The sequence below is a fragment of the Lagenorhynchus albirostris genome, chromosome 20, assembly GCF_949774975.1.
Source record: "Lagenorhynchus albirostris chromosome 20, mLagAlb1.1, whole genome shotgun sequence".
Classification (NCBI taxonomy): domain Eukaryota; kingdom Metazoa; phylum Chordata; class Mammalia; order Artiodactyla; family Delphinidae; genus Lagenorhynchus; species Lagenorhynchus albirostris.
This window is the reverse complement of record NC_083114.1, coordinates 40,807,288-40,861,889: the sequence shown is the minus strand read 5'-3', so window position 1 is coordinate 40,861,889 and position 54,602 is coordinate 40,807,288. Positions and strand designations below refer to the sequence as shown.

At 48.9% G+C, this 54,602-nt stretch overlaps 2 protein-coding genes across 9 annotated transcripts; one reads left to right on the top strand and one right to left on the bottom strand.

Annotated features, from left to right (window-relative positions):
* The first annotated feature begins 2,940 nt into the window (after window positions 1-2,940).
* STAT3 (signal transducer and activator of transcription 3) lies at window positions 2,941-32,714 on the top strand. Of its 5 annotated transcripts, none has more exons than XM_060135297.1 (23): window positions 2,941-3,079; window positions 4,270-4,414; window positions 4,995-5,093; window positions 12,873-12,968; window positions 13,124-13,205; window positions 13,389-13,483; window positions 13,657-13,808; window positions 16,154-16,312; window positions 16,472-16,564; window positions 17,446-17,505; window positions 20,894-20,923; window positions 21,026-21,119; window positions 21,225-21,272; window positions 23,222-23,305; window positions 24,046-24,144; window positions 24,265-24,400; window positions 25,113-25,165; window positions 25,408-25,502; window positions 25,625-25,764; window positions 26,251-26,460; window positions 29,491-29,533; window positions 29,866-29,928; window positions 30,707-32,714. In XM_060135297.1, the coding sequence occupies exons 1-22, from the start codon at window positions 2,952-2,954 to the stop codon at window positions 29,888-29,890; spliced, it is 2,166 nt and encodes a 721-aa protein (XP_059991280.1). In that variant the 5' UTR covers window positions 2,941-2,951; the 3' UTR covers window positions 29,891-29,928; window positions 30,707-32,714. The 5 variants fall into 5 exon arrangements, with proteins under 5 accessions (XP_059991280.1, XP_059991278.1, XP_059991279.1 ...); XM_060135295.1 differs by having other exon boundaries at window positions 29,816-29,928; XM_060135296.1 differs by having other exon boundaries at window positions 26,251-26,463.
* A 1,302-nt stretch (window positions 32,715-34,016) lies between these two features.
* STAT5A (signal transducer and activator of transcription 5A) lies at window positions 34,017-53,711 on the bottom strand. Of its 4 annotated transcripts, none has more exons than XM_060132831.1 (19): window positions 53,598-53,711; window positions 52,645-52,799; window positions 52,116-52,272; window positions 50,869-50,958; window positions 47,803-47,977; window positions 43,122-43,252; window positions 42,762-42,913; window positions 42,135-42,290; window positions 41,547-41,726; window positions 40,172-40,259; window positions 39,955-40,077; window positions 39,530-39,622; window positions 38,887-39,093; window positions 38,195-38,289; window positions 37,979-38,109; window positions 37,391-37,546; window positions 36,797-36,848; window positions 36,418-36,525; window positions 34,017-35,435 (listed from the first exon to the last, which is right to left on the bottom strand). In XM_060132831.1, exons 2-19 carry the CDS (start codon window positions 52,770-52,772, stop codon window positions 35,273-35,275), a joined length of 2,385 nt encoding a protein of 794 aa, XP_059988814.1. In that variant the 5' UTR covers window positions 52,773-52,799; window positions 53,598-53,711; the 3' UTR covers window positions 34,017-35,272. The 4 variants fall into 4 exon arrangements, with proteins under 4 accessions (XP_059988814.1, XP_059988818.1, XP_059988817.1 ...); XM_060132835.1 differs by having other exon boundaries at window positions 39,961-40,077; XM_060132834.1 differs by having other exon boundaries at window positions 52,645-52,782; window positions 53,598-53,674.
* Between the last annotated feature and the right edge of the window lie 891 nt (window positions 53,712-54,602).

The following is a 54,602-nucleotide window of genomic DNA, read 5'->3' as shown; positions in this document are numbered from 1 at the left end:
CTGTGTGTGTGTTTCTATTTTGTAAATAAATTCATTTGTATCATTTTTAAAAATTAGATTACACATATGAGTGATATCATATATTTGTCTTTCTCTGTCTGACTTCACTTAGTATGATAATCTCTAGGTCCCTCCATGTTGCTGCAAATGACATTGTTTCATTCTTTTTTATGGCTGTGTAATTCCATTGTATATATATACCACATCTTCTTTATCCATTCCTCTGTCGATGGACATTTAGATTGCTTCCATGTCTTGGCTATAGTAAACAGTGCTGCAGTGCACACTGGGGTGCATGTATCTTTTCGAGTATGGTTTTCTCCAGGTCTATGCCCAGGAGTGGGATTGCTGGGTCATATGGTAGTTCTATTTTTAGTTTTTTAAGGGACCTCCATACTGTTCTCCATAGTGGTTGTAGGCCTTTGATTTCCTGTTGAGAGTAAAATTCGACATGGTTACAATGCTTCAGCGTGTAGCGTGCGCTTCAGTTACTGCTTTCATTAGCCAGTGTTTAGCATAAATGTACCACTGCCCAGGTAGCATCGCATCGGTCCTGTGGCAGGTTAATCTTGGGGGTGGAGATGGGAGGCTGGGGGTGCGACTGCAAAGGAGTGGTAGCTGAAAATGCTCGGGAGGTGCCTATGACATTGTTAAAAAAAATCCCAAGCACCTAGGAAACTTAACTTATTCCCCTCTAATGTTGTTGGAAGATTTAGTTTATTTATGGAAACATATTGGCCCGACTGGGGCAAATACCTCATCCTGACATTCTCACCTCTTTGCTTTACTGAACTTTTTCACCAGTGGAACTTAAGCCCTTGGTACTTGAGGAGGGAAATACTTTAGATCTGTGGCATAAGTGTAAAGCATACACTGGTTTAGAAAACTTAATACAAAAAGAAGAATGTAAAGTATCTCATTAATAGTTTTTGTATGATCGCATGTTAAGATGATAACATTTCGGTTATATTAGGTTAAAGAAAATGTATTATTAAAGTTAATTTTACCTCTTTCTTTTTACTTTTTAAATATGGCACCTAGAAAATTTAAGATTACATATGTGGCTTGTATTAGATTTCTATTGGATGGTGTTGCCTTAGTTTTTTTTTTAAATTAATTAATTGATTTTTGGCTGTATCAGGTCTTCGTTGCTGCGCGTGGGCTTTCTCTAGCTGCGGCGAGCAGGGACTACTATTCGTTGTGGTGAGCGGGCTTCTTGCTGCGGTGGCTTCTCTTGTTGCGGAGCACGGGCTCTAGGCACACGGGCTTCAGTAGTTGTGGCAGGTGGGCTCAGTAGTGTGGCTCTCGGGCTCTAGAGTGCAGGCTCAGTAGTTGTGGCGCACAGGCCCTAGTTGCTCCGTGGCATGTGGGATCTTCCCAGACCAGGGCTTGAACCCGTGTCCCCTGCATTGGCAGGCAGATTCTTAACAACTGTGCCACCAGGGAGGTCCCTGCCTTAGATTTTTAATTGTTCAATTAAAGACTGCCGTGAGGGGACTGACCCTGCTTTCCTGAATATGTGCTTGAAAGCTTGATCAGTTGATGCCATCTTTGCAGTAGCAAGGGGGTATGCTGTTTCTGTCCCTGCAAGAAAGAGAAGGAGAACAGCAGCACAGCCCTCTTGAATTCTGTAAGGACCCCAGATTCTGAACAGCTTGGTGATCATTTAACTTGCTGCTCTGAGAACACAAGACCTGTCGGTTTTGTCACCAGTTTGCCCAGTCCTTTTTATGAAAGGACCAGTAATTAGGTGCTTATTCATGCCTTCTCCAAGAAATAAATCAAGCACTCTAGTAAAGTGTACGTATTTGTATGTAGTCTACCTTTCAGTAAATGTTCTCACTGTCCCAGAGAACCATCTCAATATACTTTTTTTTTTTTTTTTGCGGTACACGGGCCTCTCACTGCTGTGGCCTCTCCCATCGCGGAGCACAGGCTCTGGACCCGCAGGCTCAGCGGCCATGGCTCACAGGCCCAGCCGCTCCGCAGCATGTGGGATCTTCCTGGACCGGGGCACGAACCCGCGTCCCCTGCATCGGCAGGCGGACTCTCAACCACTGCGCCACCAGGGAAGCCCTCAATATACTTTGATCCATATATACTTTAGTCTTTGGCTCCTACTCATAGTTATTTTTTACAGCTTCTTAAGACTACTTGGTCTGTATTGCTATTTCCATGACCCCAAGCTATTCAGAAAGAGGACTCAAGGTGGTTAGCTGGCTTGGCTTCTCCTTGAGCATTTCCCTGGGGTGTTCATGAACCTGGGGACAACCTGAATGCCTGGTTTTTAGCTTCTCTTCTTTCTCATCCCAGACTGAGAAATTTTAGAAACAAAATTACTCTTTTTTTTGAGTGGGAGAATCCCAGGCAGGTCCTTGCTTATGTGTTTAAACCTGTAGTCTTGGAATTAGCTCTCTGCCCTCCGTGAACACCCATATCCCACATTTTGTTCTTAAAGATCAAACTTAGGTTTACTGTGTTTCTACCTCCCAGTCCACCTAAAAGGAGTGTAGAGTGGAAAGAAAGGAACTCACATCTGTTGAGCATCTGTTGTGTGCTAGACACTGAGCTGGGTGCTCAAGAAATATTATCTCAGTAACCCTGAGGGGTGGGAATTATGATCTCTGATAGAGGAGGAAATGGAAATCTGGAAGTTAAGTAATTTCTCAGCTTCACATACCTCTGAGAGATAATGGGTTCTAGAACATGACACCATGCCCAGATTGTCATCCTGGTTTAGGAGAAAGAAGCTGCGATGGTTCCAGAGGTAGAGATTTGAATGTATATATATTGTTCTGAACTGGGAGAAACATGGAAGATCCTTTCCAAAGCACCTTTTATCCCTAATCACAGACCCGATGCCTGTGTTGGATAGATTGTTTCCCCTTACTGGGACTTGTAGTGACCATATAAACCTTTGGTTTGCAGTGTGACCCCCTGATTCCAGCAGAATGGCCCAATGGAATCAGCTACAGCAGCTGGACACACGGTACCTGGAGCAGCTTCATCAGCTGTACAGTGACAGCTTCCCGATGGAGCTACGGCAGTTTCTAGCCCCTTGGATCGAGAGTCAAGATTGGTAAGTCCTTCTTGAGAAACTCCCCGAATTGTTAGGTTTTAGTTTGAGACAAGAGACATGATCTGCTCTAACTTAACTCTTTGCTAACTATTTCATTGAAAAGCTTATGGGTACAGGTGATGGGATAAAAGAGAACAGAAGATAGAGAGGTCATTTTAGTCTTGTAAAAACATTTTCTACATTAAAAGGGCATCTGGGCAGCTGTCTTTTGGCACATTGAAGCAGCCTGCTTGGTGGTAGATGTTTTGAAGCCTGACTTTAATCTCATTTGCTTGATGAGATGCTCTGTGTGTTCTGACACTTCAGGGACGTGCTATAGATATATATAGATATATAGATAATTGGAGTATAATTGCTTTACAGCGTTGTGTTAGTTTCTGCCGCACAGCGAAGTGAATTTTTTTAATCTGAATGAGAATTCTGTCATGGGTAAAAGTTTGGGTTCATACTTCTGATTCCCCTTTCATTAAGGGAAAGAAACACAGAGTCAGAGAAATAGACTCGTTCATAGAGGAGATAATGGTACAGAATCCCAACAACTATTTCCTTCCCTTTTTTTTTTAATATTTATTTATTTTATTATTTATTTATTTTGGCTGCTCCAGGTCTTAGTTGAGGCACACGGGATCTTTAATTGCAGCATGAGGGATCTATTCCCTGACCAGGGATTGAACCCGGGCCCCCTGCCTTGGGAGCATGGAGTCTTACCCACTGGGCCACCAGGGAAGTCCCTCCTTCACTTGAATGTATTCAGATCCACCTATTAATTTTGGTTTAATTCAGGCCCCTGACCTAGTTTTTCCAGAATTTGGTAAGGGGCCAGAGAGGTGATACAGAGATGTCAGAAGTAGGCCACCCTAGCTTGGGATGGCTTATTTGCTACTAAAAGTCTGACCACAGAGTTGACTGAGAATTAAAAGCAAAACAACATACCTGTTCACTCAAGTATTTGATAAATATAGAACTATGACCGTGGCTAATAGTATCTGGAATAATTGTTGATGATTTTTAAATGGATGATGTTTATGGTTGCTGAGCAAGATGCATCTGAAGTGATGAGTGGGTTGTAGCATCAGGTTTGCCTTGGGTTTTTTCCCCCTTGGTGGTGATTTCTGCGTGCATGCATGTGTACGTATGTGTGCGTGTGTAGGTTTCAGAATCGTCATTCTTTATCCTCTTCCTTTTCCTAGGGCATATGCGGCCAGCAAAGAATCACATGCAACTTTGGTGTTTCATAATCTCTTGGGTGAAATTGACCAGCAGTATAGCCGCTTCCTGCAAGAGTCCAATGTTCTCTATCAGCACAACCTGCGAAGAATCAAGCAGTTCCTTCAGGTGTGATGAGAAACTGAACCCGCAGAGGAGGGTTTTATCTTTCTTTCCTGAAAGTTTCTTTTCTCATTTTGCTAAATAATGAGAACATATCTTGTACTTTAAATCCAAGGAGAAGTAACTAGCCCTTTGAGTATCGTTGCCTGAAATTCACTTTTTTGGTTCACTGAAATAATAATGTGATTGCTATGTTAATCGTGTTATGTTAGTATGTTAATAACATGACTGTGATGAGGGCGGATGACTAGGAAGATGACTCTTACTTTTCAGTGTTAAAGGTTCAACCATAAATGGATACTCCTTGACAAAGTCAGTTGCCTCCCTGTAAGACTGGGATTAACACACTGTCCAAAGACAGACGACCAAGCCTTCTCTCAGTGAAGTACAGCTCCTCATTACTGCCTTTCTTCCTCTCTTCTTCCCTTCATCTCCCACTATTTGCAGCCAGGCTCTGAGGCCTTTGCCGTGTTGTTTCATGTAGTAAATGTCACACTTTCCCTAATTTATGAGGAAGTTCGCAAAGTTCAGTCCACATCTCCTTAGTCTACTGCCACTTTTCATTCTCTTTCTCTCCTACGTACAGAGCAGATACCTTGAGAAGCCAATGGAGATTGCCCGAATTGTGGCCCGGTGCCTGTGGGAAGAGTCGCGCCTCCTCCAAACTGCAGCCACTGCAGCCCAGGTGAGGCCTGGGAAGAAACAAAGTGCTGTTGAAATGTGCTTCCTTTGTGTGTACAAAGATGTGCTTGCTCTTCCAGTGTCTTTAGGATGTGCACTGACCTATGGGGAGAAGTGGGTGTTCGGGGTTTTGGGGTTCTTTGGTTTTCGTTGTTGTTTGGGGTTTTTTTGGTTACTTTGGCCATGCCACGTGTGGCATGTGGGATCTTAGTTCCCTGACCAGGGATCAAACCTGCGCCCCTTGCGTTGGAAGCACAGAGTTTTAACCACTGGACCACCAGGGAAGTCCCTGGGTTTTGTTTTATACAATGAAAATAACATTTTTTTCCTGCATATAAAATGCATTCTACTTTTTAAGAAAAACTTTAAAACATTACAGAAAATTACAAGAAAGAGAGTTAAAAAACAAAGACCTGAAATGTCCCTCATTCCTCTTTTTTTTTTTTAACATCTTTATTGGAGTATAATTGCTTTACAATGTTGTGTTAGTTTCTGCTGCATAACGAAGTGAATTAGCTATACGTATACATATATCCCCATATCCCCTCCCTCTTGTGTCTCCCTCCCACCCTCCCTATCCCACTCCTCTAGGTGGTCACAAAGCACCAAGCTGATCTCCCTGTGCCATGTGGCTGCTTCCCACTAGCTGTCTCTTTTATATTTGGTAGTGTATATATGTCCACGCCACTCTCTCACTTCTTCCCAGCTTACCCTTCCCCCTCCCCGTGTCCTCAAGTCCATTCTCTATGTCTGCATCTTTATTCCTGTCCTGACCCTAGGTTCTTCAGAGCCTTTTTTTTTTTTTCCAGATTCCATATATATGTGTTAGCATACGGTATTTGTTTTTCTCTTTCTGACTTACTTCACTCTGTATGACAGACTCTAGGTCCATCCACCTCACTACAAATAACTCAATTTCATTTCTTTTTATGGCTGAGTAATATTCCATCGTGTATATGTGCCACATCTTCTTTATTCATTCATCTGTCGAGGGACACTTAGTTTGCTTCCATGTCCTGGCTATTGTAAATAGTGCTGCAGTGAACATTGTGGTACATGACTCTTTTTGAATCATGGTTTTCTCAGGGTATATGCCCAGTAGTGGGATTGCTGGGTCATATGGTAGTTCTGTTTTTAGTTTTTTAAGGAACCTCCATACTGTTCTCCATAGTGGCTGTATCAATTTACATTCCCACCAACAGTGCAAGAGGGTTCCCTTTTCTCCACACCCTCTCCAGCATTTATTGTTTGCAAATTTTTTTGGTGATGGCCATTCTGACTGGTGTGAGGTGATACCTCATTGTAGTTTTGTTTTGCATTTCTCTAATGATTACTCACTCCTCTCTTCATTGTCTCTTCCCAGGAATCCAACATTAATAGTCTGACATATATCCTTTCATACCTTTCTCCAGGCTCCCATAAACTATAGAAGATACACGCACACACATTATATTTAAATTGGTTTACTTTTCTGCATCTTGCTTTTTTTCATTTAATTATGTCATGTAAATGCTTCTAAGTCAAGTAGTATAAAGCTAACTCACTTTATTTGCTGCATAATATTCTGTGGTATAGATCTGCTATAATTTATTCCGTTATTACCCCTTCGATAGACAGTCACTTCTTTCTGGGTTTTTTTTTTCCTCCACTGTAAACACTAGTGCAATGCCTCCCTATATATTTTTATATATTCATGCTTTGATTTCTCTACTATGGATTTCCAGGCATGGACTTGTTAGGTCAAGGGGTGTGTGCGTGTGTGTGTATAAAATATACATAAATTTTTTTATAGATAGTTCTGGATTGCTTTCCCCAAAGGCTGGAACAGTTCACATTTGCACCGGAAGGATATGACAATGTATTATTCTTGGGAGCCACCTGGGGGGATGGTTTGGAATTGAATCATTCAGGTTCATATGCATTTCTCTTTGTGGTTAAGTTTGAGAATAATCTCACTAGAGCTAGAGATACAATTAGTTTAGGGAATAGGGATTATGTGATGCTAACAGGCCCATTGGGGGAACACATATTGATATATGATAGTCATCTCTATCTATCTAGATCGTCTAATTTATTATGTGTATATGTGTATGCGTATCCTACTGTGTGCTGGTTATTATGGCCCCCTGCTTTAGAGGAGGTTGTGGTCTGGGAGAAACAGAAAATCAAACAACTTTATAATGCAATAAAATACAAATTACTAAAATATACTAAAAAAGATGAAAAAACTTAATTAGATCAATAACCATAAAAATATATTGAAAAAGACTTGAAAAAAATTACACTCCCCATCCCACCAAAAAAGCCAATAGGCCAGATGGTTTAAAAGTTTTAACAAACTTTTGTGGTACAAATTGTTCCAGTATCATTTAAACTCTTCCAAAGTGTAGGGGAAAAAACGAGATGTTTCCAGCTTATTTTATGAGGCTAGAAAAATGCTAATATCAAGACCTAAAAAGACAGTGTAAGTAAAGAAAAGGTTAGGATTTTTGCATCCTGCTTAGTATACAAAGCATGGTTTATATTCTAGGAATGCAAGGGTGGCTTAACATTAGGGATTCTATTAATGTAATTCATTAAATTAGTAAGTTAAGAAAAATTGTATTTTTGTTAGATGACAAAATTTAGTGTCCATTCTAGATTTTAAAAATAAGGAACTTTCGGGCTTCCCTGGTGGTGCAGTGGTTGAGAGTCCGCCTGACGATGCAGGGGACACGGGTTCGTGCCCCGGTCTGGGAGGATCCCACATGCCGTGGAGCGGCTGGGCCCGTGAGCCATGGCCGCTGGGCCTGCACGTCCGGAGCCTGTGCTCTGCAACGGGAGAGGCCACAACAGTGAGAGGCCCGCGTACTGCAAAAAAAAAAAAGGAACTTTCTTAACAAAAAAAAGAATATTTGTCAGAAACCAAAGGGAACATGATGTACAGTGGTGAAGCACTAATCTCATTAAAAACAGTTACAAGATTGAGGGTGCCTCCTGCCATTGATATTTTTCTGACAGATCCAGCCATTGTAATAAGACAGAAAAAGGGAGTGTTAATGTTGCAAAGCAAAAGACAGACTTTTAAAAAAACAAAAACACAATTATTGGAACTAACAAGGGTTCAGAAAAGTGATTGTGTTCAAGATAAATGTTTTAAGAATCAGTAGTTCTCTTATACAATAGCAACAATAACCCTCCATTACATGACAATGTAATGGAAGCAAAGATTTTCATAACAGGAAAGACAAATGTATATGATATGCATATATTATTAAAATGTATGATAAAATGTCTAGAAGGATATATACCGAAGCATTAATGTTGTTGGTTACAGGAGACTTAATTTCCCTGAGGTGTTTTCTTTAATATCGTATAATCAGGGAATTTTTTTTCTTTTTTTTCCCCCTTCTTTTAATAAAAATATGGTAGAATACATATAACATGAAATTTACCATCCCTTCTCTTTTTCTTTTAGCTGTGCTGTGCAGCTTATGGTTGCGATCTTAGTTCCCCGACCAGGGAGCAAACCCATGCCCCCTGCAGTGGAGGCGTGGAATCCTAACCACTGGTGCGCCAGGGAATTCCTGCAGCTTAACCATTTTTAAGTGTACCATTCAGTAGTGTTAAGTTCATCACATTGTTGTGAACCAATCTCCAGAACTTTTTTCATCTTGCAAAACTAAAATTCTATATCTATTAGACTGTAGCTCCCCATTCCCCCTGGACCCTGGCACCACCATTCTAACTTCCTGTCTCTATGAATTTGACTACTCTATGTACCTCATATAAATGGAATCATACAGTGTGTGTCTTTTTGTGACTGGCCTGTTTCACTTAGCATAAAGTCCTTAAGGTTTATCCATGTTGTAGCAGGTGTCAGAATTCCCTTCCTTTCAAAGCCTGAATACTATTCATTGTGTGGCTCTGTCACATTTTGTTTATTCATTCATCTGTTGATGGACACTTGGGCGGCTTCCACCTTTTGGCTATTGTGAAGAATGCTGCTATGAACATGGGTGTACAATTTTTTCTTTTATTTATATTTATTTAAATTTATTTTTGACTGCGTTGGGTCTTCATTGGCACGGGCTTAGTTGCTCCGCGGCATGTGGCATCTTCCTGGACCAGGGCTTGAACCCGCGTCCCCTGCATTGGCAGGCGGATTCCCAACCCCTGCACCACCAGGGAAGTCCCCAGTTTTTTCTTTTTAAAGACAAAAATGTAGCAGGAACAAAGAAGAAAGCACATCTAAGTCTAATTGAGAGAGTCAGGAACGGCATCATACAGAAAGGAGAGGTACCGTTTGAGCCGAGACTCAATGCTTATTGTATGGGCATCAGGCAGATGGTAAGGAGACCACAGTGTAGGGAGAAAGAAGATCGTGTTCAGACAGAAACAGGACTGCATGTATTCTTGAGAGAAGTGTAGAAAGTTCAGCATCTGACTCGGTAAAGGAAGATAAGGTGGTCAAGGGCCACATCATGACAATCTTCTTAGTTACTCATGCCTGGCAATTTGGCCTTGGAAGAGCAGTTTACCACAAGGGCCTTGGGCCCAGACCTCCTGGGTTTGAATGCCATAGATCTGCCACTTGCTGTGTAACCTCAGGCAAACTGTTGACTCTCTGTGTTCCTCCACTGGGAATGATAATAGCACCGACTTCATAGAATTAAATTAATTCCTGTGTGTAAGATGCATAGAACAGTACCTGACACATAAATACGAAATAAATGTTAACTGTTTTCTGTTGCTGCTGTCATCCTCCTCCTCCTCCTCCTCCTCCTCCTCCTCCTCCTCCTCCTCCTCCTCCTCACCACATCTGTAGGAAATGGGGACCAACTAAAGAATTTTAAGCAGAAAGCTGATAGGCTCGGATGTGGATGAGGGGGTAACTGATAATACTCACTGTTCAAGACTCGGGCGTCAGGGAGGTTAGCCAAATGGCACTTGTCTGTGTATCACTAGAGTTTGCTGTTGTGGAGAACCTTTATGTTTGCATCCTGTTCCATAAGATAAAAATAATCAGTTTAAGCCCATTTGGATAGAGGCACCAACTTTGCCATGAGAGTTAGAAAAGCAGTAAGTGTCCCAAGAATGGTCCCAATCGTATTGATCAGGGGCTGGCAAACAACACCCAGGGCCCAAATCCCGCCTGCTGCGTGTTTTTGTAAATGAAGTGTTTTTGGAACACAGTCGCACACATTCACGTATGCACTGTCTCTGGCTGCTTTCACGCCACAGTGGCAGGGCTGGGTAGTTATACAGTCATACAGACTGTATGGCCGACAAAGCCAAAAAATACTTACCACCTGACCCTTAGACAGAAAGTTTGCAGCCCGTAATACAGAGCTACCTCAACCCGGGCCTCACTGTTGTTTTGTCTGTTTACATCATCTCGCATATTCCCACCTGCCTTTCGTGGGTAAAGCCCGAGGAGACAGGAAGACAGGTGAGTGTGATCCCTTGTCTCCCAGGGCTCTCAGTCTAATTGGGTGATAGGTGCACAAACGCTTCAAGGGAGAAAGACGTAGAGGAGGATGTGAGTACTTTTGCTTCGGGAAGTTGAATAAGGTTTCACAGGGGAGCAAACATTTGCACTGGGTTTGAAGGTGAGTGAGTTCAGCTGTGCTAGGCTGAGTGGACAGGGGGCCCGGAGTCAGTGTGGAAACACATTATGTGTGGGGAAGGGTGGGTAGTTTGCAGTGACTCAAGCACAGGGAGGGAAGGTTTCAGTTGTTGGATTGTGTGAAACATCTGTCTGTGCTGGGCTGAGACGTTTATACATGGAAGCAGTGGGGAACCAATAGATTTTACTAACGTATCAGAAGCAGGTTTCTGTGGGTAATGACTGATCACGTCTATTTTCTCCCTGTAAGTGCAGTACCAATTTAGAAGTAGACATGGGAGTTGAATACAGATTAAAATATCAGCTGTATTGTTGGTAAACAAGACCAAATACGTGACTTGGTTGGGTAACCATGGGGGCTTTATTTATCTGTCTATCTACTTAGATTGTAGTATAGTTGATTTATAATGTTTCAGGTGTACAGCAAAGTGATTCAGTTATACATGTACATGTATCTATTCTTTTTCAAATTCTTTTCCCATTTAGGTTGTTACATAACATTGAGCAGTGTTCCCTGTGCTATACAGTAGGTCCTTGTTGTTTAGATACCTGTCCCCTGGGTCAGGTCTTGGGGTGACAGACTGAGTTTGCAGGGGCAGCACTGCCCCAGTCATCCTTATGGAACTTCAAAGGCCACTCACTAATGCCCACTGAACAGAGACATAGGCCTCTAGAACTGCTTCTAGAAACCAAGCCCTTGCTTCTGCCCCAGGAGTGCCCCAGGAAGGCCAGAGTGCGAGGAGAGAGGCGCCAGCTTAAGTGCTGGGCCCTTCGAAGATCTCCATGTGCTACAGTCTTTCTCCCAACCTCACTAATCCGATGAGTCGCTCCCCCTGTGAAGAGAGTAAGGGTGGAGGTCGCCTTCCCAGAACTTCTAAGGGAAGTCTGTATCCTGTGGGCTTGGACAGGGTCCACTGGAAAAGGAGAGTATGGTTCCCTCTAAAGCTGGCATGTTTAGATCTATTTTGGAGACTTCTGGCAGCAGTGTAGAGAGCAGATTGGAAGTGAGCGAGATCAGACGCAAAGGGGTCAGCAGTCGGGGCTTGAACTGAGCCCGTGGGGCTAGAGATCAGTTGGAGAGATGACGGAATATAGAACCAGGAAGGTTTGGTGGCTCAGTGTGAAATCAGAGACAACCCAGAATTTCTAGTTTGGGAAACTGGGTATATAATGTCTTTCTTGGACTCTCAGTTCAGTTCCATTGGCTGATATCTCCATCCTATGCCAGTAGCACACTGTCTTGGTCACTTGCAGCTTTTACATGGTCTTTTTTGTCCGAAGACGTCCTATTACTTTGACAAAACTTATTTGTAAGTTTCATGTGCAATTCGACCTTTTCAAGGCACCAGCCTTCCCTTCTCCCCTGAGATAATATCTCTTGATAGGGAATTTCACCCTGGGACAGAACGGTTTTTTTATTATCCCACAGAAATGTATTGGACACCCCCATGCTTTTTTTTTTTTGGCCGCACCTCCTGGCATGCGGGATTTTAGTTCCTCGACCAGGGATCGAACCCCTGCCCCCTGCAGTGGAAGCATGGATTCTTAACCACTGGACCACCAGGGAAGTCCCCCTGCCCAATGCATTTATTTATTATTATTTTTAAATTTAATTTTTATTTTATATTGGGATATAGTTGATTTACAATGTTGTGTTAGTTTCAGGTGTACAGCAAAGTGATTCAGTTATACACATACATATATCCATTCTTTTGCAGAATCTTTCCCATATAGGTTATTAGAGAATACTGAGTAGAGTTCCCCGTGCTATACAGTAGGTCCCGCCCGATGCATTAAAATAGGCATCTAGCATCTGCTGTCATAAATTGTTGTGAATTTTTTAATATATATACTTACCTAGAATGAGTTTTCTGAAGGTAGGGGCTGTGTCTTAGCTCAACGTGTAGTCTCCTAGTGCAATACGTAGAGTGGGATTATAGTATGACCTAGAGGTAAAAAGCCAAGAATACAGGTAAAAGTGTGAGAGCTTTCTTGGCACCAAACCGACAGCACCTGGAGAGCACCGGCTACCGTATAACCACCTTTCCCCTCACAATGGCAGCAGCAGCTCAGGCCAAGCAGGAAGGGTGGTGGGGGTGAATGGGGACTAGACAGAGCTGTTTTTCTCCCCGTATCTCCAGCATTCACATGTACATCGGCTCCCTTTTTTGGCAGCAAGGGGGCCAGGCCAACCATCCCACAGCCGCCGTAGTGACGGAGAAGCAGCAGATGCTGGAGCAACACCTGCAGGATGTCCGGAAGCGTGTCCAGGTGAAGCAGGTCTAGGGCAGGAAGACTTTCCTTGGGGAAGTTGCGTGTGGGTCCTGCCTGTATCTTCTGTGAGGTTTTTAATCCTATTCAGAAACCTCCTTTTCCCTCTCCCCAGGGAAATCCTTTTTACTTCTGTTTTGGTTTGTTTTAAACAGGATCTAGAACAGAAAATGAAAGTGGTAGAGAATCTGCAGGATGACTTTGATTTCAACTACAAAACCCTCAAGAGTCAAGGAGGCAAGTGACTATTAGAGACGTTAAAATCTCCCGTAGAAAGTGAGTTCGTGCTACTTGAGTCTCGGGACTTGCTTGTTCAGACTCAGGGGAGTGGGTGCTCAGGGGCTGCTGGCGCTTAAGGGAGCCTAGTTACTGAGGATAGGAGTATTCCGTCAGCTCAGGGAGTTTCTCCTTCCTTCTCAGATATGCAAGACCTGAATGGAAACAACCAGTCAGTGACCAGGCAGAAGATGCAGCAGCTCGAACAGATGCTTACTGCGCTGGACCAGATGCGGCGAGTAAGAGCAGTGGACACCTCCACCTCCCTGTCTCACTCACGTGCAGGACTTGGGCATCTCAGGGAAGAACTTGCTTGTTTTCTAATGAGTTCCTTCTCTGGAATTGACTCAAGACTGTGGTGAGAGACAGTCTGAGGAAATGTTTTCTGACTTTGTTTTTGGTTTCCAACCAGAGCATCGTGAGTGAGTTGGCAGGGCTGTTGTCAGCTATGGAGTACGTACAGAAAACTCTCACGGATGAAGAGCTGGCGGACTGGAAGAGGCGGCAGCAGATTGCTTGCATTGGAGGCCCTCCCAACATATGCCTAGATCGGCTAGAAAACTGGTAAAACAGGAAAGAGAAGTTTTTCCTTTCTTTTTAGAAAGCTGTGCTAAATTATGGTCAGAACTGCAGGCCTAAAGAGTTACTACATTTCAGGGGTGGGGACTTTAACATACTCAAACTTAGTCTAAGGGTTAAAGCTTTTACTTTACTTGGACAGTTTTTTTTTTAATGAAAATGCACTTATATTGCTATATTTAATTTTTTTAATAAATTATTTATTTGGGTTTTTTTTGGCTGCATTGGGTCTTCGTTGCTGCACGCGGGCTTTCTCTGGTTGCAGCGAGCACGGGCTGCTCTTCGTTGCGGTGCTTGGGCTTCTCATTGCGGTGGCTTCTCTTGTTGCGGAGCCCAGGCTCTGATGCGCGGGCTCCAGTAGTTGTGGCTCACAGGCTTTAGAGCACAGGCTCTAGAGCACAGGCTCAGTAGTTGTGGTGCACGGGCTTAGTTGCTCCGCAGCATGTGGGATCTTCCCGGACCAGGACTCGAACCCATGTACCCTGCATTGGTAGGCGGATTCTTAGCCACTGAGCCACCAGGGAAGTCCCTATATTGCTATATTTTAAATATATTTGACTAATTGAAATAAAGCTTTTGGTTTAACTGTATTTAACACGTGGACTAAATTTTAAATTTTAGTTACTTTAATACTCTCAAATGACATGCTTTCTATAAGGGGAAAAAGTTCAAATACAGGATATTAATAAAGAGAAGAAAAGACTTTAAAGATCAAATCATGCAGAGGTACTTAGAGTTAAAATTTTGGTGACTGTCACTCTAGATATCTGTTGTATATATAAAGATAGAAATCTATACATTTCACATTAGTAGGATCATTCTTTATATGCTCTTCTATAATCCGCTCTTTTACTTTCATTCATTCGGAAAATCTTGACGGAGCACCCTTGATGTGCAAGGCCCAGTGATGAATACGCTGCACCAGCTTAAACTGGGAGAAACTTGACATGAAAGGGAACCCAGATACACAGAGCATGAAACTGGAAATTTAGGACCACTCTACATGAGATGCCTGTTTGTTCACATCCTCACTAACCCTGAGCTTTGCTGATTTACTGAGAGCAGTTTAAAATGCTTCCTGATCAGGGAACCAAAAAGCTTAAGTCCTGGGAATGGAGAATGTAGATGCCAGAAGGGAGTCAGTGAGCTCAGAAGTCCTGGTGCCGTCCTCCCCCGCCCCTTGCCTTCCACCTTCTCTCTTTGGGGTCTTTACTAAACTAGTCGGGGGCCATCAAAGAGAGGCACTAATATTCTCCATTCTTGGGGACAGACTTCATCAGCCTTTGTCTCCCTGTCTACTTTATCTATATGCATGTTATCAATATTTTGAAACATCACATCCTTTGATCCATGGTAGGTGAGGTTGAAAGGGCTCCTGGGGATCATGCAGTTCAACCCCCCATCTCTCAGGCAAGGGGACACCAAGGCCCATGAGAGTGAAGGGACCTGGCCAAGTTCGCACAGATAGTGAGGGACAGAGCTGGCTCAAACCCATCTTCTTGGGCTGTCTGACGTCCTGCGCTTCCACAGTCCTCACATTTGGGTACAAAGACAAGTTAGGCTGAGGAAAGTGAGCACCAAATTCCTTATTTCATGTTCTCCATATCTGGGTTCTAATGTTTGTCACTTTCCAGTGGTAACCCGATTAATGCCTCCTAGTGGCATAAGTTTTGACACTTCTTCCTCTATGCCTGCCTTCCTCTTTGAAATGTAAAATTTTAGGAAGGCACTGTTTTAAAAAGGCAAAATAGGGGGCTTCCGTGGTGGCGCAGTGGTTGAGAGTCTGCCTGCCGATGCAGGGGACACGGGTTCGTGCCCCGGTCTGGGAAGATCCCACGTGCCGCGGAGCGGCTGGGCCCGTGAGCCATGGCCACTGAGCCTGCGCGTCTGGAGCCTGTGCTCCGCAACGGGAGAAGTCACAACAGTGAGAGGCCTGCGTACCACAAAAAAAAAAAAGAAAAAATTAAAAAGGCAAAATAGGGAATTCCCTGGCGGTCCAGTGGTTAGAACTCAGCACTTTCAGTGCCAGGGACCAGGTTCAGTCCCTGGTCAGGGAACTAAGATCCTGCAAGCCACACAGCATGTACAAAAAAAACCCAAAAAAAGGCAAAAATAAGTTTCCCTTTTCTAATCTAATGCTGCTGAACTGTACATTTAGAAATGGTCAATTTTATGCTATGCATATCTTCCCACAATGAAAAAAAATGCCCCTTTCTTATGTCAGGGGACTGTGTAGAGGTGTTTATACCTGTTGTATTCCCTTCCCCCTTCTCCAACTCACCTGTGTACACCCACTTAGGTAACTGGTATCTTCCTTATTTTATTGGCAGGATAACCTCATTGGCAGAATCTCAACTTCAGACCCGCCAACAAATTAAGAAACTGGAGGAGTTGCAGCAGAAAGTTAGCTACAAAGGGGATCCCATTGTACAGCACCGGCCAATGCTGGAGGAGAGAATCGTAGAGCTGTTTAGAAACTTAATGAAAAGGTAACTTAGAGTCCCTGTCCCTTTCCCCCATCACCCCCGCCCTCCACCCCCCCTCCCCAAAATGTCATTGAACAAGAGATTGGCTGACTTCCGAGGAACAGGACAGGGACTGGCCCACTGAGTTGTGTGTGAACCACTGCCCTTCTCTTTCCCTTCCAGTGCCTTCGTGGTAGAGCGGCAGCCCTGCATGCCTATGCATCCCGACCGGCCATTAGTCATCAAGACCGGTGTCCAGTTTACAACTAAAGTCAGGTGGGCCACGGAACCTCCACTTCTGGCAGATACTGTATCAAGGGTCACTCTCAGGGCCAGAACAGAGCTGGTGGCCAGCGTTGTTCTGTATCCGCGTCGCAGGCAGTACTGTGATGGGTATGGAACTTGTTGGCATGATATCAGCTTGCTCTTTGATTCTCCTGTCAAAAGCTAAAGAATGGTAATCTTTTTGAGGTTACCTGGGCATATTCCTATGATTCAGGCCCATTGTATTCCTAAGATTCCAGGCCTAAAGTCTTAAGCCATATAGAATCTCCATCTCTCCCGCAAAAGGGGCAGAATAATGCCAGTTATCTTTTGTTCTTTGAGCCTACTTTCCCCTGAGGATTTTAAGGGAAAGAGTAAAGCTTAGTGATAATAGAAGCTAAGAGGCCACAGGGCAGATGGGTGAGGGGCCTGCAGGTGGAGCGTTACTTTCACATTCAAGTCAGAACAGGTAAGCTGGGGTTTGCCCTTCTGCAGTGAAATTTCCCTCCTCAGAAAGGTAGTATGGTGTTAGGTTTCAGGTTTAATAGAAAGAATACCACCTGCAGAGCATGTATTCCTGTAATATTTTTCATGAAATGGCTTTCATTATCCTTTGGTGAATCTCTCACAACGTTATCTAAGTTCTTAGTTCTTAGGCTTTCTTTCAGTCCCTTTTGGCCTGATGCTTGACTTAAGGTCAAACCCAGCACTCGTGGGAAGAGGAATTTGGGATTATGACTTACCTCTTTAGAATTGAAGAGTTAACGAATTTTATATTACTGCAACTAGAAGTTGCTGGGGGAGCCTAATGACTTTTTTTTTTTAATTGGATGTTTTTTCTTTGCTCTGAAACTTTTTTTTTTCTTTCTTTCTTTGTTTTTTTTTTGAGATAGATTGCTGGTCAAATTTCCTGAGCTAAATTATCAGCTTAAAATTAAAGTGTGCATTGACAAGTAAGTACTCCTTATCTTAGCTCTTTTTTTTCTTTTTTTTCAAATGAGGGACAGAGAAATGGGAACTTTTACAGACATCATGTGAACTTAGAGGCTTTATCTTCGTTCAGAGATCTTCGTTTCTTTAAAAGTTTTCAAAAGCCTTGCTGTGCATTGTCATTTAGGTGCCTGAACAAAACCACGAAGCTGGCGGTACAGATTTGAGTTGCGATTGCTATTGTGACCTCGAGTTCCTCTTTTTCTTTATTCATTTTTTTACTTATAAATGTAATGTATGCATATTCTATAAAACTGAGAATATATGGGAAAATTGATTTTTGTTGCTGTTTCACACTTTGCCACATAATGGAATCCTTTTCAGAATTTGACAGTACCTTTAAAAAATTAAAATGCACTTAGCCTCTGAAAAGATTAAAAAAGAGAAAATGTAGGTGATATAATTGTTTATCTGGAAATTTCATGAAAATGAATTGGAAAATAGTTACTAATGAAATTAGGGACTTGAGGAAGGTGGTAAGTTTAATAAATAAATAAATAAGCAAAAATTGATTACTTTAACCATAAATTAGCATCAACCAGTTAGAAATTATAATAGAAAAACGATCTCACAATAAGCAACAAAAATAAAAAATATATGGTGATAAACTTAACAGAAATATTTAAGACCAACTTGAAGATCACTGTGAAAGTTTAGTGAGGAAGTGACTTTTTAAAAATGAGGCGATAAGTCATACTTCTGGATTGAAGACTTTTAATTTTATTATAAAGATGTTGATTCTTCCCAGTTAATATAGAACCAACCAAAACGTGAATAGGATTTTTAAAAACTCTTGACTTGCTTTTCAAGTTATATCTTAGATGAAAAAAATAAGCAGAGATAGTTTTTAAATAGGATTTGTTTATTTTTAATTGTGATAAACATAAAATTTACCATCTTAGCAATTTAAAATCTTGCCCCAAATACTTCTTTAATATCATCAAATAGCCAGTTACTGTTCAAATTTACCTCATATTTTTTCTGTTTTCTTTTTTTTCTTTTTATTTTTTTATGGATGTATAGTTGATACCAACCATTTGTAAGGGTACAGTTCAGCAGTGTTGAGTATATGGACATTGTTGTGCAACAGATCTCCAGAACTTTTTCATCTTATAAAACTGAAACTCTATATCCATTGAAGAACAAATCCCCATTTCCCTCTCCCTCCAGCGCCTGACAACCACCAGAATGGTGATTCTTTTGCTATTCACTTTCCAAAAGAATTTTTTTAACAAATAAAAATTATGGGGGGTGGTATGGGAAGCTGCCTTGCCCAATATTAAAATGTATCACAAAGTTTCAGTTGCTAAATGAGTGTGTTACCAGGGCAGGAATAAACTGATCATTGAAGCAAAATCTAAAGTCCAAAAATAGACTTCAGGTTTATATAAGGAATTAATATACGTTTTAATTGATATCTTAAATTAGCTAGGGAAGCGTGGATTATTCAGTAAGTCGTCTTAGGGAAACTTGGTATTGGGGGGATTTGAGTAAGAAGTTAAACTTTTCACTGTCCATCAGAATAAATTCTAGATATATCTTAAAAGCACAGCAAATGTATAATATAATGGTGGTAAAAATGGCAGCCACTTTCGGAAAACAACTTGGCACTTCCCTAAAAAGTTAAACATGCACCTGCCCTATGACCTAACCATTCCACTCCTAGGTATTTACCCAAGAGAAATGAAAGCATGTGTCCACACAAAGGGTTGTACAGGAATCTTCATTAATAGACGAGTGTCCATCAACAGGTGAATAAACAGTTGGTGGTACATCCATGCAACGAAATACTATTCACCAACAAAAAGGAATGAACTATTGATACCCACAACACAGGGATAAATCTCCAAATTAATACACTGAATGAGAGAAGCCAGACCAAGAAAAACACAGTACATACTTCATGTTGTCATTTATATAAAATTCTAGAAGTGCGAATGAATCTATCATGACTGAGAGCAGATCATTGGTTGCCTGGGGACAGGGGTGAGTGGAGTGTGGGATTGGGGAATGGGTCACATAAGGGGGTGGGGAAACTTGGGGATGCTGGATATGTTCATTATCTTGATTGGGCTGATGTCCCAGGTGTGTATAGTATACATATATCAAACCTCATCAAATTGTACATTTTATATATGCAGTTTATTATTTGTCAATTATATCAAAGGTATACAAAAAGAAAAGAATGTGGAAAAAAAAGTAAATATAGGCTAGACATGAGGGAAAATTTTCTGATAATGAGAACTTTAAGTTCTCAAATGTGATATATGGGGAATTCCCTGGCAGTCCAGTGGTTAAGACTCTGAGCTTTCACTGCCGAGGGCCTGGGTTCAATCTCTGGTCAGGGAAGTAAGCTCCCACAGCTGCATGGCCAAAATAAATAAATAAAAATAAATAAAATAAAATGTGGTATATGGAAAGGTACCTTTTGAATGGTTTAAAAGTTGATCCATTTTAATCTGTAAAGTCCCACAGAATGTGCTGTTTAATAAATAGTAGCTGTTTTTCTAAAAGTATAAGTGAGTATATAGCAATGGAGAAGGACTTTTTAAACAGAACTAAAATAATTTTAAAAAGAAAAGAAAACACTGAGAAATGGTGACTGTATAAAAAACAAAATATTCAAAAACACAGGGAACACACTGGGAAGAATATTTCCAGCTACATCAATGGGATGCTCTGAGTTACAGGTAACAGTAAACCTCTGCAGAAAACCCAATGTGGCTTAAATAATAAGGAAATTTGCAACCCAGTTTAACTAGAAATGCAAAGTTAGAACAGGTTTCTGACAGTGAGATCAGTGACTCAGTTGATGTCATCAAGGACCCAGAATCTTCCGTCTCTCTTCTCTGCCACCATAAGTGTCACTGGCATTCTAGGGTTCCCTCTGGGTTGCTGCATGGTTGCTTGTGGTAGTTAAGGCCACATGCCTCCTTGCTCATGTTCAGCTGAAGCTATGGAATGTAAGTACAGCCTGAGAGAGAATCCTTCCCAATCTGATTGAGACAGTAAAGGTCCTGTCCTCACCCCTGGACTGCTGCACTGTGGGCATGCTCTATCCTGGTGAGCTTAATGATCAGGATCCCCTGGAGGTGGGGATGGGAAAGATACTTGACAGAGACAAGGTTCTGTTAGGAAGAGGGGAGTAGAGCTTGGGTAGGCAACCAGCTGTGTCTACTACTTCAGCATGTATAGGATTGTTAATTTCACATAGAAAATGTAATTGAGTCATTTACAGAAATCCCCAGGAGAACAGCAGTTTTTCCATCAGAATAAATTATAGGTGTTCAAAGTAGTCTTTTGAAGAAACTCAGGGCCTTTTTTGTTACCACTGGTTTGTGTTCTTAACAGAGACTCCGGGGATGTTGCAGCTCTCAGAGGGTAAGTTCAGCCTGGAGGCTTCCTTGTGTTCCCGTTTAATCTAACTTTGTCCTCTGACCACTCGCTCACCTCTGTGGTTGGTTTTTTTCTCCTGTGATTCAGATCCCGGAAATTTAACATCCTGGGCACAAACACGAAAGTGATGAACATGGAAGAGTCTAACAACGGCAGCCTCTCCGCAGAGTTCAAACACTTGGTACACGGGAGAAGCCTGGACTCACCTTCTCCCAGGGCCTCTGGCAGGGGGAGTGGTTAGGGGAGAGCCTCAGGTGACAGGGGATGCTCTTTGCTTTTCTTACAGACCCTGAGAGAGCAGAGATGTGGTAACGGGGGCCGAGCCAACTGCGACGTAAGTTTTGTTGGGGATGAAAGCCAACTATAGGAGGGTTTTCTTTGAGCAGGAGAGAAAAAGAGCCTTCTTACTGCCCAGAAGTAGAGACACCTGACCGGCTACAGTCACCACAGGCCAACATGACACATCAGAAGTCACTCATGCCTTGGAGTACTCTGGCTCGGAGCATTTCCTTGATTGTCCGGGGAGTTAGCTCATCATTAAGGAGTGGAAAGTCCCTTGCCCACACCCGTGTAGTGGAAAAGAAGCCTTCCACCTTGCCTGGGGCTTTCCAAATTCCCCTTCCAACTTCTGTGCGCTGACATGGCTCGGCTCAGCTTTTGGTGACCTGTTTTGGTCACTGAGGTGGGATGGAAGGTTTCAACAAATCCGAATTAAACACTTTACCAAAAGAAAAAGAACAAAGCAATACGAATCCCCTTATTTCTTCTCTGCCTCCCATTTATTCAGATTATTGGACTCTTAGTGTTAGGAATAAACTTAAGGGACTTCCCTGGTGGTCCAGTGGTTAAGAATCAGGGCTTTCACTGCCATGGGCCTGGGTTTGATCCCTGGTTGGGGAACTAAGATCCCATAAGTCACGTGGCATGGCCAAAAAAGAAAAAAAAAGAATAAACTTAAAAAAAAAAAAGGTAAATGTGACCAAAACTAGTTTTAAATATTTTTTAAATAAAACTGTGACACCCTATTCTTCTTCTGATATTTGTCCCCTGAGCTATTCTTACCCTCTTCTCTAGAATGTAGCAGGCCTTTTGAAAAAAAAAAAAAAAAAAAATTGAATTTATGATACTTGACAGCAGTTAAAAAGTGAGGTATGCAATGATACAGGAAAATGTATGTGGCATATTTATTTAGGAAAAAAAGATGTAAAATAATTTGAGTAGTATATTAGTATATTTGTTTAAAAAAAACTTACATTGTATTTTGTCTCTTCATGTCTGCATTACAAAATTCTAGAGGAATATCTACCAAACAGTGCTGCTGTTCTTATCCAAGGCTACTCTGTACTATCTCTGTAATATTTGCATTTAAACTGAACGTGTATTACTTTTGTAATTAGAAAAAGCATTTTAAATATGAATTGGAATTTCTAATAATTCATTGGCAATTCTCATTCAAAATAATGTCGCTATATTGCTGGTGGGAGTATAAATTGTTACAGTCACTTTGGAAAACAATTGGGCATTATAAAAATGAACATACCCTGTAAACCAACAGTGCCACTCCCAGGATTTAACAATAGAGGAATCTTTGCACATAGGTAGCAGGAGATATGTACAAAATGTCAGAGCAGCCTGATTGTAAGCCCTAAATACAAACCAAATGCCATCAGCACTAGAGTGGATAAATGATCTGCAGTATAGTCAGGTGATGGAATACTATACAGCTGTGAAAATGGAGAAATTGCAGGTGCACACAGCTACATGGATGTGAAAAGCAAGTCACAAAAGAATACACAGGGTGTGATTCCATATGTATAAGACGGAACTAAACAAACTAAACCACACGTACATTGTTTAGAGGTATAAATGTGGTAAAACCATAAAGAAGAGCTAGGAAATGATGAACTCAAAAGACAAAATAGCCATTAATTCTGAGGGAGGAGGCACAGGGATGGATGGGGTTGGGAAGGGTGCCCAGAGAACCTCAGTAGTGATGGTCTTTCCCTTAAACTGGGTGGTGGGTACACAGGTGTTCACTGTTTTGTCATTCTTTGTGCCTTACCCATTTTATACATAACCTATTGGATCTCCTTAGTATCACAATAAAGCTAGTAGGAGGTCAGGTTGGGGACCATAGCACTGGAGGGTGATAGTGTTGAAGAGACCACGTGCTCCAGTTGTGTCTGTGGCCACCTGGTGGATTGCCCTTCTGGGTGGTGTAGTGGTGGCGTCAGGACTGAATACCATCCTCTCTGAGGAATAGCGTCCTTCTTCTTCTTGTAGGCCTCCCTGATTGTGACTGAAGAGCTGCACCTGATCACCTTTGAGACTGAGGTGTATCACCAAGGCCTCAAGATTGACCTAGAGGTGAGTTCTGTGACAGAACTGGGTAGGGCCGCACGCAGTGGTAATTCAGGACAAGATTCTTCTAGTTGAGGTTTTTACTCCGGAAGGTGGAATGGTGACTCTTTGCTAAGCACTGTGTTTACTTTTGCTTCTCTTCCTCCCCAAAATCCTTCGTATCCCACCTGAGAGTAAAGTCTTGCCTGAGTGCTTAGAAGATACATGTCTACTCAGCTTTCAGCAAACTTGATATAAAAACTCATATTTAGACATTGATCATAGCTGACTTTATAAAGTTTGGGCAAAACAGTCTTTCAACAACCAATGTCTTTAGTATACAGACAATCATGGCATTTACATGCTCTTTCCCCAACTTTCTTGATCTTTAAATTAAAGATACACCGGAAAAAGCAGGAACCCTAGTCTTTGATCCCTGGGACCTCTCTGTTTAATGGGCAGGTACAGCTTCGATTCGTGGAGGATGCCTTGCAGGTGTTTTAAATGGGGAATCCGTGGACTGTGAGTCCACCGTGAGCAAGTTAGCTTTACAAGTTCCTGGTGATGTTCAGACAGCCGCCGAGTTCGGCATTCTTTCCGCTCTGGGTGTTGAGCTGACTCAGCCCCGCTCCTCCCTGAGGGCTGGAAGCGGGTGTGCTCCACCACGGCCTGTCCTTTATTCCAAACCCTTCGGGATATGCGTGAAGAGGTTTTGGAAGCCACGAGGGCCTTCTGCCTCCCCAGCTCATTCCCTGTTCCCTCCACAGACCCACTCCTTGCCAGTTGTGGTGATCTCCAACATCTGTCAGATGCCCAACGCCTGGGCATCCATCCTGTGGTATAACATGCTGACCAACAACCCCAAGGTGAGTCGGGCCCCCATTTTTCCTGAGACTTCTCGGTGCCTCGGGGCTGTCACAGTACCTAGCGCAGCTCATCAGGCACCGCCCTCTCAGCTAAAGGGGTAAACGTGTCATTTCCAATAGAACGTGAACTTTTTCACCAAGCCCCCAATTGGGACGTGGGATCAAGTGGCCGAGGTGCTGAGCTGGCAGTTCTCCTCCACCACCAAGCGCGGGCTGAGCATCGAGCAGTTGACAACGCTGGCGGAGAAACTCTTAGGTCAGCGCTTTACCTCTTCTCCCCTCACCCTCCTCGGAAAAGGAATCTGGCCCATGGGGCTGTTCATTCAGAAGAGTTTACTGAGCAAGGTGCTGTGCCGGGGCCAGAACACACCTGCTCCAGCAGGTCAGGGAGTCAGGCTACAGAGGAGGTGTGCATCCTGGGGGGTGTTTTTATGAGGCGGGAGGCAGATTTCTTTTCTCTTGGTGGCTGTCTCCCTCGCCCTTCCAGGGTACTACTTTGTCCAACCATCAGAAGATATTTTAAGTGCATGTTAGAGCTAGAGGCTTGGTATCCCTGTCTGTTTCTTCAAGAAACCGTAGGCTTGTTTTTAATTTTCTCCCTGGAAAAAAAGCCTTAGTAGAATGTTTTGCGTGCTACCTATGCTTTGTCCTATGCTGCCACCAAATGTGACCCTGTAACTCAAGCTGTCAGCTTCTTAGTGTGTGCTGCTGGTCCCCGACCACCACACGAGGCTAGTAAGGGCAGCTGGGCTAAACAACAACTGGGGTGGGGGGGGTGTCAAATGATGGGGTCCGGTGTGGGGCGGACGGGTGCACCATATGCACACAACAGTGGCAACATTCAAATACATGAAAACCAACGGTTTCAGAGCCTGTCGTGGGGCAGTTGTGCACGTGTTCTGTTTGAAGAAATAAGATCTTGATTCAAAACTGAAAATTATACTACTTTATTATTTTTTTTCCTTCAGGACCTGGTGTGAACTATTCAGGGTGTCAGATCACGTGGGCTAAATTTTGCAAAGTAAGCAACCGTGTGAACTCCGTGTGGCCGCCTCACGGGAGGGGGAGAGGAGGGGGAGGGGTGCTTACCTGCTGGGAGGTCGTGGAGGACGCTGGGCCCGAAGGCCCTAGGCTCTCGGTCCAGCGGCCAGTAGCGTCTGCCTGAGGCTAGATGGGCCTGAGGATTCTGGTGGCACCTCACGCCTAGGAAGGAAAAGCCTGGGACGGTGGTGGACTTGGCTTTCCCATTATTCTTTTCTCCAGGAAAACATGGCCGGCAAGGGCTTCTCCTTCTGGGTCTGGCTGGACAATATCATTGACCTTGTGAAAAAGTACATCCTGGCCCTTTGGAATGAAGGGTAGGTTGGAACTCTTGTGTCTGGCAGGGTGCGCAGGTGTGACAAGTCCCCTGCTCTCCCAGCAGGCCAATAGCAGGGCAGCCCTCAGCCCAAATCTTGCTGTTTCTCCTCTTTGCCTCCAGGTACATAATGGGCTTTATCAGTAAGGAGAGGGAGCGGGCCATCTTGAGCACCAAGCCCCCAGGCACCTTCCTGCTGAGATTCAGTGAAAGCAGCAAAGAAGGAGGAGTCACCTTCACTTGGGTAGAGAAGGACATCAGCGGTATGCTTGGCTCTTCCCCACCCCACCTGGTGGCGAGCGCCGCTGCCGCCGTGGCCTCTGCTGGTTTCAGACACAGGCTGCCCCCTCGTGGGCAGAGATGGCCTCGCACCCCCCGCCCAGGCTTGTAAGGCACATCCGGGTGACTTCTTTTCTCTAAGTTCTACCAGCTGGAGGACTGGTTTGCCAGTTTTGTTTTGCTGGCTCCAGGGACTAATATTTGCCTATTTAAATTTCATTCTTCATCTCCTTTCTTTCCTACCCTGTTAATATATCTTATGCAAATAGTTATCCAAGTGTATTACCTGTGGCCCAGCTGGATAGCCTCTCCCGAAGCCAGCGGAACATTTCCCCAGCGCCAGGCGACTGGGCAGGATATTCAGGGCATCGAGCGCTGGGTTGGCATAAGCCTTTCCCCCTTGAGGGAAAATAAGTCAGGTAGTCTTCTCTGAGATCACCTGAGTCTTCCCTTCCCATTTCCCCTGATAGGTAAGACCCAGATCCAGTCAGTGGAACCATACACCAAGCAGCAGCTGAACAACATGTCGTTTGCTGAGATCATCATGGGCTATAAGATCATGGACGCCACCAATATCCTCGTGTCCCCGCTGGTCTATCTCTACCCTGACATTCCAAAGGAGGAGGCGTTCGGAAAGTACTGTCGGCCAGAGAGCCAGGAGCATCCCGAAGCTGACCCAGGTAGTTGTTGATTTTCCACGACAGCCATTTAGTTCTGGGGAAAAGTGGGAAATTGTAGGATCCTGGGAGGACAGATAAGGTAAATGCCTGAAGAACCTCTTTCTGGGAAAGAACTTTGTAGTGAGTGCCTTTGGGGGTGGCTGATGGGGTTAGAGAGAGGAGAGGAATCAGTCACCAGGCTCTGCCCTCCGAGAAGCACCAGTCTCAAGGGGGAAGCAGCGTGCACACACCCAGCCATACCTGAAACACCGTGGAGAGAAAGCGAGGGCAGAATTCTCTAGAAACAGGATGCCCAGCCGGCACAGCACTTCTTACAAAGCAGATGCTGGAAGGTTTGCGATTCAGACTTCAGTCTAGCGTGTTTCCTTTCCCCCGTCACGGAACAATGTGAGCAGCGCCAAGAGGGATGAAGAAAGGCTTTCTGGAGGAAATGAGTGTTAGCAGCGCTGGAACATGGTTTAAGAGCACAAGAGTGCTGATTGAAGGGGAAGACAGCAACTGGTGGGAGGGGCGTGGAATTGGTCCTTTGAATGTGCAGCTCTTGAAAATAAGATGTTTTTTAATGTGCAAGAGCCCATGTGCTTATGTAAGTTACACATACATTTTCCACACTAAACCCTTGCTCTCTAGCACCACCGCCAGCGTGGAGGGCAGAGCCCCCCTAGTCTGTTCCCATGGGCGTCTGGGGCTCGGACACTGGGTTCTCTGTCCAGATCCTGATGAGAACACTATAATTTGCTGTTCTTTGTTTTTATTTAAGTTTTCTTAATCACAGAGCCAGTAGTGGTTTAAAGGGATCCTTTGAGGTTGGCTTCCCTGCCCCAGTTGCTTTGGAAAAAACTGTTTTTGTACAGAGCTCTCCCACACACAAACACAAACCCACCAGCTTCCTTCCCACTTTTTCACAGGAGTTCCCTGTGAGGGATCTCTTGGGGTGAGAAGAACGAGACTTAGAAGAGGGAGTTGGGGCTAATTGGCAATTGACTTTCCTTTGTTCTGGGGTTGAGTCTTGGCCACACTCTAGGCCAGCGTAACTCTCACTTCCTGTCTGCCCCTTATCTCTCCTCCCACGTTGTGCTTCGGTTGGGAGATCTGTTTATCAGCCCCCATCACACTACCCTGTTCCTTCTGCAGAAGGCATTTAGGTCCAAGTGCTGGGCCCTTGACTAATTTTGCTTTCAAGGTCCAAGTTTCAAGTCTGAGGCTGCGCCCTCCCTCAAGCCTCCTGTGTGACTGGGAGGCAAGGCCCTTTCCTGCCTGGAGACCTCAGTGTTTCCTCAGGGGCAAGACTGGCAGTCACAGGAAGGGAACTAATTACTTGAGTGCTTGTCTGCCTCCTGGGGCTGGGTGTGAGCATGGCAAATGGGTCAGCAGGTGTGGGGTGCTGGCGGGCCGCATGTGGGGTCCTCCAGAGTTGAGCAGCTACTCAGGATGTTCCCATCCTGAAGGTTGGTTTTTTTGTAAAGTATGAGCCCATTTTTAGAGAGCTCGTTAGTTGCTCCAAGGCATGTGGGATCTTCCCAGACTAGGGCTCAAACCCGTGTCCCCTTCATTGGCAGGCGGATTCTTAACCACTGCGCTACCAGGGAGGTCCCTCATCCTGAGGGTTTTATTGTCTCTAGGAGATAAATCTGTCTCCTAGATTATCTTCCCAGGACTCTTCATTCCTTCTTACTCAGAAGCTCACGCGGTATTTCCTCATGGCTTGAGGGAGACATTCCTCTGTAGAAATGACAAATTCCTTATCTTACAAATTAGATAAGTACATTTACAACCTTGTACGGAGCCATAAATCAGCTTTTAGTCTTAGTTCTCCTTTGCTTCTACTGTGGCATCTCAGGCCGAAGGTGTTTTTCTCAGCAACGTTGATCAGTTAGGGAATTAAACCCTTTTCTGTCTGGGGTGTCAGCTCCCCTTAGGCCTGGGCCAGAATGGATTCATAAGACACCAGAACCCTGCTTTGATAGCTTCTTTGGATTCGGTACTGAGTTAACCAATTTCTTGGCCGAAAATAAACTCACATGGGAGTCTAAGGGCCCCTCGGCTATGCCCTTTCTCAGGCTGTCATTGTACTTTCTGATCCCTCAGTTTCATCGTAAGCCCCAAGCTTTATAGCTGTGCTTCTCTCAGCCCACCTGACCCTGCCCCGCTCCATGCCTCCTAAGTGGTTTGTTCACCTGAATCCCCCAAATTCCATGCCAGTGTCTCCAGGGCTCTTTGACCTCTTGCTGTAAGCATTTAGCACTTAAAATTCATTTATTTCAGTCTTCACGTTTCTAACTGTAGAACAAGAATCATAAATGACCAAGATGGGCCCCTCCCTCTTCTGCCTCCCTCTTATTTTATACTCTAGAGAGAAAAGCCCTTGGCCGGATCTCTTAGCTGTTGAAGACGTAAGGACTCCTGTCACCCAGTCCAGAGCCATCCTCCCCACCGAGAGGCTCTTCTGTGTGATGTAGTTATTCAACTGGGGGGTTACTAATACCCTCATCGAAAAACGTAATAGAGGCCAGATAAGTGCTGATGGGAACAGAAGGTGTCACCCTCAGCTTTGGAACTGCATATTAGCTATTTCCACGCTCTCTTAAAGACTCGGTGACTTCGGTATCTGAGCAGGACGTGGTGCCCAGACTGCGTGGGCTCAGTCCTGCATGCGGGGGACTCAATCTAAGAGATACAACCAGGCTAGAATACAATCCTCAGTCCACATCCAGGCAGTTAAACTCTTTACATGATCGAGGGGAAGAATGAACACAAGGCTGGAGCTCATCTGAGCTCGGGTGGGACCAGGGTCGGCTGAAAAGTCTCAGGAAGGTTTGAGGGAAAGAACCGAGCTTCCAGCTGCAAGCACTGGAACATCAGAGTATACAGTGAGGGAGGGCAGCCCTGAGGGGAGACGGAAGTTCCAGACAATCTCTGGTCAAGGATGGAGTGAGTTTCAAGTCAGCCCTGGGGAGGCAGCCGGCTTCCTGCTGCCTGGTACCCAAGAGTGGAATCACAATCAGTAAGCCCGAGTTTTCTTCTACCCAGGTGCTGCCCCATACCTGAAGACTAAGTTCATCTGTGTGACACCGTAAGTGGCTTCCCTTCCCAATTTTGCCTCCATTTCTAATGTACTCAGTTATCCCTGGGAACAGGACACCGGGTGAGAGTTCTCTTGTGAAGGGTTGGAACCCTCCGAGCTATGTTCAGTCCTCAAAGTGACCTCGTGTGTTTAAAAAGCTTGAGCTTTTATTTTTCTGTTGGAGACCAGAGTTTGATGGCTTGTGTGTGTGTGTTTTGTTCTTTTTTTTTTTCTCCATTGTGTCTTGTCAACCCGGCCCTCTCCCCTCCTGCTGCTCCCCATTTCCTACAGAACGACCTGCAGCAATACCATTGACCTGCCGATGTCCCCCCGCACTTTAGATTCATTGATGCAGTTTGGAAATAATGGTGAAGGTGCTGAACCCTCAGCAGGAGGGCAATTTGGTGAGTATGTGGTTGCCGGACTCTGTCCCTGTGAGGGGATTCAGTCCCCTTGGTGTGATGCTCCCATGGGCACAGCCAAGCGAGGGGCACCTGGATTGGTAGGAGGAGTTCTCGAACAGCGCTGTCCTATAGACACGCGCACCCCCATGCCAGAGTAAATTTTCTAGCAGCCATGTTAAAAACAGTGAAAAGGAACAGGTGAGGTTAATTTTACAAATGTATTTTCTTTAGCCCAGTAAATCCAAAATAGTGGCATTTCTGCACGTTAGAGACAAATGAGTGTGGGATTTCCCTGGCAGTCCAGTGGTTAGGACTCCACGCTTGCCCTGCATGGGGCATGGGGTCAATCCCTGGTTGGGGAACTAAGATCCCCGCAAGATGCACGTGCGGTGCAGCTAAAAAGAAAAAAATGAATGAGGTTTTCTTCCGTACTAAGTCTTTGAAACCTGCCCCGCGTTTTATAACCACAGCCTACCTCGGTTGGGACTAGTCACACCCCAAGTGGCTCCAGCCTGCTGCGTTCAGCAGGGCAGCCTTGGAGCTTCTTTAAGCCTGGAGACTTGGGGATGAGTTAGGGTAGGAAGAAGGCTGAGCCCTTCCAGAAGGGAGGGGAGAGAATCTGGATTCTCTGACCCCACCTTGATGACCAAGGGGCAGGGGCAGGAGACTAGATGGCGGTGGCAGCCTGAGCCTCTGTGCCCCTAAAGGCTAGGGGTGCGGGCCCCGCCAGCTGTGGGGCTCAGGCGACTGAACTGGCTCTCCCTGTGTGTCCCCCCAGAATCCCTCACGTTCGACATGGAGCTGACCTCGGAGTGCGCTACCTCCCCCATGTGAGAAGCCGAGGACGGAAGCTGCAGAGAGAGGTGACAGAGGCACCGACCCATGTTCCACCAGCCCTTAAACAGCCCAAGCCCAGATCAGCTCAGCTCCCAACTCAGTGGTTCCAGATTTTTTTGTCGGCTCTCAGTTCGGTTATCTTTGAGCAATCTGGGCGCTTTTTAAAATAGAGAAATGAGTGAATGTGGGTGATATGCTTTTATCTAAATGCAAATAAGAATGCGCTCTCTGAGGCTGTGATGGGGGGTGTGGAAGGGGTGGCGAGAGGGAGAAAGAGGAAATGTCTCTTTTGCCCCCCTGCCCGCCTTTCTCAGCAGCTTGTTGTCATTGTCAGACAAGTGCCTCTGGTGCCAGCGGCATCCCTCTGCCTGTTTCTGTAAGCTAATGCCACAGTTGTCTCTAGCCACATCCTCCCGGCATTGCACTTGTAACCTTGCTAACGTTCAAATAGAAGATAGGACTTTCAAAGCCCCTAGGTTTCTTTTTAAACTTAAAAAAAAAAAAAAGTTTTTTAAAGGGCAAAAAAACACTGTATCAGCATAGCCTTTTCTGTATTTAAGAAAACTCAGTTAATTTCCTCCTTGGTGCTTTAGGCATTCAGCTTTCTTCAGGCTGATAATTTATATAAACCCTGACATGAGCTTCAGATCCAGCCCTTAACAGACATCTGAAGATGTGGCTTGGCCTTTGGTTTCCATATAGGAAGGTTGAAGGAGACCCTAAACATTTTAGACTTTTTTTGATAAACAAAATTTTTATTTTCCCCCTTCACCTACCGGCCTGTTAGTAGGTGAGGCTGGGCAGAGGGGCACTTTCAGCCTGCTCGCCTTTCCTCCCCGGACTTCGCCCCTGTTTCCAAGCCTGTGTGGTTTCTGTGGGTGCCTTCTAAGGGATGGGATGATTCTTCCTCTCCCCCAGTTTACCTGAGCCCCTCTTGTGGCATGGCTCCTTCCCATGTCTAAAGGTCCCTTGTCCTGTTTGCTTTAGGCATCCTGGTCTCAGGACCTCCTGGAATAAGAGGGAGAGAGCTACAGGTCGAACATGAGTCAGACTGCAGGGCCCCAGTCAAGGGTCTAGTTGAGCTCAGGGATTATGGTTCTTATCCCAGCTTCTTGGTGATTTCCTGCGGCACCTGTAATCACTTCTTCACTTGGTTAAGCCAGGGGCAGAGGCTTAGTGATAAGCTCGAGGTCTGTCCCTCACATGAGGGAGCGTACACCCCAGCCTTCCCCCAGCGCTGGTGACCTCTCCTCCCCATGGGGGCCCCCCTCGGTGAGGCAGAACGACTTGCATTTTCTGTGCATCTCAGAACACTTAGCAGCATGAGAAGTGGTCTCTGATATGGGGCCTCCTCAGACCCAGAGGCACGGCCAGATTGGGTGGTCCATAACTACCTTGTCTCAGTCGACCAGAGTTTCTAGGGAGTGCTATGCGTTACACCCAAATTTACCAGTTTTTGAAGGAAGAGGACGAGACCTTCTCTCCAAGACAAACAGGGGTTTGATAGGTGGTACGGAGCAATCTCCCTTTAGCAACACTCTCTAGATCATAATTAGCTTAACTCGAGGGACCTCAGGTGAGGCTCCCGGCTTCGCTGGAGCAGAAACTAAAACCCTGTGGCTTTTAGGTCGCATGTGTTTCTGGTTTTAACCCTGATTATAGCAAAAGCCCTGAGAGGAGCTGAGACTTGTTTTGGTCCCTCCTTTAAAAAACGCAGTCCTGCAGGACCTGCCTGCCTGCCCCCTGCCCAGCCGAGGGGTTCCCGTGGACGCCTAAGCTACCCACACGGTGGTTTGTGAGATGCTGTCCTGACCACTGCATTCAAATTTCAATGTATACTTACTTAATAGTGTAAAAATTTATATTATTGTGGGTTTTTTCTTTCTTTTTTTCGTTTTGTATATTGCTGTATCTACTTTACCTTCCAGAAATAAAAGTTATATAGCGACCGTCTGCTGGCACGGCAGCTCTGTCTGGCTGGAGGCTCGGGGTGGTCCCTCTTCCCCTGCTTCAGCTCTGAAGGGGTCTTACAGGCTGAGCCTGGGTCTTGAGAGTAGGTGGTTGACCGCGGCCCCGGGCTGGTGGCCTTAGCCTCTCATGCCCGAGTAGACACAGGCCCGCCTCTGGGGCACCGAGCGCCTCCCATCTTAACATTAGCCGCCAGCCTCCAGCTCAGGGGTACCTGGAGGAGCCAGGGGTCCGACCCCTCCCGCTCGGAGGCAGCTTGAGTGGAGGCCTTCCTGCTCCCTCTTCCTGCCTCCCTCCGCCCTCCCTCCCGGGGCCTTTGCAAGCCGCGGTGTCCTGTCTGGGGTCAGATAAGCTACCTAAGGGGGGTTGGGGCGCAGACACTCCCACCACCCCAGGCCTCCCCTTCCGCAGTTGGCTCCGTTATCACTTTCGCTTCAGTTCGCTCCGTGGGTCAACACTTAACGGGCCGCGGCTGCGGGCCCGGGCCGTGGGTGGTGATAATTCAGACCGCGGCGCGCGCTCGCCTGGCTCCCCCCCCCCCCCCCCGCCCCGAACACCATGGAGACGAGCCGGTGCGGGAGATACGCGCCGCCTCCCCCTGCAGAGATGCAGCTCCAGGTTAGCGCGCTCCCGGCTCGGCGGCTGCCTCCCCTCCCGCCCACCCCCGCCAGCCCCGCGCCGGGCCCCTGCGCCGGTCCCGGCGGGCTGCGAGCCCTTCTTCCCTCGCTTTGAGCCCTGAAGAAACCTTGTCATAGGCTCTTGTTCCCCGCCCCGGCCCTCGGCGACAGCCCCTGGATCCCCGATGCCAATGGGGCCAAATGGGGAGACTGTCCTCTCGCCCCAGCCTCCCTCCCAGGCTCAGGCCGACCGTTTGAAAACGCAGGAACAGGGGGATGGTGCCACCTGCTGGCCTCTGGGAAGAGGCCGGGGAGGAAGGACCGTTGTGAGGCTCCCCCGTCTTCCGCCCAGAGGGCTTGAGAATGGTCTGGGCGCTGGCGCTCAGCTGCCACCTTGGAGACCGCGTATAGCAGCAGCTGATAAGGAGGGGCAGGGGCCAAAGTTCTCCCCTGCCCCCGGTAATTCCTGCCCCATCTTCTCCCAAGACCTCAAGTTCTCTAGTCTGAGAGGCACCGAAAGTAGTGGGGTGGGGATGGCACCCTTGAAACCACAGAAATGGGAGCCGACTGGCAACTTCAAGCTACACCTTACAGCACCAGCTGCGCGGGAGGAGAGGAACAAAACGACTCCAGCGGTCCCCACGACCCAGGAGCCATTCCAGCAAATTTATGAAAAAAAATATTTTATTCAAAAACACTGTTTACACAAATGTGTAGCCTTTGTACAAATGCTTCCCGTCCCCACCTTCCTTGAGAGACGTTTCAACCTGGGACTCCTTCCACTGTCAGCTGCCCCTGGCTGCGTGTGGCAGCTTCAGAGGGAGGAGCGTGTGAGGTTGGGAGCGAGGCCTTCGCAGACCACAGCCGGTTATGCAACTGTGATGAGGCCTATTCCAGGTTCCACCTCCCAGCAGAGTGGGCCTCGAACAGCTTTTACCCCGCCCTCCAAACTCCACAGGTGAGCTGCAAGCCCCTGGTGCTGCCTCTTGCTGCAGGGTTTTTCCAGGAGGGGTTAGGGGATCAACACTGCAAGTCCTGGGCCTCCTGTTCACCACATCCTCGACCAGTCCCTCCCCCACCCCCCACCTCTTCCATAAGTAAGCAAGGTTGCAGATAGACAGAGAGGTGAGGAAAGAAGGCTGGGGCCAGATGGAGGGAAGGGGATATGGGATGGAACGAGCAGGAATGTGGGCAGCAGCATTATACACTTGAAGCTGGAGCCCCCTGGCTGGGGACCAAGAGGCCAAGAAACTCCATCCTCACAGCAGCTCTGATAGGCCCGATGCAAAAGACCCGTTTCTGCCATGTTAGGGACATGACCGCGGATGGCCTAGATTAGCTCTCAGTTCACAAAAAGCCTGGAGTCCATAGTCATTAAAGTATAAAATATCACTCAGAACTGGTCTCTTGATTCTTCCAACCTCCATCCTGAGGGGAAGAACCAAGAGACCAACATGTATGTTGCTCTGTACGAGAGCAGATGCACGTGTATATATATATATATGCACACACACTTGGGAGGCAAAGCATCTAACTCAGGAGTAAAACTTGAGCTTAGAGACGTTACCTGTCTCCTTTCCCTTCTTGAATCATTCCATTCAAATAGCTACTGAGCAGACAAAGGCTCTGGCAGGAATAGGTTTGCCTGCCCGGCGTACCTGCAACTACAGAAGCAGCTCAGTCTCTTCCACAACAGACAGACCCAGTGGGCTCTTGGAATGCCTCCATCTGAAGAAAAAGGCAGCCACATACCTAGGACTGCAAAGGCGAGGCAGGCACACCTTGTACACAAACGTGCGCATATGCATGTGGACACGTGCTGCCGGCAAAGGCATCAATATGCACAGCGATACAGAAACAAAATCACAATGAATATGAACCCTGCACGTTTCCAAAGAGAAGTGCAGGGTTCAAACAAACATTCACGAGAGCGAGCCTCTGGCAGAGGTGAAGAGCCCAGTAGGCGGGGAGAGGCGGGGGTCCAGACTGTCCAAAGGGCGTCGTAAGAGTTCCTCCACGTGCCGGGCCACATCCATGGTCTCATCCAGGTCGAATTCTCCATCCTGGTCGAGGACGGGGTCAGGGCTGGTAGAGAGAGAGGGACGTCAGAGGGAGCTGGCATGCCTCACAGCCCCAAGCTCCTGGGGGACAGCGTCCAGCCTGCTCCCCACTCAGACCAGAGTCTCATGGGAGCAGGACCCGCTCTGGCTAGACTCTCACACCCCAAGTTGAATAAGTCAGTCACTGGCTTGTTGGGAGACACCCCAGTTCTAGTCTCATCGCTCACAACCTCATCGAGCGATCTCAGGGGGATGAGGTAGTTGGGTGAATGAGCTGCCCATGAAACCCCAGGCACCACTCACTGAGCACCTATGAAGGCCTGGGCCTTGCAACCACGTTACACCAACCCTCACAGCCACCCATAAGGCAGGTATTTACTCCACTTTATAGAGGAAGAAACTGAGACTCAAGCATGTTAGGAAACTTGTTCAGGGCCACCTGGTTGGCTGGTGGAGTCAGGATTGGAATTCCGGTCTTTGTGACTCCCAAGCCTGCGGTCGGTCGGCAGCAGGCCACCCACAGCTTGGAAGAGAATTAATTCTCTTCTCTGGGAACTCCAGAGAGGAGCAATTGACACCCTGTTCCCACACAACTCCTAAGAACAACTACCCCATCCATAGCCACCCTGTATCAAGCCCTTATAACAGTCTCATCTGGGCTAAATGCTCTACCTGCACTCTCTCACTCAATCCTGACCCCAGTCCCACGTGGTAGGTCTTTTTGCCTCCATTTTACAGATGAGGAGACTGAGCATCAGAGAGGCTCAGTAATTTCCCCAAGGTCACACAGCTAGTCAGCACCAGAGCAAGGACCCTGCTACGTGTAGTTTCAAAATGCTCTATGCTTTTCACCCACCCTGCACCTGGGCGTGTGCCAGAGCCCGGCCCGGCCTGGTGGTCTCAGACCTACAGGAGCTCCGGGTTCCTTGCCCACCGGCCCTCTGCTGCCCAGCCTGAGGCCAAGTGCCCAGTTCCTCCCCTCGGAGCCCCAGGAGAACACAACCTACTTCTGTGGGTACATGTTATAATGAGCCTGGGGGCACACGGCTGGGGAGGGGGCCTGGTCCATGTAGGTGGCACTGCTCCCGGCAGAGTCCGCAGAGGCGCTCACAAACCTGCGAGAGGAAGCAGGGCACAGCCTCAGCGGCGAGGGGCTCGGGGGCCGCCTTCGTGTCTTTTTCAGGTGCGGAAGGACAGAGTGCCCGCTGAGCCTGGGGCCCTGGCTGCAGGAGCGGGGCCCTGGGTACCGACGCCCTGGTGACCAAGCCCAGCTCCCTCCCCACGAGGGGTGGCGGTGAGGGGTGAGGAGAGCCAGGTGTGGGGGGGGGGCGCGGTGAGAGGAGAAGAGAGGCAGCAGGAGACCAGAGCTGGACCCGGGACACTTACTCAGGGACCACTTGCTTGATCTGTGGCTTCACGTATCCGTCCACTGCTTTAGCTGCCGAGGGCGGGGGGAGAACGGTGATGAGAACTGAAGTCTCTGGGAGCTCCCAGGGGAGTGGAAACCCACCTATGCAGTCTGCCTCCCCCCACATTGCCATGCGGCCTCAGCAGGGATGAAATTTCCCCCAGATTCCCAATAAACACCCGCTGACAATAAACACCACCCAGGCCCTGGCTTCAGTCTCATTTTGCTTCCTACACTCAACTTGAGGGTAGGTTTGAGGGTGGAGAGCGGTGAGGGCAGCTGATCGAGAGGGGAGTCGTGCACTATCTGTGGGTTTGCATTACGGCTCCTCCCCCAGCCCTGCAGCCTCTTCCTCCAAGGGCACAGAAGTGAGTCCCACTCAGTGTTTTGCTTTGCAGGGAAGAAAGCTGGGTCAGAGGTTTTGCTTTCCTTTTCTTCAGTTGTGAGCCCTGAAATCCTCTCCACGTGCCTTGCACCATCCCACCGACAAACACCCACAGGGGAAACGGCCCCTCGGCTCTTCTTGGGGCGTCCCCACTGCCTAGCCCCGGGAGTGTCTGGGCAGGACGCACCGAGCACAGGAGTATAGTACTTGGAGAAGACCTCATCCTTGGGCCGGTCGGGAAACACGTAGATGAGATAGCTCAGGTCCCCCAGCCGGTCGGCCAGGGACCGGATGGAGAAGTCCCGCGTGGTGAACGGCTTCAGATTCCACAGGTTACGGTCAGCTGTGAAAAGGCCAAGCTCATTCCCACAACCCACCGCCCTGGGGAGGAGGATCAGAGCTGTGGGGCTTCAGGGCAGGCTTGCAGAGACATCAGGGCTTTTACTAGCCTGCATGGCAACCCCACCCCTGTGCTCCTCGGCATAGGGCGATGAAATGACCACGGACAAGCAGATACCCACAAGGCTGGGTCAGGGCAGAGAAGGACTCGCCCGGCAGTTCCGGAGTCCGGGAGGCCAATGATTTTAGGTTCTCCCCAGTGGAAAACAACAGAGAGGGAAAGTGCTTCTGAGCAACACTCCTCCCACCCTCCAAGCTCAGTTCCCATGTCTCCCACCGGATACCTTCTAAGGATGCAGGCCTGATGGAGGATAGGCAACGAGGACATGGAAGACAGGGCCACTGGGGCTAGAGTGTGGGCACGTAGGGAACTCACGAGAGTCAAACTTCCAGGCAATGGTGATGCCCCCTATTTCTGAGTCGCTAAAGCGCAACAAGAAGGTGCCGTCGGGCTTGTTGATGAGCAGGTCATGGGCCTGTTGCTTATTCACAAAACCTAGGATGGCCCTGGGTGCATCAAGCATGCAGTGTCACTGCTGGCAGCAGCCACTGTCCCCTGAGCCCATGACCTCCCAGACCCCATTCCTCTCACCCGTCATTCCAATGGGGCTTGTGATGTTTCTTCAGCACCTCCATGACCCCATCGAACCACTGCCAGAAGGTGTAGTTCCAGCCTGGCAAGTTCTCCTGAGAGTCCCCAGGAAACCCCCAGTCAGGGCTTGTGGCCCCGTCGTCACGGGTGGTTCAGGGAACACTCAGTGCCCTCTTGTCCTCACCCAGACCTTCTCCCAGTTCCTCATCCGACTTGCCCCACACTCCAGCAAACTGCCACAGCCCCTGCTCATATCCTAGAGAACCAGAGAGTACACCGGCCTCTTGCCTCGCAGACACAGGGGTCCGGGACAACCCCGCGGGGTGGGGGCCGGAGGTGCAAAGAATTGTCCAAGCTGGAAGAGACCTCTAAAGTTATTCCTGCCCAGCCCCTTCGCTTTACAGATGGGAAAAGCGCAGCACAGAGGAGGGAAGGGCCCTGGCCAATGAGTTAACACATCGAGGGCTAGAGCCCAGGGACCCTGACTCCCAGCTCCGGGTTCCTCCCATCGTCCTGCTTCGGCTCTCATGGCTATCTGCGTTCCTTGGGGTACTAGCCCCCATCTCTCCTGGTTGTAGAAGAGGGGGGATGGGGGGTAGAGGGGGGCCACTGACCAGGGGCAGTAACCTGTGTGTGAGGTGGGGGAAGGGTGGCAGGGTGGTCCCAGGCAGGCAGCGGGCGGCGTCCCTCACCCTGTTGAACTGGGACCAGGACACGGACATGCCGTTGTAGTCCTCGAGGTGGCTGCTACCGCTGTTGAAGAGCTTCTGCGCCAGGAACACGAGGTTCTCCTTGGTCAGGCCCCGGTTGCTCTGCACTTCGGCCTTGAATTTCATGTTGAGCGCCTCGCACAGCTGCGGCCACAGGACTTTGTCAGGCACTGCAAACGGCACCCTGCCCTGGTGGGGAGAGAAGAAAGGAAAAAAGGCAGATCGAGGGAGTAGGAGATCTTTACCCTCACACAGACACAGATACCAAGAGATAGAGGGGAACTGAGAAAGGTCCAGAAAAGGGGACAAAAATGCAAGGGAAAGAAAGGCTGGGGGCAGGGGCAGAGGGGTGGGCATACAGGGATGGAGACCCAGACCAGGACCCTGGGGAGAGAGATCAGGGACCAGAACCCCAAGACCACGCTCACAGACCTAGGAGACCCCAGTCCCTTGACCCAGAGCCCAGACAGAGCCTAGGACATGCCGAGGGCAGGCTGTTCACACCAGCTGCCCCCTGACCCCTGGTCTGGCCCTAGGGTTGGGGAAGACTCAGCAGGGGCCCTGGGGTTGGGGCTGACCCTGGGAAGCTCCGAGGGGCCGAGGTGAGGGTCTCATGGGGACTCACCGGCTCAGCAAAGGCATTGTCCCATAGCACGGTGGCAGTAGCATTGTGGTCCTGGCTGCCATGGACAATGACAACCACAGGAAGGGACAGGGTCTACGGGAATCCAGGGAATGAGGGGTGAGGGCATATGACCACCGTCTTGCCCTCCTCTAGGGGGAGACCCCCCAACCCTCATTCCTCAAGCCCCTCCCAGCAAAACGAAACCAAAAACAAACAAAAAACACAACACACTTCTTCTTGGCCCATTGCCTAAACTCTGCGGGCTGGTGCGGGATTAAAACCTCGCAAATGGGCACCAGCAGGGTGACATTAGGTTTTCTGAGAGCATCACGGGGTAACTGGACTGAGCCTGTGTGAGGATTCAAGTCTCTGGCTTTCCCAAGCCAGCCGGGCAGCCTGCAAGGAGACGGGGAGCCGGGTCTCACCTTCACCTGAAACACAAGCTCATTGCTGCCAACACTGAACTGAGACTCAAACAGGACCGTGAACTTCTCCTCTGTCACGGACTCTGCGCCTCGCCGGTCAGCGCGCTTGATCCTCTTCAGCGACTGCAGGAGGTCAGAGGGGAATGAGGAGAAAGCCGCTGGTTAGAGGACTCGGCTCTGGGCAGGCCTCCCTCCATGGGCGGGGCCCAGTCCTCACCATGTTCCTGAAGTGAGCGCTGAGGGTGCCTGTGGCCTGGTGATACTCCATCACACAACAGTTGTTCAAGATCTCTCCGCTGCACTCACTGCGAAGCGGAGAGGAACCCATCTCTACTGGGCCCAGGCCAGGAGCACCACCCTGTCTGCACCCTGGGCCCAGACTTCTCCAGAAAGCCCTGCCAGCAGCCCCTGCCCCTCCCCTAAGAGCATTTCTCCGAGTGTCCCTGGGCTCACTTTCTCATCAACCTGAGAGCACCTGAGCAAAGTCTCCAAGGGTGGGGCCTGTGTCTCTATCACTAAAATTCCTTGGGTATCAAGATTGATGTGGGGACTACTGAGCCCCCGAGCCACAGCTACTGAGCCCACGAGCCACGACTACTGAAGCAACGTGCCTAGAGCCCATGCTCCGCAGCAAAGAGAAGCCACCGCAATGGGAGGCCTGCGCACCGCAGCGAAGAGCAGCCCCCGCTCGCCGCGACTAGAGAAAGCCTGCGGGCAGCAACAAAGACCCAACGCGGCCAATAAATAAATAAATGAATGAATAAACAAATAAATAAATTTAAGATTGATGTGGGGGCCTTCGGCAGTTTCTAGCGCACCTGAGATAAAAATCATGACCACAGCCTACAAAGATTCCCGAGATCAACCCCTGCCCACCTCCCTGGCCTCACTCAACAAGCGAGCCCACTGCCTTGTCTGTTTGCTGAACACGTACGCTCAGTGCCTGCCTCGGGACTTCTGTACTTGCCCTTCCTATCTCCACAAACACTCTTTTTTGCGGTACGCGGGCCTCTCATTGTTGTGGCCTCTCCCATTGCAGAGCACAGGCTCCGGACGCGCAGGTTCAGCGGCCATGGCTCACGGGCCCAGCCGCTCCGCGGCATGTGGGATCTTCCCGGACCGGGGCACGAACTCGTGTCCCCTGCATCGGCAGGCGGACTCTCAACCACTGCGCCACCAGGGAAGCCCTCCCCAAACACTCTTGACCTTCTCATTCAGGTTTCCACTCAAATATATCCTCAGAAAGGCCCTCCTTGACTACCTATGTACTGCAGGCGCTGTGATATTGCTTTATTTTAATTTTCTGTCTCGAGGTTGGGCAGGGACAGGACCAAGTTCTGTGTGGATCACAGCTGTGTCTCAGTGCTCAGCACAGGTCCTGGGACACCCAGCAGTGAAATCCTTGTTGATTTACTATGTGTGCGAAGTGTACGCCAGGACAGACAGAGTGAACTGGAGCGACACGGGGCCACATCGCAATGCAGGACAAAGGGTTTCGGAGGGGGAGGCCATGCTGTCCCCATCACCCAGGACGCCTGCTGTAGAACAGAGGCTGAGCTGAGGGAGGGGCAGACGGGAGCAGGGCAACGTACTTGCGGGTGTTCTCGTTCTTGAGCAGCGACTTGGCCTGCTGCTCACTGATGATGGTCGCCTTCACCTGCGGGGGGTTCATGTGCACGTTCAGCTTCCCGCCCACCAGCAGGCGCACGGTGGCTGCGAACTTGGTCTGGGTCTTCAGGACCTGAGGGGGCTGCTTCTCGATGATGAACGTGCTGCGGGGACACAAGTGACCAGGTGACGCCTCAGGGGACGGCGCTCCGGCCCCTCCCTCCGCGTGGCGAGGCCGCCTTGCGCGGGGCACGGCAGGCGAAGGAAGGGCTTGTGGCACAGCGCCCGGTCCCGGGGGGCCACTGCGAGTCGGGGGAGCTGGCAGGAGGGGAGGCAGTGAGATGAACTCAACAGCTGAAATGGGGGGAACAAGCCCATACAGTGTCCACGAGAGAAACTGGGCAAGGTGAACCGCAAGAGGCCACAGCAACAGGCGACAGAGGGGGATGGGATGAGGGTGTGAGGCACAGACGGAAGGGTTCAAGCCAGAGCGCCCCGTCTGTAAAGACCCTGCTGCCCGCGACCCAGGCCAACCGGATGGGGCCTGGGCGAGGCCAAGAGGCAGCAATCACCTGGTCACCAGGGCTGAGATGATGTCTGTGATGGTGGCGTTGACCTCAGCCAGCATCTCCTCCACGGGGCCGGGGATGGGCAGCTGCTGGCAGAGGTGCTCAGCTCTGCGGATCTGCTGCCGGTTCTGCCAGATGATCTCCGCCAACTTCTCACACCTGCACGGGAGCCCCGAGGCCAAAGGGAAGGACAAAGCCTTCAGCCCCTTCCTCCAGGCCAGAAGCCAGAAGGCTCCCAGGCTGGGGAGAAGGCCCAGACCCAGCTCCACCCCCAGGAAGCCTCGGCGCCTTAGCCGCCCGGCCTGTCCACTGAGCAGAGCACGGCTGCCCTGCCTTCCAGAAACACAAAGAAACTCCCAAGAGGAGCGACCCTGACTTGGGTCCAACCAGCCTGAGCGTCGCTCTGCACACCTGGCCCCACCCCACTCCCTCACCCAGGGACGCCCCTCCCGGGGAAGGTGGCACAGGACGGGGGCACCAAAGTCTGCATCAGGAACCAGACCACTGGTGAAATGAGACCTGTGCCCCGACAGAGGGAGCCGGCTGCTCACGGAAACACAGGAGCAGGACAGCAGCCGGTGGCGCCACGCTGAGCCCCTGCCGCCCCCGCCTGGCCCCCCACACCACTACCAGGATTGTAGCACGTCCAGGCTGCCCTCGGGGGGCCCTCCGTTCCCCGCCAGCTGCTGCCGCCGCTTCCACTGGATCAGCTCGTCATCCAGAATGACGGTCTGCTGCTTCCGCAGCAGCTGCAGGGTCTTCTGGTGCTTCTCGGCCAGCTCCTGCAGGGCGGGCGAGGGGAGCGGCCCTTCTGGGCTCTCAGAACACCCTGCAGGGCCTCCCCTCACCCCTTGCCGACCCGCTCTGCCCTGCGTGCCCACACAGGGGGGAAGGCTCTGGCCTCCTGCTCTGCTGGGTCCTGCTCTCCTCCTGGCTCTCTCCCTCCCTCAGGTCCACGCCCGGGAGGGCAGGGACGCAGAGCCCACTCACCACGCGGTACTGCTGCAGCGTCTGGGCCTCGCGCTGCAGCCAGGCCTCCAGGGACACCTGCTTCTGCTGGAGGGCCGTCTCCCGGCTCAGACGCTCCTGGGGGTTCAGCTGGGCCAGCTGGGCAAACTGAGCTGGAGGAGGGGACAGGACACCCACGACCATGACCTCCCCGGGTCCAGCTGGGAGCCCGGCAGAACTGCACTCACCTGTTCTGGAGGCAAAACCCTGGAGGGGACACAGCTGACAAGTGGCCAGTCAGGGTTCCACAGCCATGGTGCCCAAAGATGAGTGGGCTCCGTCCCCTGGCCCCCCGACTCTGAGCTCCCCTTGGGGAGTGGGGAGACGGAAGCTCGGGGTACAGCTGAGGAGGAGCCAGCCCATGGCCTCCCTGTCCACTCAGCCCTCCTCTCCCCACGTGGGGTCCGGCTTAGAGCCACCCTGCCTGGTCTGAAGTGTGTCCTCGCCGTTTAAAAGGTGGGTGAACTCGGGCAAATCACCTCACTCTCCCATGCCTCAGCTTCCCCAGGTGTAAAATGGGAGAATCACGGCACCTGCCTCAGTGGCTGCTGTGACGTTAAATAAGCAATGATGCAGAAAATACTCAGGAAGCTGCCTGGCACCATCAGCTCCAGGTGAGAGTCAGTCCTCACGGTCAGTGGGGTTACAGGACGGGATTAAAGGCTGATGGAGCAGCTCTCAGGACAAAGCCGCATCGGGAAGGCCCTGCTCCGCGGGGCTGAGCGCAGCAGCCTCTCCTCGGGGAAGCGGGGTGGGGTTTCTCCAGGTGCTGAAGGGGCCTAACATGTTTGTCCAGGTTGGGTCACTGTGAGCTCAGCAGACCAGCCGGAAGAGGGAGGGAGACAGAGCGTCCAGGGCCACTGGGGACACGAAAGCAGCAAGATTCTCTCAAGAGAGGGAGGCAGCTTCTCTCCACACCAGCTGTCAGGCATCTCATCGATGGCAGGAATAAGGTAACGAGGCCTCACTGACGAGGCCTTTTCAAAAAATCTGTTATATAATACTTAAGACCTAGGCAAGTATTGATAGAAAGGATGATACAAGGAACACCTGTGTATCAAGACGCCAGCTTAAGAAAGTAAACATTTCCACAGTTAAGCACCTGTACACCCTCCCCTGCCGGCATCCCCATCCCTCCCTCCACAGGCAATCACCATCCTAGATGCTGGCATTCCTACCCCCACCAACAGGCTTTTGGAACGTCCCACGGTCCTTACTGGGGCTGAGTCAAGAAGATGAGAGCGTCAGTCAGCAGGTCTTGGTCAAGTTCCTGGCAGGCCTCTGAGGGCCATGTCACACTGACCGAGGCCCTGCCCTACGGACGCACAAAAGCAACTAAGGACACACTAAAGCAACCCTAGACAGCCAGGAAGGCCCAGAACTAGAAGAGAACTTAGAAATATGGCTCCAACATGACTGCGGGGGACGGAGCAGGTAAGGAACACAGCAGAAGAATCTGGAGAGCCACCTCGGAATCCTGCCGCCCACAGGGAGGTGGTGGGGATCCCAACACCAGGCCCAGCCTCCTTATGCAAGTGACCCACTTAGGTCTCTCCTGGCAAATTAGAGAAGCTTCTGGGAAGGACGCCAGGAGACTTGAGGCAACTGTCTGCTCCACTGGAGGGAGCTGAGACTTCCCTTGCACACACGGATCAGTAGTCTGTGTTTCTGATGGGTGCACTTGATCAATGAGACTGAACTGACATTGCACGATGGGGACAAACCCAAACCAGAATCGAAACCCAACCTCACAAGTAGGGAACAGAAAACCCCAGAACAGGATCATCAATACTGTCAACCAGTCAACGGCCTTGGGTAGAAATAATAGCCTGAAATGTCCCGCTCCCTAATGTAGCAGGAGGGCCTTCCTTTCTTTCGGGTCAGTCTGGGATGGATTCAGATCTGAAGAAGAGCTGCTAGAATTATCCCCCCAACATTTACTCAACAGCTGCTATGATTCAGGCAATATGCTAGTCTCAGGGTACAGAAAACACTGACAGGGCAAGGTAGGAGGAAAGCTTAAGTAGTTAAATTAAAATAGAATCTTAAAAAATTTAAACAATTAAAAGGAAGAACAGAGGAACAAATACTGAAAAGGGACAAAACAAAATAAATATTAACATGGGGACCTCAATTGCTATTACATTAAATATTAATGGACTAAACACCTTAATTAAAAGCAAAGATTGTCAGAATAAATAAAAAAGCTGGACTCAACTATATGCTGTCTACATTTCAAATGTTAAAATGCATGGATAAAAATATGTTTCTATTTAAAAATAGAATAAGAAGGCTGGAGGAGTAATACTAATAGCTGATAAAGTAGACTTCAAGGCAAAGAGTGTTACCAGAGCTCAAGAAAGATATTCCATAAGTATTAAGGTGTCAATCAATCAGAATGACATAATAATTCTCAATGTATATGCATCTAATAACAAAGCTTCAAAAATACATAAAAGAAATATTTACATAAATAATTGGAAAATTACACAATACTATAGGAGATTTTGATACCTCTCTTTCAGCATCTGATAGAACAATTAGGCAAAAAAATCAATAAAGATATATCAGTGATTCTTAAAGTGTGAACCAGGGATCCCTGAAGGGTTCCTAAGACCCTTATAGGAGGTCCACCAAGCCAGAACTATTTTCATAAAGTCATAGGACCTTATTTACCTTTTTTCCTCTTATTCACTCATAAGCATACAGCAGAGTTTTCTAGAGGTTACAAGATATGTGATGTTACAACAGATTGAAAGCCAGCTCCAGCTATCTCCTATTAAGCCTAACATTAAAGAGATTTGCAAAAATGTAAAGCAATGCCACTCTACTCACTAAATTTGGTGTGGGTTTTTTTAACTTTATTATGTTAACATCATATATTATGTTATATATGTTAACATTATTGAATTTATTATTGCTATCTTAAAATAAAACAACTTCAGAACATACATTCAAGTCCACAAAATACATTCACCAACACAGAGCATATGCTGGGGCATAGAACAAGTCTCAATAAATTTACAAGAAGAGGGCTTCCCTGGTGGCGCAGTGGTTGAGAGTCCACCTGCCAATGCAGGGGACATGGGTTCATGTCCCGGTCCGGGAGGATCCCACATGCCGCAGAGCGGCTGAGCCTGCGTGTCCAGAGCCTGTGCTCTGCAATGGGAGAGGCCACAACAGTGACAGGCCCGCGTACCGCAAAAAAAAAAAAAAAAAAAAAAAAATTTACAAGAAGAGATCATATAGAGTATGTTCTCTGACAACAGTGGAATTTAACAATGAAATGAAAATGAAATCAATAATGATATGACATCTAGAAAAACACAAAATATTTGGAAATTAAATAATATACTTCTAAATAGTATATGGTAAAATAATTAATCAGAAGAGAAATTAGATAATATTTCAAATTGAATGATAATGAGCATACAGCATATCCAAAATGATGAGATGCAGCTAAAGCACTGATGAGAGGGAAATTGATAGCTCTGAATATATACATTAGAAAAGAAGAAAGGCCTAAAATCAATGACCTATGGTTCTACCTTAAGACACCAAAAATAGAAGAGCGAAGGAAAAGGCAGTTTGATACTTCTTGTTCTCACTAGAATGGGGTGGTACAGCTCTGGGGTCAATTTGAAGTGAAGGAAGATGAGCCACATTTCAAGACTCTTCAAAGTGTACCTGGGGTGAATTTCTTCTGAGTTAATTTTTCTTTCCCTACACCCTTATCATGGCAGTCACTAGCAAGTTATAGACCTAGGAGACAGGAGAATTTTCCACTGTCACCTCCTCCTCCCATCTTTACCTCCTATTAGGCTCAAGAAGGGGCATTCCTGGAGTTCCACCTCTCCCCAGCCTGGTTCAACCAGGGGACTCCCAACCTAAGTCCTCCCTTTGACTGGGGAACACTTTGTCCATATTCATTCTTTCATTGATTCATTCATTGAAATATTCACTGAATATTGGTTAAAATATAGTGATGTTATGACATATCTCTAGTTAAGATCCAGTTCTGCAACTTGCAAGAAACCCAGGCCAGGGCTTCTCTGGTGGCGCCGTGGTTAAGAATCCGCCTGCCAATGCGGGGGACATGGGTTCAAGCCCAAGTAACTAAGCCCATGCGCCACAACTACTGAGCCTGCGCTCTAGAGCCCGTGAGCCACAACTACTGAGCCCGTGTGCCACAACTACTGAAGCCTGTGCACCTAGAGCCCGTGCTCCACAACAAGAGAAGCCACTGCAATGAGAAGCCTGCGCACCACAACGAAGAGTAGCCCTGCTCTCTGCAACTAGAGAAAAGCCCACGCGCAGCAACGAAGACCCAATGCAGCCAAAAATAAAGAAAATAAATTTAAAGAAACCCAGGCCAAATTACGTGTTCTCTTTGAACATCAGTTTATCATCTGCAAAACAGGAATAATACAACTACCTATTTTTTAGGGCTGTTGTAAAGGTTATAGTGAATAATGCATGCAAAGGTTTTAGCCTGGAGCTTGGCCCATAGCAGGGGCTCCATCACTGGGAACGTTACTCCTCCCAAGCTTTGGATAAGGTTCTGGGGAGACAGACGTGGATCTAGCCCCAACCCTGCAGGAGTTCACAAAGTGGTCTCACTCCCGTCCCCCAGACACACGCTGCCCTCCTACAGCAGCCTTACCCTGGATCCTCAGGCTCTCTTGATACTGGATGATGAAGTACTCTTGAGTCTGCTGCAGCTTCTTCAGCTCATTCTCTGTGTCCTGTGTGACCAGTCGCAGCTCCTCAAGTGTCTGGTTGATCTGAAGGTGTTTCTGGGACATGGCATCAACCAGGATCCCAGAAGAAGAGCTACCCTGGAGACATATCAGGGGAGAGTGTGGGCAGCAGTAAACTGGGCAGTGAGGATGGAAGAAAACCTCAGGCCCTGGGGAACGCCAACACTACAGACACCAGATGCCAGATCTAGAATAAGAAGGAAGGGTACTTTGAGTCAGAAGGAGAGTCATTTGCCAGGATGGGGGTGGAGGAAGAGAAACAGGTGACCTGGCAGACTATGGCATCTTCATAAAGCATGGAAGAAACTTCTATTGCAGTTCTAACCTCCACCAGAGTATCCCACACAGGGTCCATCTGGGTTCTCTCTGGAGAGACTAGAACTCAACATGTCCCAGGAGTTACCTGGGTTTTCCTACTAATGATGATGACCCCTCATTTCGTAGTCATTCGCTGACCCGATGCCACGATGCCACCTGTGCTAGGTGCTGGGGACACAGTGGGGGACAAGGCTGTGTGAACACACATCATCTGTGTCCTCACTCGAGACCTTCTTGTGACTGAGGGAAGAGGGTGAACCGCTCACAGGTGGCATCCTGGAGACCCCAAGTGAAGTGACAGGGGAGGCATCCACAAGGGCTTTGTGGATCCAGTCATTGAACTGCCCTGGGCGGATCTATTCCTTCAACCAAGTCTTTAGGGCCTTTCCAATGACCTGCTCTCAGAATAAAATCCAAACTCCTTCCACACGCTCCACAGCCCTAGCCGATAGCCTCTGCCTACCCTACCCGCAGCACCACTGCTGCCCAAGCACACCCGCTACTTTCTGTTCCTGAACACATAAGCGTGTTCCTGCCTCAGCGCCTTTGTATTTGTTGTTCCATCACCTGGAACATTCCGGCACCAAACCTTCCTGCGGGCGCTTCCACTGGCACCTTTTCAGAGTGACCCTCTCTGACGAGCCAATTTAAAATAGGACCTCCCTTACCGAAGGTGTCTTTTTCTTGCATGTTCTTTCTTTCTTTTTTCTTTTTTTTTTTTTTTGCGGTACGCGGGCCTCTCACTGCTGTGGCCTCTCCCCTTGCGGAGCACAGGCTCCGGACGCGCAGGCTCAGCGGCCATGGCTCACGGGCCCAGCCGCTCCGCGGCATGTGGGATCTTCCCGGAACCGGGGCACGAACCCGCGTCCCCTACATCGGCAGGCGGACTCTCAACCACTGCGCCACCAGGGAAGCCCCTTTCTTTCTTTTTTTAAATTTATTTATTAATTTGTTTTTATTTTTGGCTGTGTTGGATCTTCGTTGCTGCTCATGGGCTTTCTCTAGTTGAGGCAAGCGGGGGCTACTCTTCCTCGCGGTGCGCGGGCTTCTCATTGTCGTGGCTTCTCTTGTTGCAGACCATGGGCTCTAGAGCGCAGGCTCAGTAGTTGTGGCTCACGGGCTTAGTTGTTCCGCGGCAGGTGGGATCTTCCCGGACCAGGGCTCGAACCCATGTCCCCTGCATTGGCAGGCGGATTCTTAACCACTGCGCCACCAGGGAAGCCTGCATGTTCTTTCTTGTCTGCCTCCCTGCATTAGGATGTGAACTCCTTAAGGCCTAGGACCTTGTCTGTCTTGTGCACCACAAAATCCCCAAGGCCCAGGACACCAGAGGTGTTGAAGAACAGCTTGATGACTGGGAGAACACTTATTTCCCCCCAACCATGACCTGCATCGTAGGCATGTATTTCTTAATTGCAGCCGAACTCATTTGTACATTTACAGATAGCTCTGTAATTGCACCAAGTCAAGAGTTGTACCAGTTGACCCTCTGTGACCTGGCTTCTGCCCAGTTGGCTCCCTTCTCCCCAGTAGCACTGAACACTTACAGTTCTTCGAATGTCGTAAGGTGGCTCACGCCTTCCTGCCCTCACATATACTGCTGTTATTTTTGACTAGAAAACTCAGCCTGCCTCCTTCCTCCCTCTTTCCCCACTGTAGTTCGGGCATCCTTTTCCTCAGGACACCCTCCCCTCCACCAGCCAGCCTGCTCCAGTCTGAGTTGGATCCTTTGTCCAAAGAGGCCCGCTTAGCACTCAGCTGACACCTAAAGAATCTATCATCGCCTGAATTCCCTTTAGGTGGAGACCAGGACTTTATCTGTTTTTCCCGTCCCAGTCCAGTGTCAGATGCACAGCAAGACCTGAATAAATGTTTACTGAATGAACTCTCAAATTCTTGAAATCAGTCTCCACCACAAGTAAATAATAAATATGACTTCGCTCCAGGCACTAGTCTGTGGTCTTTACCTATGGGATATCATTTTATGAAATTCATTTTGCTTTATTGCAGATAATATACCATTTGTACCATTGTCCAAGCAATGTCTGATGCCTTTATGATTTCAGAACATGGGGGACGAGTCCCTGCTCTGCCTCGCTAGGCTTCGCTTCTCTGAGCTTGCCGGGTTACTTCTTCTGACATAGACCTCGGCTCTGCTTCCCCTCATAGACCACACCAGAGGATATTTCTTCTTTTGTCTCCAGTCCCATTTACTGAATGACAAATCTTTCCCCTGGTGATGTGTAATGCCATCACTGACTGACATAGATTGCATCTCCTGACGTGTATGTGTGTTTTTAGGGCCTCCTTTTCTGTTTCATTTGTGTTTGTCTATCCTTTGCCCACATAGTATCACACAATAACCCTACAGGGTAGATACTGTGACTGTCCTCATTTATAAGAGAAAAAGACAGAGGCTCAGAGAGGTTAAGTAACTTGCTTAAGTCACACAGCTAGTAAGTAGTAGAGCCAGGGATTGAAGCCGGGGAGTGGGGGTCGGGTGTCAGTCTACACCTGCATGTGATACTGCCTCTCACACTTGCCCAAGTCTTTTATTTCTTTGGTGCTTTCTCATGCCAGTGTTTATAAAACATATAAAAGCAGGTAGAAGGACTTCCCAAAACCTCTCCCCAGACCCATGGGACACTCACATTGTTGGCTTCTCGGACCAGCCTCTGTTCATTGTACAGAATATGGCGGATGCAGCGCACCAGCTCCATGGGGCAGTGGTCATACGTGTTCTGAAAGAGTCCAACAGCAGCTGTCAGTGGCCATCCTCTGCTCCCACCACGACCATTGCAGAGCCACGCCCACCCCTTCCTCTCCTCCAGCCCCTGCCTCAGCTTCCCTGGGAAGCCTCAGGAACTGTCACCAGAACCTCTATCTCTCCTGGACTTGATTTCCCCTCGCAGATCTTCATATTTGGTTTGCAGTGCATTAGAAACAGTTTACAAAGCACTTCCAATCTGCCATCGCCTTTGACTTGTGCATCATAGAAACCCTATGACATAAGCAGAAACTATTATCCTCATGTCACAGATGAGAAAACTGATGCTCAGAGAGATTAAGTACTTGTCCAGAGGCAAACGACTGAGCAGATGACTCATTAGGGCATCTAATGCCAAGGTCAAGGTACTTCCACTGTAGTCCTGGCCCTGGGTTCCTATTTTGCTCCCCTCTTCCCACCAAGTTTCTCGTGTTTCCTGCCTCTTCTGGGATGGACTTTTTACTCTTCTGGCACCGGTTGCTGGTATTTAAGAAGGGCTCTCTAAATATTCAAGTGAGTTCCAACAAATGCTCAACTATGATTACCACCCTCACCCCTTTCCTGCTGCCACCAAAACTCCCTCTCTCCCCTATATTCCTTCCCCCCCGCATCCTCAGGTGAAGGAGAAGCTACACCTTACATCCAAAACCTTAATTCAAGGCTCCAGGACAACTCTGTTCCTCTTGCACACGACTTCAGCAGCTCTTTGAAAAGCCTTTAAAAGAGCTGCAAGAGGGATGTGTGGCTGCCTCGTTGCCTCATTTCTAGAACCTGTCAGTATTCCTTTCTCTGACAACAGAATCTTGACTTGCTCTACCCCCATCCCTTCTGCTTGATCTGCCCAGAATGCAGTTTCACCCATCCCCCTTCTCTTGGGGACAAACACGCCCCACCTCTTGCTTTATAATATGCTAAGGGGAATCTGACAGGTCTGATTTAGAAAGAGGGGGTGGGGGAAATCGAAGCACAGAAAGGTTGCCGATAAGTTCAGGGACATACGGTGAGTCAGTGGCCAAACCAGGAAAAAAACCAGGGGTTCTGGTGCTGGAAAGAGAAGGCGGACACCGCACCCTGCAGATGGCCCGGAGCTCATGCCCACCCGGAGCTTCGTGGCCCCAAGCTCATACCCACCTGGAGCTGCGTGGCGTAGTGCCCCAGCTTGATCTTCAGTAAGAACCCATCTTCCCCTACTTGGTGCTCAGCCTTCTTCTGCAGCTCCTGCACCAGGCCCTCCAGGAGCTGGGTGGCCTGGGGTCGGTCCTGGGGATTGTCCAGGTCGATGGCATCCCTTGGGGCAGGGCAGGAGAGAGAAGCCTACTATGACGCCTCCTTGGGCATGGAGGTCAGGCACCAAGGCGTCACCTACTATGACGCCTCCTTGGGCATGGAGGTCAGGCACGCCTCCTTGGGCATGGAGGTCAGGCACCGACGTGGAAATCCAAGGCTCGTGCCCACAAGACTTGTTCCTGGCAGCTCCACAGGCACCAGAGTCTAGAAACATTCCCTCTCCAATCCCAGACCCCCATTTCCCTGTTCCCCTTTCCCAAGGACACCTTCCCTTCTGCACAGAGCGGGACAGACAGGACCAGAATCTCACCAAACCACAAAGAGGAGACCTAAAGGCCGAGGGGCCTGGATGGCGGCAGGCAGGGGCACCTACCACGGCTGGCTCTCGATCCACTGCGCTAAGTAATGCCGGACCTCGATGGGGAAGTGCTGCCCATACAGCACCTGCATCTGGCGAAGCGCATCTCCCTGTAGCTGTTGGGCCTGGATCCAGCCCGCCATGTCCGTTCACCTAGCGCGAGCAGAGGGCTGAAGAGGCGCCTCCTTGTTAGAGGCGAGGGCTGGGCCTGCCCCTGGCCCTGCCATGCCCACCCATCCCTGGACCGCGGTCAGGCCCGGCCCCTCCCCTCCCACAGACACGCTTTCCTGTGCGGGAAGAGAGAGGGTGAGGAGGGGAAGGCCGCCCTTCCCTCCAGCGAGGAACCCGCTGAGGCTTGGGGAGGGGCTCCCGAAAGGCAGGTGCCCTCCCCCTCTTCCTCTCCCCTCGCCCCACCGGGGCTTCCCCGGGGTGGGAACAGCTAGAAACTGAAAGAGAAACTTGATGGCGGAGGCCCACGGGCCCTCTGGGGAGGGCTGCAAGAATCCCCCCACCCTGCTTCGAACCCCGAGTCCCCATTTCTGGGAACGGGGGATATTCCAGCCCAACGTTTGGGCAACGCCACCGACGGTTCCCACCGGACGGCTCTGTCACCGTAAGCACGTGGCTGGGGTTAAGGAGAGAGGGCTGAGGAGACAGACACTCCCTCTCTTGGGCTGCGTCCCCCAGGCTGAGCCCCGAGGTCTCCCACTGTCCAGTCCCACAGCGCCCCCTGCCCTCTGCCGGCGAGGATGGCGTCCACCCTCGGCCCCCTCCCTGCATCAGCGTCCCGCGTCCCTCGTCTCTCGTCCGCGCTGCGCGCTGCGCCGAAACTCCCTCTCGGTCCCGGGGACCGTCCCCTGCACCCCTACGGCCGTCGGGCTCCGGGTCGCGCGGGGAGGGGGCCGGGGCAGCAGCCAGGGGCGCCCTCTGGGCGCGCGCCGCCGGGGACGCGCGGCCGGGCCACCCACCTGGTCGCGCAGAGCCGTCCGGCTGCGGGGCTACGCTCGCTCCCGGCCCGGGCTCCTGGCGGCGGCGGAGGCGGTGGCGGCGGCTGTTACTACAGGAAGGAGCCGAGAGCAGCGATTTCCTCCTCAAAGGTCAGCTGCCTCTGATAGACCATACACAGCGCGCGAGCTCTCGCCAACACCCCTCCCAGCCTCGGTCGCTCCCTCCCTGCCTCCGCCCTTGGTGGCTAGTTCCCCGGCGAGTGCACAGCGGCGGCGGCCGCGGCCGGGCCCCAGGCAGCGAGGCGGGGCTGGCGCCGAGCACAGGGGCTGCCCCGATGGCCGGGTCACCCGGGAGTCCCAGCCAGCCCTCGCCGGCGGCCCCGCGGAGCTGCCGCGGACCGTGCTGAGCAAGAGGCGCAGGAGTGGCTGGAGGATGAGGGTGGGAGGGCTGGGAAATCCCGGGCTCCGGAAATCCCAAAGCAGGGCCTCAGTATTCTCATCTGTAAAAAGGGAGGAGGGAAGGGTTGGACCAGCCTTCCAGCCCGGGCGTTTGTCATCTTTTGAGTCTCTAGATTTAAAAAGTTTAGCGTGTGTGTGCGTGTGTGTTTGTGTGGGTTGGGGACACAGCTTTTGTAATCTCAGAGACAAAGCGTATTGAGGGGAAAGACTGGGGATTCCAGAGAAGGCAGCTCACCCAGGGGGCCCCCACCGCCCCTCCTTCCATCACTCCCGCCACTGTGCACCCCCGCCTGCAGTAGAAAAAAGAAAGAACCTTGGCAGGCAAATGTTTCAACCCCCTGAAATTATGCAGATAAGAAATGGAGTCCAGAGAGGGGAGGGGGCTTGCGTAGGGTCCCACAGTTGGCACAGGGCCTAGTCCGCAGCCTATGGTCCATACATGATCCTGCCTCTCCACTCACCCCAGCCCAGTCACATCTGAGGCTGGTCCTGTCTTCAGAAAGTCCAGGGAGGGGTGTCTTGAATCGTCACAAGCTTAGGACTGCCTATATGCCTTGACAGAGCAGG

Coding starts and splice junctions, on each gene's coding strand:
- STAT5A (XM_060132831.1), bottom strand. CDS start 52,772: ATGGCGGGCTGGATCCAGGCCCAACAGCTACAGGGAGATGCGCTTCGC. Junction 42,291..42,761: donor CTGGACGTGCTACAATCCTG/GTAGTGGTGTGG, acceptor GCTCCCGTGCAG/GTGTGAGAAGTTGGCGGAGA. Junction 40,260..41,546: donor AAGAACGAGAACACCCGCAA/GTACGTTGCCCT, acceptor TCCGCTTCGCAG/TGAGTGCAGCGGAGAGATCT.
- STAT3 (XM_060135293.1), top strand. CDS start 2,952: ATGGCCCAATGGAATCAGCTACAGCAGCTGGACACACGGTACCTGGAG. Junction 20,924..21,025: donor GATGTTGCAGCTCTCAGAGG/GTAAGTTCAGCC, acceptor CCTGTGATTCAG/ATCCCGGAAATTTAACATCC. Junction 24,145..24,264: donor TGCTGACCAACAACCCCAAG/GTGAGTCGGGCC, acceptor CATTTCCAATAG/AACGTGAACTTTTTCACCAA.